Source organism: Apodemus sylvaticus, chromosome 12 (assembly GCF_947179515.1).
Source record: "Apodemus sylvaticus chromosome 12, mApoSyl1.1, whole genome shotgun sequence".
Taxonomy (NCBI): Eukaryota; Metazoa; Chordata; class Mammalia; order Rodentia; family Muridae; genus Apodemus; species Apodemus sylvaticus.
The window spans coordinates 40,898,940-40,965,263 of NC_067483.1; the positions used below are offsets into that span (position 1 = coordinate 40,898,940).

The 66,324-nt window shown below is 45.9% G+C and overlaps 4 protein-coding genes and 1 pseudogene across 6 annotated transcripts in view; 3 read left to right on the forward strand and 2 right to left on the reverse strand.

The window, feature by feature from the left end:
- The window catches only part of Tmem183a (transmembrane protein 183A), a 27,525-nt gene extending 23,846 nt beyond the window's left edge, over positions 1-3,679 (reverse strand). Inside the window, exons 1-2 of the mRNA XM_052201064.1 lie at positions 3,533-3,679; positions 1-75 (exon numbers count right to left, since the gene is read on the reverse strand). The exon at positions 1-75 is cut by the window's left edge and continues 58 nt beyond it. Of these exons, the coding sequence (XP_052057024.1) occupies positions 1-75; positions 3,533-3,679 (222 nt within the window). The remainder of the gene's footprint in view (positions 76-3,532) is intronic.
- Positions 3,680-9,011: 5,332 nt separating this feature from the next.
- On the reverse strand, positions 9,012-9,226 carry LOC127697030 (ATP synthase subunit e, mitochondrial-like; annotated as a pseudogene).
- Positions 9,227-20,889: 11,663 nt separating this feature from the next.
- On the forward strand, positions 20,890-24,346 carry LOC127697794 (alpha-1,3-mannosyl-glycoprotein 4-beta-N-acetylglucosaminyltransferase-like protein MGAT4E). The gene is made up of 4 exons (XM_052201065.1): positions 20,890-20,899; positions 21,094-21,221; positions 21,906-22,062; positions 23,072-24,346. The coding sequence occupies exons 1-4, from the start codon at positions 20,890-20,892 to the stop codon at positions 24,211-24,213; spliced, it is 1,437 nt and encodes a 478-aa protein (XP_052057025.1). The 3' UTR covers positions 24,214-24,346.
- Positions 24,347-31,814: 7,468 nt separating this feature from the next.
- LOC127697653 (NADH-cytochrome b5 reductase 1) lies at positions 31,815-37,862 on the forward strand. The gene is made up of 9 exons (XM_052200934.1): positions 31,815-31,900; positions 32,158-32,307; positions 32,452-32,524; positions 32,973-33,079; positions 33,625-33,754; positions 34,446-34,529; positions 35,508-35,593; positions 36,596-36,695; positions 37,013-37,862. The coding sequence occupies exons 1-9, from the start codon at positions 31,886-31,888 to the stop codon at positions 37,183-37,185; spliced, it is 918 nt and encodes a 305-aa protein (XP_052056894.1). The 5' UTR covers positions 31,815-31,885; the 3' UTR covers positions 37,186-37,862.
- A 3,317-nt stretch (positions 37,863-41,179) lies between these two features.
- Positions 41,180-60,743, forward strand: Adipor1 (adiponectin receptor 1). Of its 3 annotated transcripts, none has more exons than XM_052200054.1 (8): positions 41,180-41,278; positions 48,942-49,175; positions 52,144-52,260; positions 52,863-53,034; positions 54,273-54,459; positions 56,489-56,676; positions 59,450-59,643; positions 59,924-60,743. In XM_052200054.1, exons 2-8 carry the CDS (start codon positions 49,035-49,037, stop codon positions 60,050-60,052), a joined length of 1,128 nt encoding a protein of 375 aa, XP_052056014.1. In that variant the 5' UTR covers positions 41,180-41,278; positions 48,942-49,034; the 3' UTR covers positions 60,053-60,743. The 3 variants fall into 3 exon arrangements, with proteins under 3 accessions (XP_052056014.1, XP_052056016.1, XP_052056015.1); XM_052200055.1 differs by lacking the exon at positions 41,180-41,278 and adding an exon at positions 41,456-41,658; XM_052200056.1 differs by lacking the exon at positions 59,450-59,643.
- The last annotated feature ends 5,581 nt before the right edge of the window (positions 60,744-66,324 follow it).

The window sequence follows — 66,324 nt, forward strand, 5'->3', positions numbered from 1 at the left end:
GAGGTTTTCGGCTGAGTCTCGGATGTCCAGCCGATGGTAGTAGGCTGCAACTGGTCTGTTCAAGGCAGAATCAATCTGTGATTTAACAAAACTGGTTAATCTGTTAAAAGCCCAGGGGCCAACTGACAAAAGCAACAAAAGATCCAGGAGGGGCCCCAAAAGGCTAGGGAACAAGGTGGAAAGCCAGGGAGAAGTCTCAGCATCAGCATACTCTGGCAGCTAGAATGTTCCTTCAGCATCCTGTAGAAAGAACACAAACATGCCTCTTCTCTACACTTAGAGTTCCCTGGCATTAAAATTTTTTAATTTTTGTGGTATATAGAGATGTGATTCTCCCTTCTTTTATTATAAAAATATTGTTGTAAAGTTCTATGGGCCTGTTCCATAATATCTTGCCTCTGCGAATTATGAGGAATCTCAGTAATATTACTAATATTAAATTATTAATAAAACATCTCAAATGACTGACTATAATAATCAGTTATAATATTTGTCTTAATCTGATTTGGAACATTCAGTATGAAAAATAACATATGTAAAAACAATTATAACTAGAAAGCTTGAAAAGCTGTCAATGATCATATGTATATTTTGATTAATATTTTTGAATTGCATTTGTATTGTAAAAGTTAAGAATTAGTAGCATTAAAAAAAGAAACAATTTCAATCAATTGTAAGCCATGAGTTATATATATATATAAATCAAAAGTTTGATTTTTAACATTTTAAAAAGAACAGCTACAGCACCCAATTCAATTATCTGTGCTGAAGCAAGGGGACACTCAAAAGAATAAACATGTGATCTAATTATATGAGCTTTACTCCCATAGTAGGTGTATTTTTATAGGATGATGTATAAATCTATAACAATAAAAATATGTTTAGAGGCATATTTTTAACAACTTATCTTTTAGATAACAATTATTAATTTTGCCTAAAAAAGGATTGCCATGTAATAGATCAACCATCAATGTTTTGTAATAACCTTTTTGATTGCTGTTTGAAACAAGGAACAAACGTTTTCTACCTTGAAAACAGGGTTAGGTCTTCCACGGGCAAGCTTAAGATGAGGTTAATATAAGATAAAGCCAATTAATATATTCTAACAACCTTTGAAAATCATTTACTTAAAAAATTTAAAGCCCATAGTTAGGAGCAAAGGCCTGTAACAAACATTTCATGAACATTATACACTGAAGAATTTAAGATCCCAGCTTCTTGTATTGAGATAGAGACAAAATATCTTTTCTCACTTAAGGTAAGGCTACTAGCCATTCCTTGAAGAAAAAAACCTTCTAATGAAATTATTTTATTGCTTCTTTAAAGTTAGAAGCAAATGCTTTTATAATTGTCAGAATGTAAAGCAAAAAACACCCTATAAATTTTGTATGGGGTAGACAGGCCAAATGTTAATGCCTTTATAAGTTCTATATAGTCTTATTGACCTTTAAATGTTTTGAACTGCATTTTAAACCACACCCGGATAAGAATGTAAGGAATGTCCTTTTAGCCAAACATTCCCTAGTTGAGGCCTGTAAGGCAAAAATAGTTTTTCACAAGCTTCCACTGAGGCAGCCCCAAGCCTTGTATTAATTCCCCTTTTTTTTTCCCCAAGGACCCACCTTGAGTCCTTGGCAAAGACATTCTCTGCGTGGTTCCTCAAATTTAACCATCTTCTAATCTGAGCTTTTTATGTAAGACCAGACCCAAACCCAACCTGCCTGTCCAGTCTAGCAAGGACATTTTGAGGATTGACTAACAAAAGGAATCTGTAATTCCAGGTTGCTAGAAGAATCCTAGTTTCATAGTAGTCAATTAGCCTGTTTGATATTAAATAAATTTCCACTGAGATCTCCCTTTTAATCTTGGAGGGTTAAATTTTGTTCCTACCATTGTAGCCTATAAACTTGTGGAAAAGTGGCAATAGGCCTATAATGGCCACAGCAGTATCATTCTTAAAATTATCTTAATTACAAAATATGTTAAGAATCATGAGCCTTTAACCAGGCGCAAACTGCAGCCAATGGCACAGTGGCAATTTTTATTGTAACTCAATTTTTCCTTGCAATATTAGAGCACAACTGCAACTTTGGAAGCAAGTCCCAATTTTAAACATTCTATTTTCTTTAAAATCAATGGTGAACACACCATTTTTACAGCACAAGGTTTGTCTGCCTGTTCTTATGTTCAAGTGTATGACAGTGTAACTTATTAAAGAGGCATTATTTTAAATCATATTTCTTATAAGTCCAATCTCCAGGCCAAGATTCACACAAAACACCATGCCAATTTAGAAGTATCTTAGAGGCCTATATTTCCTGGGTTGCGACATGCCACGTGTAACTAGTTAAAATGGCTCTGACACTGAATTGCCAGTTTTAAACTAACCTTTTCTTAATAATACTATACCTTTTAAATCATAGCCAATTAATTTATAACTCTATAGTTAAGATATGTAAAACCTTATACCATTAAGACCAATTAAAAACAAGAATAAAGCGATTGCACGAATCTTACGAGTTAAACCAGAGTTTTCCCAAACTGGAGGTTATTGGCCCTTTAAGAGAAAAAGTTGAGCATGTTGCTCCTGCGGGGCCTACCGGCTCGTGGCCCTCAGAGTTCCGGGGTTCCTCCAAGACAGAGCAAAGCCAAGTAACTCTGAGATGCCTCCCAAGTGCTGGGATTAAAGGCATGCGCCACCATTGTCTGCTGCTGCACATGGCTTTTTTTTTTTTCTTTTAGCTGTGTTTTACTCCTACTTATGAATGTGAGGCACCTCAAATTAGCCTCCTTTGTGTAAACTAGGACTGACAGGACTGCCAGCAAATAAAGCTTTTTTTACCATTTTTTTCTCTTTATAACATAAAACATAAAAACGACTAATCATTCAGCCAGTCAAAACAATAGACAACATAAATTGACACATATATGGACACACATGTAGCAGATGTGCACTTGGTCTTCATGTGGGTCCCTCAACAAGTGGAGTTAGGGGAGGGGGTGCTGTTTCTGACTCTGTTGCCTACCTGTGGATCCTGTTCCCCAAGGTGGGCTATCTTGTCTGGCCTCAGTGGGAGAGGATACGCCTAGTCCTGCAGCGACTTGATGTGCCAGGGTGGGCTGATACCCAGGTGGGGTCTCCCTCTTCTCAGGGGAGAAGGGGAGGAGGAAGAGCTGTGTAAGAGGCACACTGGGAGGAGAGGGGGAGGCTGCGATCAGGATGTAAAGTAAATGAATAATTTAATTAATGGAGAAAAAAAGAGCACAAAGACCATAAAAGCCAACAGTGGCGTCTCTTATCAGAAGTGTCTGGGCAGTCTGTGCCACGTGGGGGCAGCAGAGCCTCGTTAAAGGATCAAAACGTTAGGTCTTCACGAAACCCATCTGCAAAACTAAAGCACACCAACTGCTACAGAAACACGTTTTTGCCACTGACAAGTTTCTTTTTCTAACTCCCAAGGTTATGACATACGGACCTCCCCGCTCCCCCACTCCTCCTCCTTCTCGGCAGTGCTGTAGTGTAGAGTCTTACAGGTGATTTGCCATTGCCTGACTCTGGGTAGGGTTGGCGGTGCTGGGCTGTCTTGAAGGAGCAGCTCAGGAACCCTCGGCCCACCTTGTACAGAGCAGAGCCCTTCAGCTTCGGTGTTTGTTTCCATTTTAGTTTCAAGAGGACCATTGCTCTCTGGGGGACTTCAGATGTCTTTTGAGGGTGACACCAGAGAACCGCCAGAAAGACCCTGCAACTCTGATGGATTTACTGCTCCAGCTGCTCTGAGGATTTTCATAGGCGAGAAACAACGACGGTCCTTCCATTTTGTTCCCATGGTGGAGATGTGGCGCGTATGACAAAGGCTTTTGCTCTGCTGCCTTTCTGAGACTCTGAGAGTAAATTTGAAAGGAGACATGTGAGTGCATACCGGTAATCAAGACACCTGAGGCAGAGGCGTGCCATGAAGTAGAGGGCCAGCCTGGGCTACATTGCAAGACCCTACCGCAAACAAAGAAGCAATCAAAGGCACGAGCTTATAATGAGGCTTAAACATTGAAAGTACAGTATTCCAGCCAGATGGGGGTGGTGCAAACCTTTAATCTCAGCATGTGGGAGGCAGAGGCAGGCAGAGAGGCCAGCGTGGTATACAGAAGAGTTCCAGGATATTCAAGGCTACACAGAGAAACCCTGTCTCAAAAAAAAAAAAAAAAAAAAAAAAAAGCAGAGCTGAAGCCTGTTGTAGGATTTTTCTCTGTCCAATCACATTAGGGCAGTGCAAGGGAGGCAGAGCTAGGAGTTGGAGAGAGAGGGGGGGGGTCGCAGGAGAAGGAGAGAGAACCTAGATGGTATGGACCTACGTGGCATTTACTAGCCACAAATTGTTATGTTTTTATAAGGTTAGAAATATTGGGATAAAGCTTTTATCATTATCAATTGGCTCTAAAACTATTGTATTGACATCTTGTAAATTGTGTTATTACTTATGCATAAATCTGATTGGCTAACTAAGCTTTAAGAATTTTTCTTTTCTTTCTTTCTTTTTATTTTTCTTTTTCTCTTTATTTATTTATTTTATTTTTGGTTCCTTTCTGAGACAGGGTTTCTCTGTGTAGCCCTGGCTGTCCTGGAACTCACTCTGTAGACCAGGCTGGCCTCGAACTCAGAAATCCGCCTGCCTCTGCCTCCCAAGTGCTGGGATTAAAGACATGCACCACCACCACCTGGCAAGAGTTTTGATTTTCTTGGTTACTGGAATGTGGGTCTGCCGATCAGGGGTTTGTGGCCGAGAGGGAACACAGCTGGGATGCTGTGGGAGCTAGCTGGGAGAGGATAGCAAGAACACACCCAGCAGGACCCCGCCAGGACATGGTGTTGTGGCTTGGCAGGGCAGGAGAGATGGCAGGTTGATTTTTTAACAGAAGCCCTGTAATGTATATAAGATATACCATACACTTTGAGAGGCAGAGAATCAAAGAGTTCTGTGTGTTCAGGGTTAACCTGGTCTATATAATTAATTCTAGGCCAGCCAGGGCTACATAGTGAGAACCTGCCTCAAAAGAAATGATATATATAAAGAAATGATATGCATATATGATACATATTTATTGTGCACACACACACTTACTGAGAGAACTGAATGTACTGTGTGTATGTGTGGCATATCAAACCCAATTGGCGTTACTATCATCTTATCTTCATTTTATTACTATTTTATCTCTGGATTCCACATGTGTCTATCTGATTATGAATATTGAAGTTTAAATCATATTTATGGCATAGCAATTTCCTCTGAGTTAAAACCATTGTGGGACCATGAAAGGCAGTCTGTGGTCTGGTTGAGCGAGGCTTACTCTGGAGACCCAGTAGAACATTCTACAAGGGCCGGAACCAGTGAGCCATGCTCCCAGATACTCAGGCTCCTGACACCAAAATCCATACTCCTGACTCCTCAACTCCATAATCCTGTGGCCATCAGTCACATGTAGAGCCAAGCCCCTAGTGTTCTGGCTGGGCTCCACCCCCACAGTTACCTAGCAACAGCCAGGTAACCCAGCCCACTATAAAAGGGGATACCAGGCCCCTCCTAGCTCTCTTGCTTTTTCTCTCTTGTCCTTACCTCTCTCTTGTCTCTTGTTCCTCTCCCCTCTTTCCACGTGGTCATGGCCAGCTCTCACCCCTCTATCTTTTCTTTCTCCCTTTACTTCTCTATCTCTTTTTCTTTTCCTACTTCTCTATAATAAAGCTTTGAAACCACAGACTGTCTCTTTTTAACAAAACCCACCATGTAGGAGTAATGGAATAGGCCTCACCGTCACCAGAGGCCAGACTGGACCAAAGACCCTCCTGCCCAGCCAGGCTTCCTCTACAGGTATATGGGCCCTCGCCAGAACGGCCCCACCTTCTGAGCAAAGACCTTCCCCCTAGCTGGGCAGCCTCCTCCGCAGGTACTTGGGAGCCTGCCATCCCTATATGGGTACGTGGGCCCCGCCTATTTTCCCTACAAACCATCTCATCTTGGAGAGCAGCTTGTTATATTCAAGAAGTTCTAAAGGAAAAAGACTTACAAGCAAGGAAATGAACAGGTCAGAAGGCTTAGGAAGTTCCTGAAACTAATCAGATGCACTAGGCCCCTCCCCCTCAAAAGTTATATAAGCAGTAAGGACTGGGAGACATTCTCACACCAGTCAAGTTGCCTACAAGACAGGAGGATAGCTCAGCTACCTGGAAGAGGCCCATCTTTCCTCCCTTCCTTCCTTCCTTCCTTCCTTCCTTCCTTCCTTCCTTCCTTCCTTCCTTCCATCCTTCCTTCCTTCCTTCCTTCCTTCCTCCCTAGGTCTTTAATACCCCTTTTTGGGACAGGACTGTTCACTCTGTACCACTGGATGCTGGAATTACATAATTTGTCACTTGTTTGTTTGTTTAAGACAGGGTTTCTCTGGGTAGCTCTGACTGTCCTGGAACTCACTCTACAGACCAGGCTGGCCTCAAACTCACAGAGATCCACCTGCCTCTACCTCCTGAGTGCTGGGATTAAAGGCGTGTACCACTACCACCACCTATATTTCATGATTTTTTTAACATGGTATTGAAACTGGTGTTGGCTTTGAGTCTTTCTATCGTAGTAATTGTATGGGGGGGGGCGGTGGGCACCTTCTGTTCCCCTCTATCCTGTTTAGATCTCAAGTAAATGACACAGAGACATCAGATATTTTAACAAGCTGCTGGCACTATGCTGGGTAGGTTCTGAGCTACTCTAACCCAACTATTAATAACCAAATAAATTACTGCCAACTGAGTCTTACTCTGTTGCACGTGTGTCCTTGGGGTGAGCTTCTCCTGGCCACAAGCTCCTGGTTGTCTTCATGGTGCATCCTGCCTCATCTCAACCTCCTCCTCCCTCCTCCTCTCCTGCCCTTCTCCACAAGGTCCCTACCTGAGAGCCCCTCACTTGATTTGCCTTCCTCTCTCCCCTGCCCAGTCACAGTCTAGCTTTTCATTTACCAATCAGAAATTATGTTTTTTACAGCACATTGATCAATACAATGCCAATGTTCAAACTGCAACCTGATCTTGGGTACTGAATGCACAGTGCACAAAACCAATCAATCCCAATCCTCCAACATATCTCTCTATCTCTGTCTGCCTTTCTGTCTGTCCATGTCTCTCTCTCTCTCTCTCTCTCTCTCTCTCTCTCTGTGTGTGTGTGTGTGTGTGTGTGTGTGTGTGTGTGTGTCTGTGTCTGTGTCTGTGTCTCTGTGTGTGTCTGAGTGTCTGTGTTCAAGACAGGATTTCTGTTTTGTTTTGGTTTTTGGTTTTTCAGTTTTTTTTCGAGACAGGGTTTCTCTGTGTAGCCCTGGCTGTCCTGGAACTCACTCTGTAGACCAGGCCAGCCTCGAACTCAGAAATCTGCCTGCCTCTGCCTCCCAAGTGCTGGGATTAAAGGCGTGAGCCACCACCGTCCAGCAAGACAGGGTTTCTATATGGAGCCCTGATTGTCCTGGAACTCATTAACCCAGGCTGGCTCCCACACAGGTAACCACTTCTTGGCTGCTTTGAATCTCAAAGAGATGTTGAACTTAAAATTTTTTAATAATGTTGAAACTATTTAAGACTTCAAAGACTCTTGGAGATAAACTAAATGTTTTTTTTTTTTCATTATATCATGGCCACGAAACATTTCAGGACACACGCAGAATGTTTTGATTCTGAATATGAAATGCCCCCACAGGTTCACATGTTCAAGCTTTAGTTGCCAGAGGCTTTGGTGAAGTGGCTGAATCCTGAGAGATCTAGCTTGGCAGGTATCACTTGTATGATTAATAAATTGATGTTATTGCCAAGAGGTGGCAGGAAGTGAGTGGGGCCTGACTGGAGGAGTTAGGTCAGTGAGCACTCGTCCTTAGGGATTTGGCTTTGCCCTGGCTGCTTCTTATAGGCCCCTTCTCTGCTTCCTGTCAGCCATGCAGTGAGTCGCTCTACTGTGTGAACCTAGAGCAGGAGCTCTGTATCACCAAAGCCCCAAATCAACACAGCCAACTCCCATGAGCAGACTCTCTGAATCTGTGACCGCAAATAAAATTTTCCTCCTTAAAGTTGTTTGTCAGATGCCGGGCAGTGGTGGCACACGCCTTTAATCCCAGCACTTGGGAGGCAGAGGCAGGCAGATTTCTGAGTTTGAGGCCAGCCTGGTCTACAGAGTGAGTTCCAGGACACCCAGGGCTACACAGAGAAACCCTGTCTCAAAAAAAAACAAAAAACAAACAAACAAAAAAGTTGTTTGTCAGGTAAGTGGTGTATCAGCTATATTTACAGCAACATAAATATTATTACATGGAGTAACATCATTGGATGAAATATCAAATCTTGTTTATGAATTTATCAGTTGATGGAAATTTGAAATGGTTTGGGGGGGCTATTTTCATTATCAATAATTTTTTGAGACAAGTCTCATGTAGCCCAGGATGACCTCAGATTTGCTATATAGCTGAGGGTGGTCTTGAACTCCTGACCCTCCTGCCTCCACTTCCCAAGTATAGAAATTACAGGTCTGTGCCACCCTTCTGGGCTGGGCATTGGGCTATTTTGCATAATGCTGCCTGAATATTCATGGAAAATTTGGGGTGCTCATACAGTTCAGTTCGCTTGGAGTACATACTGGAAGTAAAACTGATGTGGTGATACTAACATTTGTGCTTGGTTTGGAGATGGTCTCCCGTGGAGCCTTGGCTGACCTTTCACTCACAAGCAACCTCAGCCTCTCTGGGGCTGGAACTTCAGTCCTGTGTGGTGACTTCTGACTTTGTCTTTAACTTTTTGAGTAATTGACACACTAACCGTCACAGCTGCTACACCATTTCAAATTCCTCCCAACTCTTGTTACTGTCCATCTTTCTCATCATAGCTATCCTAATGGATGTGAAATCATGTCTCACTGTGGTTGGTCCAGCAGGGTCTGGTATTTGCTTGTGTCTGTGTATATATGTACATGGGGGTTGGGGGGTGCATGTGTGTATGGAGGTCACTTCAGAATGCTGTCATCTTGAGCGTCTGCCAGTTCTCTCAATCTGTTTTAAGTCACCCAGTCTCTTCTTTCCTCCCCTGCTATTCTCCTCTCCTCTTCTGCCCGGGGTTTTAGGTAACTGTAGCGCTTGGTGCCGAATGCCATACCGAGGATCAGAGCAGAGTACTGGGCCAAAAAATGATGAGCAGAGAGACCTGAACCAGGGGCACCATTTTGTCCGTGACCTTCGCGCCGGAAGCTCAGCTGGGGCGGAAGCCCACCTGATTTTTAAAAGATGTGATCTGTCACTGAACCTGGAACTTAACGATTCCTGACCCGTCCAGCAGGTCCAGTTATTCCAGGGTCTCGAAGAGGCACTACCTGAGGGTCAAAAATGGGGGGAAGAGAGAAAGGAAGCCAAGCACGCTAACAAAGTCAGAGTCAGTCTGGGTTGTGTCATGGCTTCATTTAATGACGGGGAGGCAAGTGGGTTTTAAGGCTTACAGAGAAGGAAATAACCTTCATGCCAGACAAAGGAGGGAAGGGCAGAGACACCCCTAGGGGTCGAAGCAGGAAGCAAGTGAGGAGGTCATCTGGTCATCTGGAGAGGACACCCGGAGTTAACGCCGGCAGGTACATTCCGTGGTTAGGGCAGGAACATCTTGTGGTATTCTCGGAATCTTCTCACACCGATAGCTCAAGGAGAAGGCTCTAGTTAATTGTTCTTATATTTTAGCAGCCACCACCTTAGGGCCATGAGTAAGCATTAGTCCGAATAGCTCAGGATGGCTTCCCACAGATTCCACTAGACTGACTGGCAATGAACTTCAGAAATTCGCCTGTTACACCTCCTCCACCCTCCTTAGCACTGGGTTGAAGAATGCTACCAATCTTGAGTTTGATGTGGGTCTTGGGGATCTGAACGCGGAGCCTCAGGATTGCATTGCAGGCGCTTTGCTGAGTCAGCGACTGTGGCTCTGGTTTGTACTTTTCCCTAGATGACCGGTGATGCTCAGCTGTGGATGACGTAGTCCACCATGCTAAGTCCAAGAAGCCTCCAGAGGCGGCTTCTCCATACATTGTTCTGTTAAGGAAATCTGTTCTATTTAATATCTTAAACAGTGTGTGGAATGGAGAGACGGACGGCTCAGTGGTTAAGCATTTGCTACTCTTCTAGAGGACCCTGATTGGTTCCCAGCACCCACATCAAGCAGCCCACAGCCACCTGTAACTTCAGTTCCAGGGCACTCGGCACTGCACTCTCTTCTAGCTTCCACAGTACCAGGCACACACACGATACACATTCACATAAAATAAAATCAAGCAAATCTATTAAAAACAAACAAACAAACAAACAACCATGCTGTTGCCCATTGGTGATGGGACATGCCGTTGATCCCAGTACTAGGGAGGCAGAGGCAGATGGATCTCTCTGAGTTCCAGCCTGGCCTACAGAGTGAGTTCCAGGACAGCAAAGGCTACGTAGAGAAACCCTGTTTTGAAAAAACAAAGCAAATTTTAAAATGGGCAGCACCAATGGTTGTATTGTCTTCCGCAACATCAAACTCCTCCTAGCTCTTGTCTGAGAACTACTTCTGTAGGGGTTGACTCTTCATCCATGTTGTCTTGGATAGCGAGCCACAACATGTTATTCTGCAGCAGACAGGCAAGAGCTCAAGCTAAGGCCCCGGTGTCTCAGGGCAGCCATTAGGCCGGGAGTGGCCCCACCAACCTCCACCTGCTCACAGTCATTGCCCAGCCCTGCTCCACCTAGGACAGGCCCCTCTCACCACTGAGGGCAAGCGCAAGAGGAGGCCCTTAACTAGAGCTGCCCAGCTCTAGGAGAAGCCTAAACCCAAGTGCAAAGTAAGTCCCCTGTGCCCTGGAGCTGAGGCTAAAAGAATCCCTCCCAAGAAGAAGCCATAATAGCCATAATAGGGACCAAGAAGGGGAAGAGGAAAAAGAGGGAAGTGCAATCACACGCATAGAAAGGAGCAGGAGGAAACTAACATTCTGAGCAAATGACTTTTTGTTTTAAGATTTATTTGTTTATTTGTTTATTTATTTAATGTATGTGAGTATATTGTTGCTGTCTTCAGACACACCAGAAGAGGGCACCAGATCCCACTATAGATGGTTGTGAGCTACCATGTGGTTGTGAAAGGATAGAAAATAATACAGCCTAACAATAATGACCCCAAGAAGTTAGAAATTTAAAATGCTATCTCGATTTGTTAGAAACTAGGTAAAAGGTCACATTCCAGAGCCTGCCCTTTGTTTAGACCTAGCAGAAAGGCCTTGAATAGGTGATCCTGGCCCCACAAGGTAACTGGAAATGGGCTAAGCTTATCTTGCTTCTGTAAACTGCTCACGCCTTTATCCCTATGCAGGAGTTCATGCAGCTATAGACATTCAATAGGAAACTAATTGGTCCACTGAGCGCGGGCTCCCATAATTTAAACTGATTGGCCTAAAAACTATGGAGTGGTACAAATCAATTGGCTCACATTTCGGGCTCTCCATGCTAAGAAATGATTGGTTTGTGATTTGAGGGCTTTGTCGTAAACTTATAAAAGCTGTAATTCGGCACTCGTGGTCCTCAGTCCTCTACCCCTGCGTGGTGTACGGCTGTGGAACCCAGAATTCTGGAATAAAGAAATTCTCATGCTGTTGCATCAAGACCATTTCTCACGAGTGATTTGGGTGTCGCCTTCCGGGGTGTGGGGTGCTGGGGCACCCTTGGTTTTGGGGGGTCTTACAGTTGCTGGGAATTAAACTTAGAACCTCTAGAAGCACAGCCATTGCTCTTGACTGCTAAGACATCTCTCCAGACCCCACAAATGACTTTAGAAAAGCAATATAATTGACCCTTGAAAGAGGACTCATTGCAGAATTAGTTCTTGAAGGGAGATTGCTATAGGGGACACTGCAACCCTAGACTCGTTAAAGTGTCAGGAATTTAGCAATATTGTGTTTCTTTTCCATTTGTTTATTTGTTTGTTTTTTGAGACAGAGTCTCACCATGTGGCCCTGGCTGGCCTGGAACTCACCATGTAGACCAAGCTTGCCTCAAACTCACAGACAGCTGCCTGCATCTGCTGCCCAAGTACCAGAAGTAAAGGCATGAGCCAACATGTCCGCATGGGTTGTTCTTTAGTTGGCAACCTAATGCACACGCTACCGGAGCAGTCTGTGACCATTGTGTGTGTGTGGGGGGGGGGGATGGGTACTAATTGTTTAGAATGGCATGGAAGATATCAGGGAATGATGAGTATTTTTAGGGGAAAGAGATAGCATATTTAGGATACAGATGGGGGAGTCAGAGGTTGCCCTAGGAAGCTGAAAATGGCCTATTTGTGGAAACAGGCATATCTCCCCTTTATTCCTGAGAACTGTCATATTTCAGGAATTCTGTTACCATCTGACAGAGAGGCTCTCTTATCATAAACCTGGATTTCTTTTTTTTTTTTTTTTTTTTGGATTTTTGGATTTGTTTTTTTCGAGACAGGGTTTCTCTGTATAGCCCTGGCTGTCCTGGAACTCACTCTGTAGACCAGGCTGGCCTCGAACTCAGAAATCTGCCTGCCTCTGCCTCCCAGAGTACTGGAATTACAGGCGTGTGCCACCACTGCCCGGCCTATAAACCTGGATTTCAATCCACCCTTTTCCCTGTGACTCAAGCTGTTCAGCCAGATCTTAGCAAGAGGTTATAGGGACTGTTCAGACTTTGAACCACCTTTGCTGTTCTTTTTTATTTGTTTCAAAGTTTATAGTAGCTGTATCCCATATTTTAAAGATGAGGAAAAGGTGCTAGAGAGATGGCTCAGTGGCTAAGAACAGGTACCGCTCTCTCAGAGGACCACAGCTCCAAACCCAGCACCCACTTAAGACAGTTCAGGACTGTTGTGGCAATCTTTCCGGAATAGGCAAACTGAGACCAATGAGAGTGGAAGAGAGGTGATGTCCCTGGTGAACCAAAGCCAGAATATCTCCCGAAAGGCTTCCTTCTGGGTCCAGTTCCTGTTCTCATTTTACTCTAAAACCATCGGGATGGGCTTCGGAACTATACTTATTTCACCTCATGAAAGTATTCCTAGGACTACTTGAAGTGCTGCAACTCTTTGGGGTAAACTGGTCTCTGGTCAGGTAGATGAGCTATAGATTACTAGAGTAAGTTCTTATACAATGTATCCCTGCACTAAGGGTTATGACAATTGCCTGATCACACAACTGTCCTTCTCCACATCTGTAAACAGTGTGTGCTTGCTGCAGATGTCTGTACACAGCTGCCTTTCTGTATACATTGTAACTGCAGGTTTTGCCTTTAAAAACTCCAACAAAGGAAGACCTAGTCTAGTTCCCCATACTCTGCCTGGGACAGCCCCACCAGTAGTGAATAAAGAGGTCACATAGTTTGATTGATCCAGGCCTCACGTGTTGTTTTGTTTTGTTTTTCAGTTACCTTATAACACTACCAGGGGGCACGGGCAAGCCAACAAGATTTCACAGGAGCAAAAGTGGCCGTCAGCAGGTTGTTAAGGGCAACCATGCATGGCTTTAGCTATTTCTCCAGGTCACCCTGTTCCAGGTAGTAAGTGAAATTATGCTTGGCAAATAATCAAGTACCAACAGTGCTTTAAGTAAATCACTAGATAAATCAATGTCTAATACTTGGTCTTCATTCAACTTCAACAACCACTTGTAACTCAAGCTCTGTGGCGATCTTATCTATGCCTATAGCTTTCCAAGAGGTCCACATACAATGCCCCCTAGCCCCTCCCTCTCTCTCTCTCTCTCTTTCTCTCTCTCTCTCTCTCTCTCTCTCACACACACACACACACACATAAAATTAGAGATAATAAATGAAAAAATTGAACGTGATAGCACAAACCTTCAATCCCAGCACTCAGGAGTTAGAGGCCAGGGGATCACACAAAGTTCCAGGACAGCCCAGCCCTGCCCGGGCAACCTAACAAGACTTTGTTTCAAAAAAAAAAAGGTTTGAGAAAAATTTCAACAAAACTATCTGTATTTGGAGGGGGGAAAATGTGACCAACTTACAGCTCACATCCCTGAGACAGAATCCCAGGAAGTTCCTATCCGCCCTCCTTTCCATCTCCTCTTTCCTGGAGCTGGAGTGAGGTGGGTTAATGGACAGTCTTCACTCAGAGTGAACATGGTCTTCACGGCTGGGGGTTGAAGACCCGAGAGTGGCGGACATTTGGCCTTGCCTCGGGGATGCACACTCTTCTGGCCTGCCTCAGGCTTGCCAAGGACTATATTTTCTTATCTTTGGATAGACCTCTGAACACTAAGTTGGGCCCCAGCTCACGGTCACATGCTGTGATTGACACTCGAAAGGAAGACTATGAATTCTATCTGAAGCCCTAGGTCACCCAGAGCCTCCTTCAGGGAAGGCAGAGTGCCCCTCTGCTCTCTGCTCCCTGCCACTCAAACCTTTGACTTTTTTTCAGTGATTCAACTGAGAGGACAAAACAGAAGAATGAGAGAAAGTCAGGAATGGTGACAACAGAATCAGAGCAGGAGGCCAGGTGTGGTGGCGCACGCCTATAATCACAGCACTTGGGAGGCAGAGGCAGGCAGATTTCTGAGTTCGAGGCCAGCCTGGTCTACAGAGTGAGTTCCAGAACAGCCAGGGCTACACAGAGAAACCCTGTCTCAAAAAACAAAAAACAAAAAACAACAACAACAAAAAAAAGAATCAGAGTGGGTCTAGACTTTAGGTCAATAGCAAGGGATATAACCCTGAGGGCTTGGAGTAGCTTCCAGACTCCATTAACACAAGCAAACACTAGAAATACAGAGAAAGGACTGGCAGTAGAATCAGCTAGAAGAACCAATGGGAAAGCTGGCCTTGCACATCTGTAATGCCAGCACCTGAAAGGCAGAGGCAGGAACATCAGGAGTTCAAAACCATCCTCAGCTATATAGTGAGTTCCAGGCCAGCCTGGGCTACTCAAGACCCTGTGTCAACAAGCAAATGAACTATACTACTTACTATACCTAGAAACAAGAGGCTAGCCTGAGTTTCAAGTTGAGAAAGGACAAAACAACCTACTCTCGGTGTGGGGATAATTGTGCTCTCATCCCATTAGTGTACATAGACTTGAAGAAGAAAGTAATTAGTACTTTGTTGGCAGTTGCTCTGGTGCTGCTATGTATTCAAATGCTAAATTCTATACCCCAAGATCTGGATGCCTCTTATGGACACCAAGTGATGTAAGCCCTGATCCCTGATTTAAAGTTAATTGATTAATAAAGGCTAAAGCCTGTGATTGGGCAGTAGGGAGAGAAAGGCAGGACTTAAGGATTGAGTGACCAGTCTGAAAAGAAATGAGAAGAGAAGGAGAGGAGGGGAGAGAGGAGGAGGGCACAATGAGAGGAGATGAACCATGAGCTCCTGACCAGGAGAAACAAGAAGCGACAAGAGACATGTGGCTGGGCTGTAAGTTAGAATAGCTCCATAACCTGCTCAATCTAGGTTTGCAGCTTGTAAATAAAATACCAGCACTGTCATTTATATAAGCTTGCTAGAGTAAATAATTCTCCTTACAGTACTTGACTAGAAATTAATACCTCACAGAACTGCACCATAAACCCTGATTAAAATCTGTGTCAGACTTATGAGTTAATAGTAGATGGGGGGAGGTGGGGTGGGAGGGTGGGGAGTAGTGGGCGCTCTGGAGAGGATACTGGTTGAAGGAAGAGAGGCTTCTGGTGTCTCTCTCTAGAACATTGGGTGATGCCCAGACATACAAACAAAAACAAAACCTACACAATGTTTTCTTGGCTTCAGAGTCAAGAGAATAAAGAAGTCAGGGTTTCTTCCATGATTCTTCAACCACAAATAGCCTGCAAAGGTCACCCTACATATACATTCCTGATTCATCCCCCACTCCTGCCCAGTCACCCCTCCTTATGTCTTCAAGGAAGTGTGAATGAGAACCATTCCCCACAATATGCATACGAACTCTGACTGGAAGAGATTCAAGCTCCCTGCCCTTTGCCTTAGGTGCAACAGAACCCAGGAGAGGGCAAGAGGAGAGTTTCTTTTAAATTCAGCCTGATTCCTCACAAAGGTGATTCCTGTTTGCTCTCTAGTGTAGGAAGGGATGTGTCTGAGTCTCCTTTTATGATCCTTTGATGGCTTCCCCCAGCAACCCAGGATGTTGGGGTTTTGTCTAAGCTCCACCCCACACCTACCTGGCAATAGTCAGGTATGCCCCGCCCCAGAGATCTGGCCCACTATAAGAGGGGCTACTTGCTCCTCCTCTCTCTCTTTTGCTCTCCACTCTCCCACATTCTCACCTCTCTGCCCCTGGGGCTCTTCCCCACCTCCACGTGGTCATGGCCGGCCTCCATTCTCTCTATTCTCTCTCTCTCTCTCTCTCTCTCTCTCTCTCTCTCTCTCTCTCTCTCTCTCCCCCACTAACTCCCACCCCCTACTCTGAATAAACTACTCTATTCTATACCATGTCTGTGTGTGTGTGGTCCCTCAGGGGCAGAGGTGCCCAGGCAAGGGCCCGCCTGGACACCTTCCCCCACGCCGCCTAGCCACACTCACCTAACCCCCCCCCCCCATACTCTCCCCTTTTAAGCCCTTTCACAGGAGTAGAGGAAGAACAGACATGGAAGCCAAGCGTGGTGCCTATTTCTGTAAACACAGCACTCCAGAGCAGAAGGAGGATCTCAAGTTCCAGCCCAGGCTACATAGCAAGACTGTCTCAAGGAAATGAAAGAGAAAGAGAATGGGGGAGGAAGAGGAGAGAGAGAAAAAAACCAAAAAACTTAGAAAAGGAAGGAAAGAAACTCAGAAGGCCAAGACTAGGCATCGAGCTTCGCCAAGCTCTGTCAGCTGTTTTTCTGTTCATGCATTTCCTGTTGTGTTGGGAGAGGGGCGGAGACAAAGTGGGGAAAGAGAGAAAGACAAAGGAAAAAAGGGTTGAGGTGAGGAACAGTCTGCCTTTTATTTAGATTGTGATGTAACCTGCTTGAAGGTAAGTGTGGGAAGTGGACTCTGGGAATGTAATGTGGTTTCCATGGCAACAGGTGCTGGGCTGGATCCCTATCACCTATTGTGACATTCCTGAGTTTGGAGATGATCTGCCAAGCTGGTTCCTGATACCAACATTTCCCCCAATTAATTGATTATAATCTTAGTTTATAACCATCCTTATATTGCTGGGGTAGGCACTGATATCTGATTATATGTTCTTGCAATGCTCTGTGGTGGTTTGCATAGAAATGGCCCCCATAGACTCATGTGTTTGAATGTTTGGTGTAACCTTAATTTTTTTCAAAACCTATTTTTTAATTAGATATTTTATTTATTTACATTTCAGATGTTATCCCCTTTCCTCGTTTCACCTTGGAAAACCACCTATCCTCTCCTCTCTCCCCCTGCTCACCAACCTACCCACTCCTGCTTCCCTGTCCTGGCATTCCCCTATACTTGGGCATCAAGCCTTCACAGGACCAAGGGCCTCACCTCCCTTTGATGTCCAACAAGGCCATCCTCTGCTACATATGCAGCTGGAGCCATGGGTCCCTCCATGTGTACTCTTTGGTGGTTTAGTCCCTGGGAGCTCTGGGGGTACTAATTGGTTCCTATTGTTGTTCCTCCTATGGACTGCAAACCCCTTCAATTCTTTCAGTCCTTTCTCTAGCTCCTCCTTTGGGGACCCTGTGCTCAGTCCAATGGTTGGCTGAGAGCACCCACCTCTATTTGTTAGGCACTGGCAGAGCCTCTCATGAGACAGCTATATCAGGCTCCTGTCAGCAAGCACTTGTTGTCATCCACAATAGTGTCTGGATTTGGTAACTGTATATGGGATGGAGCCCGAGATGGGGCAGTTCTCTGGATAGTCTTTCTCTCAGACTCTGCTCCACACTTTGTCTCAGTATCTCCTTCTGTGGGTATTTTGTTCCCCTTTCTAAGAAGGATGAAAGTATCCACACTTTGGTCTTCTTTCTTCTTGAGCTTCATGTGGTCTGTGAATTGTATCTTGTTTATTTTGAGCTAATATCCACTTATCAGTGAGTGCATACCATGTGTGTTCTTTTGTGATTGGGTTACCTCACTCAGGATGATATTTTCTAGTTCCATTCATTTGCCCAAGAATTTCATGAATTCATTGTTTTTAATTGCTGAGTAGTACTCCATTGTGAAAGTAAACCACATTTTCTGTATCCATTCCTCTCAAAATCTTTGTTTTTGTTTTTTTGTTTTGTTTTTTTCAAGGCAGGGTTTCTCTGTGTAGCCCTGGCTGTCCTGGAACTCACTCTGTAGACCAGGCTGGCCTCGAACTCAGAAATCCACCTGCCTCTGCCTCCCAGAGTGCTGGGATTACAGGCATGCGCCACCACCGCCCAGCTCAAAACCTATTTTTAATGATGGGTCTTAAATGCTTTAACCTCTCTATCAGCCCACCACCCACCACCCACCAGAGGTAGTGGGGAAGAAAGGATGGGGGGTCGGGGGGCTGGACTGGTTTAGAAAGGTTCTTTGGAGCAACTCCCATTTGTGTTGTCTGGAAATTGGCAGTTCAGTTCATAGGTCAGCAACGGAAGCTTGATCCACTCACTAACACTTCACAGATACAACAACAGACCATTTTGGTAGTAGCCCTGGCTGTCCTGGAACTCACTCTGTAGGCCAGGCTGGCCTCGAACTCAGAAATCCACCTGCCTCTGCCTCCCAAGTGCTGGGATTAAAGGCGTGTGCCACCACCGCCCGGCTTCTCAGTATGAATCTTGCCTCAGCATGTGCGTCTGTCTCAGCTGACATCACTCTGCCAATCAGCAGAAGTGGCAAGAAGCTGCAGCACGCCACCTGAAATCTTTGTGGTGCATTTCTGTGGAATCCCAACAAATACAACTCAACTACTCAGTGTAAGGTGGACCAAATCATGCATGTTGTTATCAAAGAATCTCTCAACACATGCCTGCTTTAGCAGAACCTCCTCTCTCTCTGGATTTTTGAGCCAGGATTTTTCTGCTTAGCCCTGGCTGTCCTGGAACTTGCTTTGTAGCCAGACTGGCCTTGAACTCAGAGATCCACCACTTCTGCCTCCTGAATGCTGGTATTATAGGCATGAACCACCGTGCCTGGTTTGGTTTGGTTGTTTTGTTTTGTGTTTTAGTCTTTTTAATTCACTGCCAAGGTTCAAAAGCTGGATAAGCTTGTTACCACTGAGCTGTGTGCCAGCACTTCCACTCCATTCTTCTTTACGTTTTATTTTAGACAGAGGCTCACTACATTATCCAGACTGTCCTGGAACTTGTGACCCTCCTACACGGTTTCTGGTAGTTCCTACCCTATACCCCACTATCATGTTTAGGATTATCAGAAATGAGAATATTTCCAACAGGAGTAACTTTGGATATACTAATATTCTTATTATAGTTTAGCCATGAAATATTTTTGTTTAAGTTTTAGAGAGGAGTTTATTATAGGTTGATTTGTGGGACCTTAAGCAGGCAGAGACAGAGGTGACCCTATCTCCCCAAGACAGGGTGCTCTGACATCTTTATTCCAAGAAGTCTGAGCTCTAAACCCAGGGCTCTACTAATGTGCACAGACAGATTTTCTTGTTTTAATGTGTGTGTGGGTGTGGGTGTGGGTGTTTGTGTGTGTGTGATATGTGTACTTGTTCAAGTATTTATGCACCTGTGCATGCAGGTGCAGTGTACCTGAGATGTGTGGATGTATAAGGAAGTCAGAGATCAACTGCAGGTGCTTTCCTCTATTGGGTTTTTCTTTGTGCAGTCATTCCCACAGTCAATTTTATTTATTTATTTATTTATCTACTTTATATTTGCATGGGTGGGAAAAAAGCCCCACCCATGTCTCTTCTGCCCAGCTATTGGCTATTGGCATCTTTATTTACCAATCAGAAATAACTTGGGGGCAGGGTCACTCAGCATGGTCTACAGGCAAAGCACTGGAGCAGTAGCTGTGTGCTCACATCTTGAGACACAACCACAAAGCAGAGACACTGAGGATGGCACCAGTGCTTTGAAACCTCAAAGCCCACCCACCAGTGACACACCTCCTCCCACAAGGCCACACCTCCCGATCCTTCCCAAACAGTTCCACCAACAGGGAACTCAGTATTTGAACATTAACCTATGGGGGACATTCTCATTCAGATTACCATTAGGGAGAAGGAGCGGTGCTATTGGAAGTACAATCTCAGCAGTGAAAAAGAATAGGTTAAAAAGAAAGAAGGGGAAACTTCAGAAGGTCACTGGACACTAAGCACAAAGGAGAACTGGATATTTGAGAACAATTTTGTGATGATCTATCTACCAAGCAGCACAGAGGAGCAACTGAGGACATGGATGGCAGTGAATAGCCCACAGGGCCCTCTGATAAGGAAGGGACAACTGGGAATCCATACTTGTTGACTCAAACTTGCAGGTGATATTCAAATTTCAAGTCCCAGACAGGAGGTTTTGAAACTGTTTCCACCTCACCTCAGGGAGTGGTGCTTGATGCAAGGCTGGACTGACACGTGGCACCCATTCAGGCTGAACAATGGTTGTCAGGTGGGGTTTCCTGGGAGGGGCGACTAGCTTTACAGCCTCAGAGAAGTTACTCTGGGACTGCATCCCTCAACACTAAATTGTTTTCTTCTTGTTTTCAGAGAAAATCCTATTCCAGTTAAGCTTCAAGCAGCATTTTCTACTACTCAGAAAGACTTCTATGGATATTGCAGCCAAAACACAATGACGATGCGGTCCTGATTAGGAATTTCTGGTTTCTTTCAGGTTTCCATGGATCCTAGCAGCCCACAATGAAGGAAGCACACCAATTCCTTCTGTGTTTATTCAAAACCTTGTCTATCTACCTAACAAAATCCTGGAAAGGAAAATGCCCGAAAGTAAGCAGGCCCTTGTTGGATAAAAGCAGGGGCAGGAAAAAATTTGGGAGGAGAAGGTTAAGACAATAATCAGGCATTGAGAAAGCTATGTCCAGGAAGGGTGGCCTCAGGATGTGGTGTGCCAGCCAGAAGGGTACCTGTGCCTGCTGAGGAGGCGGCCCCGGGATCTGCGACAGCTCATGTTCCTTCCACAGCTGCTCCTGGAGCCACGCGAGGCTGCCTGTGGAGGTGCATCAGAGTCCTGGCATCCCTCGTCATTCTGGGGTTCTTTCTTCAAGGGACTACAGCAACACCTGTGGAGCAGCAATCTAACACATTGCTGGTGAGGACCAGGGATACAGGCCTCGCCACCCATCACAGGAAAGGGGTCAGCGAGGAATCCAGACAGAGAGGATGTTACCTTTGAGCTGGCTTGAGAGAGATGGGATTTGGGGAGGGCAGGAAGAGGAGCAGGCGTTCCAGGTATAGAGAGGGGGTGAAGAACAGCCGCCTGTAGAGGAGATGCATGCGGGGGGGGGGGGGCGCGCGGGGGGGGGGGCACGCGCACACACACACACGCACACGCACACACACACGGTAGGCGAGGTTTTGGGTGGCCAAGCTGTGTGTAGTAATACTAAGCAAGTAAAAGGACTCTCAGACTGAGCAACTGTGGGGAAGACCTTAAAGGCAGTGCCATTTCAGAGCCCAGCAGAGGCCTGAGTCCAGTTACACCACCTTGGCCAGCTTGACATTGATAAAGCAAGGCCTGGTGGGTAGTCGCTTGGCGTGTAGGTCCTCTCTGCCTCCACAGGATCCCAGGGCCTTGTGCCTGTGGCTGGAAGGCTCTGTGGAGGCTCATGACCTGGTGAGGAGGGAGAGTAGCAAACTAAGCTCTGACAGATTGTATGTGATGGACCCTCGGGATCACCCAGTCTCCCCTAAAGCAGATGAGGTCATGCCCCCAGTTGTCTCCAGGGGAGCTAAGAATCACCTCTGGGGCTGATAATGTGACATTTGTACTCAGAGTGACAAGAAGAAAATGATACAGCAGATAGCTCAGGAGGAAATCAGCTCCCAAATCAAGAGTCATTTGAAATACTTCACAGAGATGCAGAAAAGTTCCTGTGTTCTCCAGCATGCCAATTACACAGTTCTGGTTGGATCCTCTCTTCAACCAAAGAGTGAGTATGTGTGGGAGGAACCATTAGACTTGGCAAAGGCCAGGCAAGGTCTCTCCTTCCTTCCCTCCCTCTTTCCTTCCCTCCCTCCCTCTGTCCCTCCCTCCCTCCCTCCTTCCTTTCCTCCTGCCCTCTCTGCCTCCCTCCCTCCTCCTTCCTCTTCCTCCTTCCTTCCTTCCTTCCCTCCCTTCCTCCCTTCCTTCCTTCCTTTCTTTTTTAAGTTTACAGGGTTTCTCAGAGTAGCCCTGCCTGTCCTGGAACTCACTTTGTAGACCAGGCTGTCCTTGAACTCAGAGAGCAGCAGCCTGCCTCTGCCTCCGGGGTGTTTGGCTCTGAGGCACAAGCCACCACCTAAGGTCTTTCCTCTAGAAAAAGAGAATGGGTTCAGACAACTGAGCTGGCAGCTCTTTGAACGGGGGCCAGCAGGTACAGGTTCCCACCTAGGCTCTTTTCTTCCCCCCGAGCCCCCTTGAATATCCAGCAGGACCAAAAGGCCAGAGTAACTCCGTGAGAGAACCTATGGTGATACTTATTCATGCCAGGCTTCCGGGGAGGGGAAAATAGAAGAGGAGCCAGGGGTACCTGAGACAGAAGTGGGTAGACAGAAGGTCATGGAAACTTATGGGCCACTGAACTGCACAGCCCAGTGAACAGGCCTAGCCAGCCATGAGATTTCAAAGGGACTTAGAGATCCTCTAGTCTGGGGCTGGTGGTCCTCAGTGATTGAGATAACTCCAAAGGCCAAGGGCAGGCTAAGATAGTTTGCTTACATGGCAATAGCTCCATAGTTCCATTCTAAAGAGAGTCTTACCCTCATGATGCTTCTCCCACTGAGCCTTTCCAGGGTATTAAACAAGTGAGACTATAGCTCCAAGAAAGGCATTCAACTCCCACCACCCCATGGGAAGATGTGAGCCGGGCTTGGGAAGTGGCATTAGGTGAGGGGCTGGGAAGAAAGTCCTTGGGATGCATCGGCCAGGCTGAACACTGAGGGTGTCTCTGTGTTCCTTAGGGCTATTGACGGTGGGGATCTTCTCAGAGCAGCACAGTCACAGGACTTACCTCTTGGACACCATGACATCCTTATTCCAAGCTTCCTCAGAACAGGAAATGGAGTATATACTGATATTGGTCCTCCTGTCAGGCACTGACCCTAAATGGCTCAACCAAACAGTTGGCAACATTTCAGGTCTTTTCACGCCTCACATTGAATCTGGGAGGCTGCTGGTGGTCCATGGTCTGCTTGGTGACTCCAGAGCGGAGAGCAGAAATCATACCCCCCCCTGTGGAAAACTATATTCTAGGCAGAAAACAAGTTTTGCCCTTCTCATGAATTTTGCCCACAACCTCTCTGAATACTTCCTGTTGCTAGGAGATAACGTACAGAGCACCCCCAGGTTTCTGTCTGACATCTTCTGGGCCTTGCTGGCCTGGAAGCAGCTCCCTTGGGTGATCCTAGAGTTTTCTAGCATGCCGATCTCCGGGAAGGTTTTCCATACCGAGGACCTCTCCCGCCTCGTCTCCTTCCTGCTCCTTTTCCCCAAGGACATTCCCACCCACTTGCTTCTCTCTGAGTTCAGGCTTCTCTTGTCTCAAAATGTCCCCATCCGCCTCAGTCCCACCGTCTTCTACCAAATGAACAGTGACTCTGAATTTGAAGACACATGCTTTCCTGCAGAGCAAGTCAAAGGCTTGGGCAGACCAGACAATCCCGCTGCTACCGTCTTTACGGACATGATCTCATTTTGGAACACGATTCCACAGTATGCCTACATTCTCAATGACGACTACTTCTGGGTCTTAGACCCTATAGAAGACAACTACTTGCTGGTGGTTCTGGATAAGCCACAAAAAGTCATCAAGGTAGCAGTGGAGACGGGCGCTAGTGAGAATAAGTTGAACTTATTAAAACATGGGCAGCTATTGCTGGGTTACAGCCCCATGGACCACCCCAAACGCTGCGCTCATTATAACTTGGTAGGCCCATTGGTGAGAGGTCAGTTGGAGCAGATGGTATTTTATGAAGAAGATGCTGTGAAGGAGATTAGCTGTATAAAATTGCTGGTGACGGAATCTCATGACTACCCTGTCATGATCACGCAGATCAAAGTCTGGACAGAAGTGGAAGAAGAGGAGAGTTGGAGGTTCCTGTAAGATTTCTGGGGGACAGGGTTTAGGAAGGGAGAAATAAATCCATCGAATGACCAGGAATGTCTCCTCCTTGTGAATGCAGTGATCATGGACTTTATTCTCCAAAATGTACCCTCTGCTGGTTGGTTCCTGTCAACTTGACACAAAGCTAGATAAAACCGAGAGGAGGAAGCCTCCATAACATTGTCCTGTAGGGAAGTAAACCCGTAGGGCATGCTCAGAATTAGAGACTGATGGCTCAGACAAAATGAAGTGCTCCTAAAGAACATCACAACAGGTTATCCTCTGGCTTCCTATTGTGCACTCACATACACACAAACACATCACAAGCACACATATATGCAAATACATATCACATACATACACACAAACACACACATAAATATACAAACATAAACACATAAATACACACATACAGATCACACACATACACAAATACACACACATACATCATATACACACATACAACAAAACACAACATATACACACACAAACATACACATATACAAACACACACATAGACATGCACACAAATACAAATACACAAACACACACATATACACACACATATAAGCACATCACAAACACACAAATATATACACATAAAGACATCACACACACAAGACACATCACAAACATACACAAATGCATATACACACAAACACATATACATCACAAAACAGATATATACATATACACGTACACCTAAATACATATCACAAACACACACAGCATAAATCTCACATACATATGCATATCACAAACACATACATGAACACACATCACACACATAAGTTGTACTAGGAAGATAGGTGTCCAAGGGTTATTACATGAAATCCTGTCTTAAAAATAATAATAATTAAAAAAAAAAGATGTAGATGTGGTGGTGTGCGCCTTTAATCTCAGCACTGGTGAGGCAGAGACAGGAGGATCTGATTGAGGTCAAGGCCAGCCTGGTCTACAGAGTTCATTCCAAGATAGCCAGAGAAAGGCTGCCTCAAAAAAGAAGGAGGAGGAGGAGGAGGAGAAGAGAGAAAGAAGGGAAAGCAGGAAGAAAAGATGGCATAGATTTCAATTCTTTAATGAATAAAACAGATTTAAAAAACTCAATAAAATACAAATGAGAATATTTTTATATTATTTACTTTTTTATTTATATACTATTGTGGTCACGGTTTCCTTTCCCTCATCTCAAAGATTCTCCTCACTTCCCCACTACCCTAGCCTTCCAACTCCTCTCTCTCTCTCTCTCTCTCTCTCTCTCTCTCTCTCTCTCTCTCTCTCTCTCCCCCCACCCCAAGGAACCAAATAAACAACACAGAATAAAACAGACAAAAAGAAAAATGCAGATACACACATATAAAACCCATAAAAACACAAAATCAGAAACGATAATATGAGAAAGACAAGTAAAAACAAAAATTAAATCTTGCTGCTAACCCTCTGGCTTTTTTTTTTCTTTTTTCTTTTTCTTTTTTTTCTTTTTTTCTTTTTTTTTGGAGTCAGGGTTTCTCTGTGTAGCCCTGGCTGTCCTGGAACTCACTGTGTAGACCAGGCTGGCCTCAAACTCAGAAATCCACCTGCCTCTGCCTCCCAGGTGCTGGGATTAAAGGCGTGCGCTACCACTGCCCAGCCACCCTTTGGCTTTTTTACTTTACTTTTTGAAATTTAGATTTAGTTTTTGTTTCTGTTTGTTGAGACAGGGTCTCTCTGTGTGTGCACTATAGACCAGGCCGGCTTCAAACTCCTAGAGATCCAGCCACCTGTGTCTGTCTCCATGTGCTAGGTTTAAAGGCATGTACCTCCACCATGAGATTTTTTTATTTAGATTTTTAAAAGTATTCTTAGCCGGGCGGTGGTGGCACACGCCTTTAACCCCAGCACTCGGGAGGCAGAGGCAGGTGGATTTCTGAGTTCGAGGCCAGCCTGGTCTACAGAGTGAGTTCCAGGGCAGCCAGGAACAGCTACACAGAGAAACCCTGTTTGAAAAAACAAAAACAAACAAACAAACAAACCAAAAAGTATTCTTAGTCATGTGTCTTCTGTACGTATGTGTCTGTGTATTGGTGTCAGCACATTCACATGAATGCATGTCCCAGCAGAGACTGGAGGCCTCAGATCACCGTGGAGCCCAGTTAAGAGCGTTTGTGAGCCACCTGACAGGGGTGCTCACAAACTTGAACTTGGGTCCTCTGCAAGAGCAGTCCACACTCTTACCACTGAGCCACCTCTACCCCCCCCCCCCATTCCACCCCACCCCCAGGCTGCAAACAGCCTTAGAAACTAATATCTTCTCCAGGGCACAGGGCAGGCTTGTTTATAAAGATGACTCCCTCTTCTGAGATTTAAAGGCCGCCTCAGCAGTGATATTACAGCTCTTGGAGAATTCTCTTTCCTCCCTAGAGAAGATCTGTTTATTCCCTAACCAGAATAATAAAGGTAATGTCTCCCCGTGAGGCAGAGGTTGGGCAAGTTTGACAGTGGTCCCCTTGTAAAATCAGAGCTTAGGTTAGCGTGTCTCAGGCATGACGCAGGTCCTCTATGTGTGCAGCAGCCACACAGGCATCAGTGAGTCATTCCTCACTAGACTCTCCCTGCGACTGGAGGGCAAAGGGAACTGTGGCCACATGAAGCCCGGAATGTCTGCTTCACCAGGGAGGCCTGGCATGTCTGCTAAGCAGCTAGCTCCCTAGTGTTCTGGGAGCGCAATGACTTCTTCACTAACAGCAGCAGCCGGTACATTTTCTTTTGTGTAATTTTCTTACTTCTTTCATTATTTGTACTGTTCAAAGCACTTAGGACGTGTCAGTAAACAGTCAGATTCTTACCCCAGGAGTCTATGCACTGAGGCAGAAGCAGGTATGGTAGACATATACATGAGTGTGTTGCAGAGGTTTTCTGTCAGGGAGTGGGACAATGGACTAAAGTCATAGAAGGAAGCCAGCCCCAGCACTTTAGGAAGTTCAAGGTCAGCCTGGTCTATCAAGGTCACCCAAGGCACTAAATAGTCTCTTTCTCCCTCTCTCTGTGAGTCTTGCCTGTCTCTCAAGAAAATGAATTACATTAAATTAATTAATTACAATTAAAGTAATCGACAGAGAAAAAGGTAGAAATCCAGTTAGGATGCACAGAAGAAATGTCGGAGCTTTAGCCAGAGCAGAAGTGGTGGATGAGGGGTTAGATGTTGGACATATTTAAGATCAAACCAAGATTAGTGAAGATCGGTTGTAGGATTTGAGAAGAACAAGAAGTGCTACTAGAGATTGAAAGGATAGAAAATACAGCCTAACTCTAATGACCCCAAGAAATGAGTTTAAAATGCTATCTCGCTTTGTTAGAAACTAGGTAAAAGGTCACATTCCAGAGCCCGCCCTTTGTTTAGAGCTTGCAGAAAGGCCTTGAATAGGTGATCCTGGCCCCCTAGGGTAACTGGAAATGGGCTAAGCTTATCTTGCTTCTGTAAACTGCTTATGCCATTACCCCCCTATGCAGGAGTTCATGCAGCTATAGACATTTAAGAAAATAGGAAACTAATTGGTCCACTGAGTGTGGGCTCCCGATAATTTAAACTGATTGGCCTAAAAACTATGGAGTGGTACAAATCGATTGGCTCACATTTCGCGGGCTCTCCATGCTAAGAAATGATTGGTTTGTGACTTGCGGGCTTTGTCGTAAACTTATAAAAGCTGACGCAATTCAGCATTCGGGGTCCACAGCCCTCTAACCCTGCGCGGTGTATGGCTGTGGAACCCCGAATTCTGGAATAAAGAAACCCTCATGTTATTGCATCGAGACCGTTTCTCTCCAGTGATTTGGGTGTTGCCTTCCGGGGCGTGAGGTGCTGGGGCACCCTCGGTTTTGGGGGGTCTTACAAGATGAGCTGTTCCCCACTAAAATGGAGAAGGCTCTGTGAAGTTAAGACCACGCAGGGCTAGAGGAAACCCTGTCTCGGAAAAACCAAATCCAAAAATAAATAAATAAATAAATAAATAAATCTAAAAAAAAAAAAGGAGGAGAAGAAACAAGCAAGACTGTAGCACAAAGCCCTGTGATCACTCCGGTGATTGCTGTTTCTAAAGGATAATCAAGATGTCTGAGCTGCTTCTTTGTCCTAGCCTAAAGTCATAATCAAGCTTCATTGTCCCACCATTATGTCAGATTCCTGCATGGCAGCCCATTTCCTTGTCGTTGGCCCATGTCAGACTCCTGCCAGGCCGCATGGCACCCCAATGAGGCTCTCTATGTGTGTGAAGGTTGACCAAGCTGGCCTCGAACTCAGAAATCCACCTGCCTCTGCCTCCCAAGTGCTGGGATTACAGGCATGCGCCACCACAACCCGGCGTGTGAAGGTTTTGTAACTACTTTGTTAAATTTATTCTTCAGGGGCTTGAGAAATGTCTCCGTGGTTAAGAGCACTGACTGCTCTCCCAAAGAGTTTAGTTCAATTCCCAGCAACCACATGCAGCTCACAAACATCTGTAATTCCAGTTCCAGGGGATCCAACACCCTCACTTAGACGTACATGCAGGCAAAACACCAATGTACATAAAATAAAAATAAATGGATTATTTAAAAGTATTTTTTTAAATGTAGTCCTTAGTATTTCATAGTGTCTGTTGGTATTGATACATCAATTTTACTGGAAAAGACCAGAGGGATGGTTCAGTGGTTGAAAGCACTTAGTGCTTTTTTCACAGGACATGGATTAAGTTCTCAGTACCCAATGGTGGCTCACGACCATTATGAACTCCAGTTACAAGGAACCTTTGGTGGCCTTTGCAAAACACCCATACACATGAAATAAAAAGAAATTTTTTAGAAAAGATAAATTATTGGAGCTAGAAAGATGGTTCAGTGGTTAAGAGTACTGGCTTCTCTTCCAAAGAACCCAGGGTTCGATTCCCAGCATCCATGTGGAGGTTCAGAACTGCCGATAACTCTAGTCCCAGGATATCTGACACCCTCTTCTGACCACCCTGGGCACTGTATACATGAAGTGCACAGACATACATGCAAACAAAACACCCATACCCATAAAAATAAATAATAAAAAATTAAAGATAGACTACCACTATAACAATATCTTATGCTGCCTGCGTGGGTTGTTTTGTGTTTTTTTAAATTGACAGATATAATTATGTGCTTATCTTATACAATATAACACACACATACACACACACACATATATATATTTATATAATTGAATAACTATCTCTAACATATGCATGACCACACAAAGTTACTATCTTTGTGCAGAGAACAAAAGATTTAAATTATATAGTCAAAAAGAACAAGGAAGGTTTGGAGGTGACAAAATTAATCCTATATCTTGATTGTGTATAGATTACACGAATCTATACGTGCTCTAAAATTCATACAACTATACATCAAAGGCCTAATTTAATGTACAACAACTTACAAAATAAAATTAGCAATTATTGGTAATAATTATAAATAAATTGTAACATTGGTATTATGGCTCTTTTTAAGGATTTATCTTTTCAAGGCATACACTAAAATATTTAAGGGCAAATATATATCTCTTTTTCGAGACAGGGTTTCTCTGTGTAGCCCTGGCTGTCCTAGAACTCACTCTGTAGACCAGGCTGGCCTCGAACTCAGAAATCCACCCTCCTCTGCCTCCCAAGTGCTGGGATTAAAGGCATGTGCCACCACTGCCCCACAAGAGGCAGATTTCTGAGTTCAAGGGTAACCTGACCTATAGAGTTCCAGGACAGCCAGGACTACAGAGAGAAACAATCACACAGACAACTGGAAGGGCTGAGGACATTGGAGCTCAGTGGGTAAAGTGCTTGTGTTCAGATCACCCGCGGCCACGGAAAGGTGGGTGTGGTGGTGTGTACCTATGATGTCAGCTCTGGGAAGGGGAGTTGAGAGGATCCTGAGGCTTAGGAGCCAGCTGGTCCAGGCCATCAATGAGCTCCAGGTTCAGTGACTGACCTTTGTCTCCAAAAGCAAGCAAGATGTTGGGTAAAGCAGCACACACTTCAATCCCAGCACTCAGGAAGCAGAGGCATGTGGATCTCTGAGTTCGAGGCCAGCCTGATCTATATAGTGAGTTCAGAAACAGGCAGAACTACTTAAAGAGACCCTATCTCAAACATATGTGAATAAGTAAATGAAATATGATAGAGAGTATGGAAGAGGATACCTGATGTCAACCTCTGGCCTCCAACAGCCATGTGCATACACACACACACACACACACACACACACACACACACGCACGCACACGCACATGCACACGCACACACACACACACACCTTGGAGGATAAAGGTGTTTGGGGGGTAGATAAAAAAGCAAGCCTGGCCATGAGATGACAATTGCTGAGGTTTCCTGATTGGTATTTGAAACTTTATTACACTATCCTGCCTGTTTGGGAAGATATTGTGTACTTTGCATACAGAAATACATTTTAAGACAGAGTAGAGCTGTTAGTCTTCAAGACCCCTTATAAGCCAGGAGACTTTTTTTGAGACTTAGTGGATCTTGGCAAGTTATTTGTTTATCTTACACTTCATTCATTCTGGTCATAAGTGGAGAATATTAACAATACAGTCTCTATCCTGTGGCTTGTTGTCCTCAGAAGATGTGAAAAGCAGGTCCTTAGGCTGTTGCACCTGCTTGGTAAGTGTCAACTGCTTTGTCATTGCTACTTTTCCCAGTCTGGTCTCTCTTGACCATGTCTTAGCATAAGCAGAGCTGAGTCTGTAACCCTAGCAGAGTTGTTAGCTTCTGAGGTCGGGCAGTAGCTGCTATCTAGTTAGTATTTTGCTCTTTGAAAGGCTTTACAATAAACAAAAGAACACCTCACTGGGGCTCAGAATAACTCTATGAGCCAAATGCCCATATTATGATGTACATTCGTCTCTTGATAAACAAAGGCAGAGGAATGGAGTGAGTTGTCTGTCCCAGGTCACAAGGCCACTAAGAGACATTCTTGTGTAGCACTACTGTAGTCCTATGTATGTGCACCATGTGTGTGTAGTGCCTGAGGATGCCAGAAGAGGGCACGAGAACCCCTAGAACTAGAGTGCCAGTCTCAAGTGGTTGGTTATATGGGTGCTGGGACTGAGCCAGGGTCCTCCACGAGAGCAGTAAGCTCTCTACGAACCCATCTCACCAGGCCCTCCGGACTGATTTTGATGAAATAATACTGTAAGCAAAACCCGTTATTTTGTTTGAAGGACTAGGAAATGAAGTTGCCATGTCACTCTTCCTGAAAGAGACGTTGCTAGGCTTTTCAATTGTCTGGCAAAGTAGCCTATTGGGAACAACAACAACAACAACCAAAAAAAAAAAAACCCTGCCATCTGAAAGCTTCTTATTCTACTTTAAGCCTGTGTGCGGCTCAACACCACTTTCCGTGAGACTCTCAAACCGGCTAGAAGATTTCTCATCACGCTAATTAGCCTGGCTCCATGGTAGACAAAACTGTCATCCTTTGGGGTAGGTCTAAGTGGCAGAGAGGAGAAAGCTCGAAAGGAGGGGCCGGGACACCGTCTGGAAGAGGCGGGCACAGTCCCTGCTAGTCCTGCCTCAGTCGGGCCCTCCTCCATAGACCACGCCCCGGAGAGCTCCGCCCCCGGGCCCGCCCCGCGGCGCATTGTGGGATCTGTGCGCCCCACCGGAGCGGGACGCAGCGCTAGGTCATGGGGATCCAGCCGGTAAGACCCTCGTTTTAAGCCCGAGGTCACCGCCTCAGCTGGTTCTGGGCAGTCTACCCGGCGGGGCTGTGCTATACCCCACCTTGGATGCTGGAGTCTCGCTGCACCAGCTTCGGGCTGGGCTCGCTGCTACACTCGCTTCTGCGGCTTTGGCATGCGTTCTCGCTGGAGCTCAGGATCGCCACTCCTGGTCCCGCACCACTCCCTGGCTCTTCCTCAGAAGAGCGTGGTGATCACGCTTCCTCCTCTATCCACAGAGCCCGGTCTTGCTAGCCTCTCTGGGGGTGGGGCTGCTTTCTCTGCTCGGCCTGGCTCTGGGTACCTACTTGGTTCGAAGATCCCGCCGGCCGCAGGTTACTCTCCAGGACCCGGATGAGAAGTATCTGCTGCGATTGCTAGACAAGACGGTAAGTTGTGAAGAAGGGGACTAGGGCGGAGAGTGGACCGAAGTTCTCTTAGTTTGAGGGATAACATCCAAGGTGGTTGGATTGCTCCAAGAGACTTGGCAGGCCAGACCTGCTTGATGAAACATCTTGTCATCCATCCTCTAGACAGTGAGCCACAACACCAGGAGGTTCCGCTTTGCCCTGCCCACCGCCCACCACATTCTGGGGCTGCCTGTGGGTAAGGAAAATGGAGTGGGCTTCTCTCCTTGGCATCCTATGAGAGCGAGTCACTGCTTAGTTATTTTTCCTGTGCTCACAATTGCCCTTCTGTCAGTCCTTCCGCCTGTTAGGGATCTCTCCTTTAGGGTGTGGCTTCTGTGCTCCTAGGCCTCCCTAACCTCCAGTCTTCCCTCTTTCCTAAGGACTTACTATAACCGGCTTCTTATCCCAGAAAACACTAATTTCTTCCCATTATGCAAATCCTCTGCTCACCTGCTGCTGCTAAGGTTCTTACAGGAGGGTGTTTCAAAGGTGGGAGTACTGCTGGGGGCCCCTCTCTGTGGGACAGTTCCTTGAACCCCACACCAAGAAGCCAAACATCCTTTTCTCTCAATCTGAGTCTTTTGAAAGGTGACAGGCCACAGCACATCCACTGCGACTTGTGTCTCTCTCCCCATGATTCCCAGGCAAGCATGTCTACCTCTCTGCCCGAATTGATGGCAGCCTGGTCATCAGGCCTTACACCCCTGTCACCAGTGATGAAGACCAAGGCTATGTAGATCTTGTCATCAAGGTAAGTGTATAGAAAGGAAATCTCGGGGCAGGGGAGATGGCCGGGTTGTTGGGTAAAGCAATTACCATCCAATCCTCAGTTTGGACCCATGCAAAAGTTGAAATCTCGGCATGCCTCTACTGGAAAGTGGGAAACGGATACCTGAGGATTACCAGAAACTCAGAGTTTGGGAGAAGCTAGCCTTTCAAGAACAAGAGAGATCCTGTCTCGAACAAGATGAAAGACACTGAACAATGCCTGAGGTTGTTCTTTGGCCTCTCCACACTTTCTAGGACAGGTGTGCGTGAGCACACAAACACACATTACATACATCACACATGTATGTATACATGTGTATACACACACAGAGACACCAAAAAAAAAAAAAAATGAATCCAGAAACTCTGTGGGATTTTTAGAAGCTTCCTAGATTCCTCTGACAATCAGGAAGTAATGAATCCTTTGTGGGTCTAAGGGAAGGGAGAAAAGATTATGGGTGTAATAAGTTCTGACTTGGTTTTCATTACATCTCAAATGTGGCATTTTCTCCCTTTCTGCCTCATCAGGTTTATCTGAAAGGTGTGCACCCCAAATTTCCTGAAGGAGGGAAGATGTCTCAGTACCTGGACAGCCTGAAGATTGGGGACGTGGTGGAGTTCCGGGGGCCGAGTGGGTTGCTCAGTTACGCTGGGAAAGGTGAGTGTCTGTCTTTTCCTTCCTCCAGTCTCTCTTCTGCCCTTACTGTCCAAGGCCCCCAGGCCCATCCCCACCCCAGTCCCATCCCCCACCAAAGTCTGCATGTTGCACTGGTGTACGTGTGCAAGGTCTCCTGAAGCACCCATGCTGTGGGAAAGGCAGGTTTCTCTTTGTGGAGATCACCAAAGTAAACCTATTTCCCCCACACACACACTTCCCTCACCAAAGAGTTCCCTCTGGCTAAGAACCAAAAGAGAACGCTTTTAGTCTTTCCCAAGAAAACAGCTGGGTACCATGTCATGTCTCCTGTGATGCTCTGGAAATCCACCCCAGCCCCCAGCCTACCACCTTCACCAGGGAGCAATCTTCTGCCAGAGGTCTTTGCTCTGCACACCTCCCTTGCCCGTGCTGCTTCTGAATCTTGAGGCTGTGTGGGATCCCTGGGCTCTTAAATGTGGCTTCTGTGCCCACACTGTGTCCACTGATTGACTAAGAAGCAGACAGCCCAGCGCCATTGTCCTTCCTGAGTAATTGTCCCTGGTCTCTTAAACTCAAACCTCCACCCAAGCCCAAGTCCCAGGATCAGATTTCATAGCAGCTGCTAAAACAGCCTGGGGCCTGCTTTCTGCTCTGTTTGTTTATTTAGTTCCTGTTTTGGGATTGACTCTGACTCTTTGACTTGGCTTCCCAGGGAATTTTAACATTCAGCCCAACAAAAAATCTCCACCTGAACTGCGAGTGGCGAAGAAATTGGGAATGATTGCTGGTGGGACAGGTCTGTATCACTTGAGGGACATTTTTACTTAGCACTCTTGGGGTTTGCTCTGTGGGCTCCTCCTCAGGTTTGGTACTAGAGGACAAGTCCTTACTCTAGGGACCAGCACTGCCGGTAATTCCCCAGTAGCTGAAGTCATAAGGAAGTAGAAAGAACAATAACAAAAATTCACAGACAGAAGGAGAGCAGTAAATCAGGAGGGTCTTCCACAAACTGAGTGGATTTAAAGACTTCACAAGAAACAATCAAGTATGGCAGTTTAGTGAGCACAGTCAGAGAGCAGCTAGCTACCTAGCACGTTCAGTCCTCTATGTCACAAAAGAAAAGGCAAGAGTACTATATATAGTAGGACTATTTGTTAGATACCTACTACCCTATAAATAGGTAGCTGCGAGCCTTTCCCTTCTGCAAATGAGGGAATGGAGATTCCTAGCGCTTTAGGAATTACTATAGGATTATTTAATTAGTAATGGCCACAGCCAGGATTCTGTGCCTGATTCTGAAGAACATGATCTTACCCCCTCTAAGCATTGTTCCAGAAAGGATATTAGTAATATATGTATGACTTTGTTTTTTGTTTTGTTTTGTTTTTGTTTTCTGAGGGAGGATCTTGTTATGTAGCTCTCTCTGGTTGGCCTAGAACTCTGTCCTCACAGAAATATGACAGACAGCCTTTGCTTCTGAGAGCTGGGAATTAAAGGCATGCACCATCTGGCCTAATCTGTAATGTTTGAGTTCCTATCTCCAACGGACCCTCACAACAAGTGTTTTAGATGAACTCCTTAGAAGGAAGTCTACACTGTCTTCTTTTGTGACTCTTAAGGTTCAGGAAGTAGGCCTTGATAACACGCAAGCGGAGGTCAGGGGATTGGCTACAATACAGCGGAGTGATAGTAAGCTGAGAGGACAGGGCTGGTCAGCGAAGGAGCTAGACAGAGGTGAACATGGCACCTCTCACTGTGGGGTCTCCTCATGCAGGAATCACCCCAATGCTGCAGCTGATCCGGGCCATCTTGAAAGTCCCCGAAGACCCAACCCAGTGCTTTCTGCTTTTTGCCAACCAGGTTGGTTTGCTTTTCTGAGAGCCAGCACTTCAAGTTGGCTGTGTGAATAGATGGAAGTTGGCTGTGTGAATAGATGGAAGTTGGCTGTGTGAATAGATGGGCTGAGACAGACAGAGCTAGCTTGGGGACTATTCTAGCATCTATCCAGGAGGCCCTCTGGGAATTCAGGGTCCTTTGTCACAATAAGAAGGAATGAGGGGACCACCCAGCCCCTACAATGGCAGCTTACACCTTTCTTTAAATCCAGTTACAAGAGATCTGGCATAGCCGGGCGTTGTGGCACATGCCTGTAATCTCAGCACTTGGGAGGCAGAGGCGGGCAGATTTCTGAGTTCGAGGCCAGCCTGGTCTACAGAGTGAGTTCCAGGACAGCCAGGGCTATACAGAGAAACCCTGTCTCGAAAAACCAAAAAAAAAAAAAAAAAAAAAAAAAAAAAGCTCCTCTGGGCTCCAGGAGCAATAGGCACTCGTGAAATGCATTTATATACATGCAGGCAAAACACTCATAAAATAAAAATAAGTAAGGAAGGGGAGCTGGAGAGATGGCTCAGCGGTTAAGAGCACCCGGAGGTCCTGAGTTCAATTCCTGGCAACCACATGGTGGCTCACAACCATCTACAATAGGGTCTGATGCCCTCCTCTGGTGTGTCTGAAGATAGCAACAGTGTACTTACGTAAAACAAATAAATGAATCTTTAAAATACAAAAGTAAAGAAGGAAAAAGGACCTAGTATTAAGCCACTGAAGCAAGAGAAGATGAAGGTGTCTCATGCTGACCTTAGGCCCTTGGCCTTCTTGGGCAAATATTCCTTTGTAACGAGTAAATGAAGGCCCCTTCCTGATCCTCAGCCGCCTAACCATACTGCAAGTCTGGCCTCTCTCTAGAACTTAAGGATGCCTTGGTATTCCTTTTCCTTCTCTGTTGGAAGGGTGTCATAGCAAAGGACTTTGCTGGTGTGGACCTGAGGTTTCTAAGTCTCTGCTTCCCCATTTGCATTTCAGACTGAAAAGGACATAATCCTACGGGAGGACCTAGAGGAACTGCAGGCCCAATATCCTAATCGCTTTAAGCTCTGGTTCACTCTGGACTATCCTCCAGAAGGTATTTTGCCGTTTCTGAATATCTAGATAGGCCCTCTTTATCAAAATCAAGGCCTTGCCCCTCTGTGAATTCTGGTTTCAGTAGAACAGGTCCTCCTGACACTGCCAGAATCCCAAATCCAGGTTACAGAGTGACCCCTTTGCACAGGCTCCTGTTTTCAGGTGGGTGGCAGGGTTGTGTGGCTGTAGTTGCTGCTCCAACCTGAGGCCTTCTCAGAATCTGTTCTGGGTCTTCCCAAGGGTCTGTCCGGGAAACATCACGTTCTCTTGCTGGTGTGGACCTGAAGCACGTGTTTTCCTCTCTTCCCTATCCTCCAGGCTGGACCTACAGCCAGGGCTTTGTTACTGCTGACATGATCCAGGAGCACCTGCCTGCCCCAGCAGAAGATGTGCTGCTACTGCTCTGTGGGCCACCACCTATGGTACAGCTGGCCTGCCACCCAAACCTGGATAAGCTGGGCTATTCACAAAAGATGCGCTTCACCTACTGACCTACTGAGCATCGATCGCACAGCCTCCTGATCCCGTGTGTGCCGCTCTCCCTAGTCGGTTCTCGAACACTAAGAGGCCTTTGCTGAGAGTGTCAGCCTTTTGTGTCTCATCCCAGAATCTGGATGCTTGCAGAAACAACACTCCTCCAGCTAGGGTGGGTGCAGGTCAAGGCCAAGTCATTCCCTTGAAGCTTCCTTTATCCTAATCTTGTGATAAAAGGTCCAGAAGAGGCTCAAGGAGCAGTCTCTAGGGCCAGAAAGAAGGAAGTGTGTGCATTTGCTATAAGGCTACCTAGTTTCTGAGAACATTTGTGGTCACCTCCGAGTCTGTGGTGAAAGGAATGGAATGGGCAATACATTTTGCTCCATATTCAGCACTTCATTCACTACTTATATGCGTACATGTTGAGTGGGCTGTAGACACAGTCCGGCAGAAACTGTAGGAAAGGAATTATTTCACGGAATTCTAAACCTCAGAGAAAGGAGACTGACATCTCTCTCTCTCTCTCTCTCTCTCTCTCTCTCTCTCTCTGTGTGTGTGTGTGTGTGTGTGTGTGTGTGTGTGTGTGTATGTATGTCTCAGGCCCTGCCCAGGCTGGAGTGAAATGGTTACCCATAACTTAAGATTGCTGCTTGTACAAAGAGCGTCTGGCTGTTCAAATAAATGGAGCTGAGGCCCTGATCCTGATGATCTCAAGGAGTCATTGCGTCTGGGGTCCTTGTCTTCTAATGCCTAAGGACATTGGAAGGGAAGAGCTCCCAGCACAAAATCTCCTGGGTGTTTTAAAGAGCTTCTTAGGAGTTGTGCCACATGGTGAAATCTGAGCTGCCACCAGACCCGGGGCTCATTCCTGCAGCTGTTCTGCAGAGCCAGAGCCCAGCTCCTCCCTGGAGGCTTCAGAGGTGGAGGAAGGAAAACACAGTTCCAGGGGGATGTTAGAGTATGGATAGCCCTGCCAGTGGCCCCTTAAGTTGGTCAGTCTTCCCCTCTTCCTGTGTACCCGTTTTCACGTTATTCATCCTTCAGGGCACCCAGCATACAAAACAAAGTGTTGCCTTTCCACTTGGAAGGGACGTCTTTAAAAAGTAAGCTGACATCACCAGCTCTGAACAGATTTGGTGACTGGACTGAGTTGGCCTCTCCTTAAGCCCATGGGTCCTAAATAGCTCTCTAGGCTAGAGAAATCCTGATCCAGCCTACTCAGTTCTCCCAGGATAGGACTAAAGCGGGGCTTCTTTGTTGGTCTCATTGGGAGAACACAATGCTTTGGATTCAGAAGGAAGGTCATTTTAGTTTTGCTTTTCATCATATTGTATACGCATGGGTGTTTTGACTGTATGCACATTTATGCACCACATAGATGTAGTACTCAAGAATGCCAGAAGATGGCATCAGATGCCATGGAACCGGAGTCACAGACATTGGAAAACTGCTATATGTGCACTGAGAATTGAACGCTGGTCCTCTAGAAGAGCAGCCGGTGATCTTAACTGCTGAGCCATCTCTCCGGGCCCTCAACATTTTTTTTGTCTGCATTTGTTTTTGTGTGGAACCGCATTTCTGTCTCTGGGGCACTTGACGTGAGGCTTATGGGACCCTCAGAATTCACACACACACACACACACACACACACACACACACACACACACACGCACACCAGTGGTGATAGAACAGGCTCTTCAGTAAATTCTGTTGTGTGTTATTCCATCTAATACTAATCTTGGTCAGCTACTGCTCTGAGAGCCACCTCACCCTCAGAAAGGAAATTCTTAGGATTGTTGAACTTGCTGAGGCAGCCCAGCAGAGAGTGTCCTGTGTGGAAGTTTACTAGTCCTTGTTTTGTGAAGAAGTGATTGCAGATGTTTATCAAGAACCTATCATGTGTGCAAGCATATATCCTGAGGTTACAGCTGTGACCAAGGATGGTGATAGATCACAGAGAAGATCACAGCACGGAGTGATTTACACCACCGCAGAGCTGGGGTCCTAGGACATTAGGGTCCTAATAGGAAGGGATTGAGAAAGAGGAAGAATTTACATCTTGTTAGCAGACATGTACCTGGTACCATTGGAAGGATTTTGCCTACATTGCACAATATAATCCTTACCCTAATCCTGTGAGTTGAAGATTAAGGATTTATGAGAAGAAATACAGCGGGTCGGTGGTTGGCAGAGCTTGAAGCTGAATTTTGGATTATCTGTAGTCAAAGCCAAACCTAGAGCTGAGCATTGTCAACTGCTTGGATCTTTTGGAAACCGGTGAGGGAAGAGCCGTTAGAAGATGAGGCCTGAAGCGTGGCTTAAAGCCAGCTTGCAAGGGGCCATGCTTCGGGCGGCGGTGGCTCGGCGCACACCTGGTGGATCTCTATTAGTGTGAATGAGGACAGCCTGGTCTGCAAGCTCTACCCGGAGAAACCGGCTCAAAAAACCCAAACAAAGATTTAAAAAATTAATTTAAATAAAAACATCTTTAAAGGGGAACATACTGAAGAAACTTGGGCTCAGTCAGAAGTTTCCAGGTTTTGTACAGCAGGTAATATATCAATAATAGCTAGTAGCTGGGGCTGGAGAGATGGCTCAGCGGTTAAGAGCACTGACTGCTCTTCCAAAGGTCCTGACTTCAATTCCCAGCAACCACATGGTGGCTCACAACCATCCAAAATGAGATCGACCCCCTCTTGTGGTGTGTCTGAAGACAGCTACAGTGTACTCATATAAATTAAAAAGGAAAAAAAATAGCTGGTAGCTGTTAGGAAGCACTATTTGCCAGGCATCATGCAGACACTGCCATGAAATGTCTTTAATCCTGACAGACCTGACGAAGTAGCACTGTTATCTTTCACTTTCAGATTAAGTAACGGTCTGGAAGGATTCAGTAATTGTAAAAAGATCGTGGGGTGGCTGGGAAAGGAAACTGGATTTATAGAAACCCAGAGCCCATGCTTTTAACCAGAACAAAGTTGACTTTACTCCTGGGGCATGCATCTACCATTTGATCACCTTCTCTAGCATCTACAACCGGATCAGCTGTGCATCGTTCTTTGGAGTCTAAGAAAAAGAACAGTCCCTAAATCCTATATTGTGTTGTTCAGCTCCGGCATAGAAGCACGTTCTATATTGTCTTCTAAGATGTGCCCTCTGGGTCACATGGGAACATGGACTGGCACAGAAAATTGCCAAGCTAGGCCTGTTCGAAACAACTCCCTTTCTGATAAATAACAGGAACCAAAAGTCAAATCCAGTTGAGTGCTAGATTCATGGTAGTCGTTCCATAAATCGCACACCAAAGGAAGTGGGGGAGGGATTAGGAAATTGGATATAGAAATAAAGCGTTTCGGAGTTTGTATGGTAGCCCACGTTTGTAACTCCAGCATTCGGGAGGCTGTGATAGGATGGCCCCAAGTACAAGGCTAATCTGAGTTGCAAAGTTAAACCCGTTCTCAAACAAAAATAAAAGTGTGGGTTGGCGTCGACCTTTAATACGGGCACTTGGGAGGCAGAGGGCGGCGAATCTCAGTTCGAGACCTGCCTGGTCTACAGGGCGAGTGCCAGGACTACGAGGAGAAATCATGTCTTGGAAAAAGAAAGACAAAAGGCGGGGGGAGGAGTTTTCGGTACTAGAGATATACTGGCTTGCCTAAAAGTACAATTCCCAGTACTGAGAGAAGGACAGAAACGTGTTTTGGAACTGAAAAGCGAAGCCGCTGGGTGGGAAACTCGGCGTTCCTTCCCAGCTCGCTGCTCTCTTTCCCATCACGCGCCCAGTGTACGCCCGGAGAAGAGGCTTTTGCAGTCCACCAGTGTGAGGCCAAGCTGGGACAGGCGGAGCCAGCGATTGGTCAGATCAGAGGCGGGGCGGGGCGAGAGCGAGCGCGCCCGGATGATTGGCACGCGCAGGAATGCCTGGATCGAAGGGGCGAGGTAGCGCCGGGAAGGTGACGCGGCTGCGGAGGTGACGCCGTGCGGTCGCGCGGCCCTTCCGGCGCGGGCAGGGCGCTGAAGATCGGGCGCCCCTCGGCCGCAGGCCGCCTCCAGCGCCGCGGGATGTAGCGCCCAGGCCCGGGGCCCCCAGCAGAGGCAGCCAGCCAGGCCGTAAGTGTCCCGGGGGTGGGCGGGGCTCGGGCCCAGCAGGCTCCGGAGGGGACAGCGCGGGAGTGGCCCGCCCCTGGATCTCCGCTCACCGCCCGGCCCTCCCAAAGGTCCGCCGTAAACATTTCCGGCCCCTCCCACCGCACACCGCCTCCGTTCGGGGGGCTGCTCGCCGCCGTCGGAGCCCGGCAGTCCGCGAGTGCAGTCTCCGCAGCCGCGCGGGAGACGGCCGCGTTCCAGCCCTGCTGGCGACCTCCGGAGTTGAGCCTGCGAGTTGGGTGCGGGAACACCGGCCCTTGGTGGCCGGGAACCCTAAGGCCCCCACCGCGATCCCTCCTGGATAGGGTCGGCGGGGAGGTTGATGGAGAGTCGACAGGCCTAAGGTAATACTCATCTAGAATGTAAACAAGATGCCGAAGTGTTGGGAAGGACCAGATTTCATCTCACAAGTCTAGGGTTGATGGATGTTGGCTTGTTTGAGAATTTGGGTCTCGCACTTGCTTTTAAGAAAATAAAGAGCCTCGCCATCAGTTTCTGGCGTTTCGTAGTTGAAGAAGAAGCTGGATGAATTTCAGTTTACATAGTTTCAGATGTCAGAGGAGCACTAAGAGACCATGGGATCTGCTATAATAATCAGATTATTTCCCTCGAGTATTTAGCAGACGGACCAGAAAACCCAGCAATTTCAGTTGTGTGGTAAATCAAATGAAGATGGCAATAGGAGTTTCTTTTCCGAACCAAAGTCATGTTGGGATGTACTCACTGCTCTCTCTCTCTCTCTCTCTCTCTCTCTCTCTCCCTCCCTCTCTCTCTCGATAGTGCAGGGCAGGCTGTGATGGTGCAGTCGCTGTTCCTGCGAGTTTATGGCATCAGTACACTGCCAGGAACTCAGATAGTATGGCGCTAAGTAGATTGCAATGTCAGGGTTCCCGGCCTGCAGCCACTGCATTTCTTTATTACAGAAGTAGTTTCTGTGTAAATCTTTTTTGTGTGTGTGTGGAAGGACCTTGAGCAGTCAGTCTTGAAGGGCTGATGTTACCAGTAAAGTATTAGACAATTTGGTGTGGACCTTCGAAACTGCCCCTACTCGCACAGGATAATCTTCAGCTGAGCTGTTCTCAGTAGCCCAGAAACGACAAGATTTCTGAGGAATAAATAAATAAGTAACTATCTGTGTGAAAGAGAGCCCTAGGAAACAGACTTAATTTCATAGCCATTCCCCCCCCCACGACCCCCCACTGCCATGAACAGAGTACAGCACCTTAAATCCAGTGGTAGGCTAAAGTTGTGTCACTTCAGAGTGACTTCATTTTTCTTAAGCTTCCAGATGGAAAGTGCCTTGTTCACTGCTCTGGGAAACTTCGCTACCATGAAAACACCCGTTGTTTACACAACTGCACCCCCTGGAATGCCCTGCCTCAGAGGTCCATGCCTATCAACCTGATCTACCAAGCTTTCTTGATCATTTCAACGGAAGTGAAGCTTTCTTCTCAGTTCCTCCAGCACCTGTTAGCGCTTAGCTTCATAATGATGCTCTTAGAAAACAAATTATCCCCTAGGTGGTAGGGCCGCACACGTTTAATCTTTAATCTCAGCACTTGGGAGGCAGAGGCAGAGGCAGGTGGATCCCTGAGTTTGAGGCTACAGAGTAAGTTCCAGGACAGCCAGGACTACAAAGAGAAATCCTGTCTCAAAACAACAAAAAGAGGAAGAGGAGGAGAAAGAAAAGAAATTGTTCAGTAAACACCCTTAAGTTTTTTTGTAAACGTGTACAACTGTTTGGTCTGTATGTGCTTAAGTTTTTTTGTAAACGTGTACAACTGTTTGGTCTGTATGTGCATGCCACAGCCCACTGAAGATGGCTTGATGCCTCAAAACTGAGCTGATGTGAATGCTAGATATTAAAGCAGGGTCCTCTGGCAAAGCAACCAGTACTTTCAGCCATTCGGCCAGTGCTGTAGCCCTCAGCAACCCCATTTTGGTTATTGTTTTGCTTTTGTTTCTAGACAAAATTTCTCAGCGTAGGCCTAGCTGTCCTGGAATTCTGTAGATCAGGCTGGTCTGGAACTCAGAGATTCACCTGCTTCTGCCTCCCAAATGCTAGGATCAAAGGCACGCACGCACGCACCACCACCACCTCCACCACCACCACCACAGCCTGGCTTCGCAACCCTTCTTAAAGGACATCACCACCCATTCCAAGCTTCTTCTACTTTGCCTTCACCCTGAAGCAGTAGCCAGAACTGTACATTTTATAGTACTCGATAGAGGTTCTCAGCTTCAAGGTCGGAATTTACCCTGTTGTAGGCAGGTAAGTTCGGTCCCTGGTTCTGAGGAAGTAATGTAAACCCAAGCTGAAGTTCTCTGACACGCCCTGCTGCGCTCTCCTGTTTGTCTGCTTGGCACTCCGAGGAGCTGTGGAGTCATCTTCATGCCTAGGAGCTTTATTAACATGCTGGTTTGTGTGTGTGTGTGTGTGGGGGGGGGGTATTCATCACACGTGTTCCTGTCGTCTTTGATGTGCCTTTGTCCCCAGTCTGCTCATCAGACAGTTCTCGCCATACTGAGCTTCTTCCCATTTTGCAGCTTAGACATGGAGGTGTGGCTAATGTTTATAAAGTGTGTAGCAAACTTTGTAACTCTGCAAGTTGGATTGCAAAGATTTTGAAGATACTCTGTAGGCAAAGCAGCTCTGGGTGCTTGGCTGTTAAGCAAGGACCTACCAGTTTCCTTGTGCCTCAGAGGGACTTTGTGGGTGCACAGTCTAAAGTGAGGATAAACAGTTTTAAAGTGAATTTGGAGGTACACAGTTTACTGTGAGTGCTATACTGTGCAAACTATATTGACCAAATATTTGTAATGTGCTTGATATTTTTAAAAAGCAGCTCGAAGGGCATGGGACATACCTATAAGCCCAGCATTCAGGAGACTGAGGCAGGGGGATGATAGCCAGAATTTCTAGACCAATTTAGGTTATCTGGGATGCCCCAAGCCAGGCAGGACAACATAGCAATACCCAGTCTCTAAAAGAGCTGGGGTAATGACGTGAAAAAAACTATCCTGTTTATCCTCCTCCTCCTCCCTCTCCCTCTCCCTATGGGTCTGGCTGTGGAGAAGTTTGCCTGCCTGTGAGATTAAAAAGACCTCTTCTCTTCTGTTGAGATCGGAGAGCCTCAAAGGAAGTGAGATTGTGACTTGTCTCCCCTTCAGATTCGGGGGCAGTGACTCTTGGCATCAAGTAGAGTGAAGGTCCCATTACTGTAGTGTGGGAATGTCTTGACTCATTTTTCCCCAGTGGAGCCATGAAATCAACCTCCCTAACAGGCTGGGTAGAGGAGAAAATGGATCTTTGTCTGGACTGCTAGGCTGCTCTGTAGAATAATGAGAACCGAGCTGCACAGATAGACCCCAACTCACCCACACACTGTAAAGGGCCCGGAACCTTAGATCAGATCTAGAAGCTCTGCATCTTAGACTCCGGGGAAAGTATGTGTCATAGCCTGGAAAACTTGGAAACTGCTTCAAAGAATAAATTATCTTCAAAATCTCTAAGGGCAACTCTCCAGCTAATTGGCTGGTGATTAAAACTCAACTTTTTCTCCAAGTTTGGTGCAGGATTATTTTACTTGTAGAAACACAAATGCCTCTCCTCCACAGCTTTAGTCTATGACAGCTTATATTTATCCAGTTGGGAAGCTTAGTGGTAAAAGTTTATTAGCTTGAGTGGAAGAAATCCCAACAAAAATGCCCTTTTGAGTTTGGCCCGGTTATAATTTGCTGGGCTTGTTGGGTGTGGCCCATTTGAGAGGAAAGGTGTTTCCTCTGAAATACATAAGGACTTAGAGGCGGCACAGAGTGGAATGGCGACTCTTGGAGTCAGTCTCACACCTTAGGGCTTTCTGTTGGTTTAAATTAACAGCCTAAGATGCTTGTAATTTCCTGTTGGTGAGTGGTCCAGGCTACAGCAGCGATATTTGCAGGCCTGCTCTATTCTCTGTCAGATCCCCCTCTCACTTCCTTTTCTGTCTCAACTTTTCTGGTCAGTTAGAGAAACTAGCAAAAATACCAGCTTGAATCATTTCTGATCTTTGGACTCTTACTGTACCCCTGAGGTTTGTGCTGTCCTTGTGCCTCGTGGAACATGTAAACAGCACTCACTGACTTCAGTGTGTGACCGTTCTCCTTAAACAGTTCTCTTCCTGCACTGTCCTGCTGGAGCCGTCAGATCAGGTCACAGTTAACTTACCTGTCTATATCAAAGACAGGGCAGAACTTGTTCAACCTCTGTTTTGCACAGGGCCTTATGGAACAAACTGCATTTGTTAAGTCTTCAGTGAATGAGTTGGCTTGCTCTGGGGGAAAGGAAAAGAGATAGCTAGGCTGGAGAGATGGCCCACCGGATAAGAGCACTGATTGCTCTTCCGAAGGTCCTGAGTTCAAATCCCAACCACCACATGGTGGCTCACAACCATCTGTAATGAGATCTGACACCCTTTTCTGGTGTGTCTGAAGACAGCTACAGTGTACTTATGTATATGAAATAAATAAATCTGAGTGGGGGGGGGGAGCCCCATGGTAGGAAAAAAGAGCACCAGCCTTGACCAGTGGTGTGGTGATAAACCCTGCTTGCTGACTGCCGTGTGCCCTGTTCAATCATTTAGGACTCATGTACTGTTGTGCTCCAGAACTGGAGTGCCTGTGTGTCGTCTCTCCCCTGCTGCCTGCTTTGAGTAACTGGACGTTTAGTGTGCCCTTCTTGTCAGACTTCTCAAAGATGACCAAAGCTCCTGGTTTGCTTGCTTGTTCGTTTGTTGCTCAGTGTTATGAATTAATCTCTGGGAACTGTTGATTCAGTAAGACTTCCTTTTGAGGAAGGATGTTTTGAGGTCAGCTGTTAGATTTCCCAATATTGTTCCTCACATGAGTGGCTTATCCGCTGGCCTTTCCAGGGGCCTCCAGTTTCCTGTTCTTCTTGAGCTCAAGGGTTGATTGTGACTGTGTCTGTTGACAGATGTCTTGTCCCAGTCTTGCGCACTAAGAGGAAGAAGAACTGGCTGTGTTGACAGAAAGGTGTAGTAGGTAATGAGTTATTGTGTCTCTCTTGGGACTAGATCTGACTCTTTCAGCGCTCTCTCTCTCTCTCTCTCTCTCTGTGTGTGTGTGTGTGTGTGTGTGTGTGTGTGTGTGTTTTGTGTCTGCCTGCCTGCCTGTCTGTGTGTGTGTATCGTGGGATGATGCATGGCTTGTATGAGGATTGCCTTCCCCTGAGGGCAGGTTAAGATATTAGTCAGGCATCTGCAGAACCAATAGAAGGCAGGCAGGCAGCAGACAGGTAGGTATGAGCATTCGTTCGGGAAATTAGCCCACGAGTGTGGAGATTAACTCCCCAAATGGACCATCTACAGACTAGAAAAGTAGGGAATCCAGCAGTGTAATTACCGACTGAAGGCTGAGTGGCCGAGAACCTGGAGGCTGTCAGGCTTACCTTAGTAGAGTCCAAAGGCCAGAGCTCCTAGAGTTCTGAATGTCTTCAGAGGATGTTATCATTTGTTTGTTTGTTTGTTTGTTTGAGGCAGGGAGGGTATCACTGTGTAGCTCTGGCTGGCCCAGAACTTTCTATGTAAACTAGACTATCTTGAATTCACCAAGATCCACCTGCCTCTGCCTCCTGAGTGCTGGGTTAAAGGTGTGCATTACCACACACCCGCAAAGTTCACTTTTCTTCTGTTTCATTCTCCCTGTGGGGTATCCAGTTAGATAATGTTCACTTTCGTGGGTGAGAGAAGATCTTGCACATTCAGGTCACTAAATGAAATGCCAGTTTCTTCCTGAAACCCCACACCCCAGAGGATGCTTTACCAACTATCTGGATGCCCCTTAATCCAATCACTGATCCCTAAGATTAACCGTAACCTACATATACCTAATTATAATCCCTGAGAGGGAGTTGAGGTTACTCTTGGGTAAAAACTAGTACAGATGCCAGAGATGTTTGTTTACATAGTGAGCTGCCATGGGTGAAGCAGTGTGTCTTTAGGGAATAGTGATGTTTACTTCCCAGCATGAAGGAGGCATCTCCTAACTTTAAATGTCTCTCACATCATACAATCCACTGTGTTGTCTCTGTGTTGACCTGGGGTAATCTTCTGGCTAGGGTTGTTGCTATGAGTAACAAAGGCCTGTCTGTGGAAGAAGGAAGATCTGGTAATACCACATGGAAGTCTTTGGAAACTTTCCTTTTCTTTATACCTCCCTGAAGCCTAATTTGAAAATATTACATAAAAAACGTCCAGCGCAGAAAATCTTACAATGTTTGAGAATGTTCTGGGAAAACTGAATTCTGATTTTTCCTAAGGGATCGTGCATGCCTATATCTACTTCATAAAAAAGTATTTTGAGTGGGGCTTAGGTTTATGAGCTGTGGTGGTTGGGACGCTCTCTTGCAGAGCCAGTGATTAGGTGTGTTTGTGGCAAAGGGCAGACTTGGGGAGCCTCTTTGTCTCAAGCTTCCTGCTTCCAGGTAGTCATTGCTTGCTGTGAGGAGTGTGATGAAGGCTTGTTATTAGAGCCTTGAGACCAGGCTGTAACCCTGAAAAGAAGAGCGGATTTGCAGAAATACCCAGTGGGCATACCCAGCCTTTTCCCATGCTTGTCTCCTATATCTAGAGAAAGGCCAAATGAGTACAGGTGACATTTAATCCATTCCTACATCTGTATGTTCTTTTACTATTGTAGCCAGTTGTGGGCTTCACTTAAAGAAAAAAGGTAGGCATGTTGGCAGGCACCTTTGAGCTCTGCACTCTGGAGGCAGAGGCAGGTGCATTTCTTGAGTTGCAACCTGGGACATCTACATATAAAGTTCCAGGCCAACTGGAGCTACATAGTGAGGTGCTCTCAACTCCCCACCCCCCATAAAGAAAATAGATTTATTTGTGTTCTGCAATGAGACAGCCAGTTAGACTTGAGAGCATAGTCTACAGCTGGTCTTGGAGGTTTTGATGTCAATTGCACGTCTAGGCCTTTCATGGGGCGAATGGGTTTGGGGAGAAGTAGGTATTACCATTCTCACCAGTGGGCTCCATTCCTGTGGGAGAGCCTTTTCAGAGAGGGTACCCACCCGCTCTGTGGTGTTGACAGTTTGGTACAATAACAATAGAACCTGAGGCAATCCTCATACAAGCCATACATCATCCCACGATACACACACACAGACAGACAGGCAGACACAAAACACATACACACATACACACACACACACACACACAGAGAGAGAGAGAGAGAGAGAGAGAGAGAGAGAGAGAGAGAGCTGAAAGAGTCAGATCTAGTCCCCAGAGAGACACAATAACTCATTACCTACTATACCTTTCTGTCAACACAGCCAGTTCTTCCTCTTAGGCAGAGAACTAGGTGCTACATGTTTTTTATATTTATATGTAATGAGATCATATATATATGAGATTATATATGTGTATATGAGACTTTATATATGTATATAGGCGAGATTAGAGTGTTTCTGGTGAAGCATAATATTCTAAAGAAGACAGTAGGTTTTGTTTAAACAGTGAGCTAGCCTCTACTGTTAAAGGCAGGGCAAGCAGATTAGCTACGTCATATTCAGTGTAGCATTCCAGACATGACCCCAGTGTTGCTGTGTTTGTATTTATAGTGTCTACCATCACAGAAGATCTCTGCCCTCTGGGGCTGAGAGACCCCAGCCTTCCCTCAAGCTGAAGCTGCAAGGCACTGAGGTAGCAGCCAGATGTCTTCCCACAAAGGATCTGCCGTGGCACAGGGCAATGGGGCTCCTTCTAGTAACAGAGAAGCTGACACCGTGGAGCTGGCTGAGCTGGGACCCCTGCTGGAGGAGAAGGGCAAGCGGGCAGCCACCAGCCCAGCCAAGGTAAGCCGCTTTCCAGAGTTGCCCCCTTGACCAGTGCCCTACTGAGCCTCTTCAGTTTAAGTTTAAGAGCTCCCATTACCTCTAAATTACCCATAGTGCCCTGGGAATAGTTGTGTGTGAGTCTTTATTGTGCTTGTTTTAGGTGTCTTTGTTTTTGTCTCTGAGCTTTAATTTCCCAAAAGAGCAATCACTAAGTGGACATGCATTAGGTAATAGACACAATTCCTTCCACCGTGACAAGTGGAGATCTCAGTAAAAGACTATAGGAGTTCCCAGCGCAGAGCTGAGTGGAGGCTCCCTGTCACACCCACATCCCTGCACTGTGCAGGAGGGAAGGGGTGTGAGGAGAGTGGCTCTCCTCCCTCTAGAGGAGTGAGGGGAAGACCGTGGAGCACCCAGCCAGAACACAGTCGTGTCCTTCATGGGAAGGATGGGACGTGTCCTTTAAGGGAGCTGGATCTAAAACTGCAGTGACATTACCACCCTGAATGAACCTTTTTTTCTAAGGAGAAGAGAGAAAGAGTGGGTACTGGGGTGGGCAAGCTAAAGTTTCACCATACAGTTTAAGAGAGATAGAGGGATTAGGGTCTTACATGGGAGAGAGTGTGAACACAGCTCAGAGAAAGTGAGCTTCCAGACTTCTCATTTATGTTCTGGAGCCTTGGACCGGAGACAGCCTTGTACTGTTCTGTCTCTGTCTTTCTCTTTAAGGCACATACTTTCTCGGGGGGCTGAGTATGGTTAACATGCTGTTAATCTCAGAATTTGGTAGGCTGAGATAGGAGGATTGCAAATTTGAGCGTAGCCTGGGCTATATATATAGACCTTTTCTCTATAACAACATCAGCAACAAAATTTGCTTTGTTTAGCTGGGTATGGTGGGACATACCAGCATTGGGAAGACAGGCAAACAGATCTCTGTAAGTTCCAGGGTAGCCTGGTCTAAATAGGGAGACCCTGTCTCAAAGGAAGGAAGGAAGGAAGGAAGGAAGGAAGGAAGGAAGGAAGGAAGGAAGGAAGGAAGGAAGGAAGGACGGACAGCAGATGGGTGGGCAGGCTGGCAGGCATGATTGCTGTGCTGGGTGCCCAGGAGTCAGTACTACTGCTCCAGTGGGCAAGTTCAGAGAACCCATATGCCTGGGAATTGCTGTGGGTGGGAAGTGATTGACATTCTAATTTTTAAAGGAAATATGTGGGGGGGGTTTAGGGTTTTTGGTTTTTCAAGACAGGGTTTCTCTGTATAGCTCTGGCTGTCCTAGACCAGGCTGACCCTGAACTCAGAAATCTGCCTGCCTCTGCCTCCCAAGTGCTGGGATTAAAGGCATGCGCCACCACTGCCCATCTGGAAATATATATTTTATGAGGAAAGAGAGAGATATGAATGTATACAACACATGCATGCAACAACCTGTAGAGGTTAGGAGAGGGTATTAGATCCCTTGGGACTGGAGCTGCAGGCAGTTGTGAGCCGCCATGCTGGTGCTGTGAAATGAACTTGGGTCTTCTGCATGAGCAGTGATTTTATTTGTTGTTGTTTTACGCAGCTCTGGTTGACCCAGAACTTACTAACTTACCAAGTAGACTAGGCTGGCCTTGAAATCACAATGATTCTCCTGTCTCTGTCTCCCAGTAATGGGATTAAAAGTATTTGCCATCACAGTTGGCCACAGTTGTCATGATAGCAACTCCAGAGTATGTTATCAGAGAGCAACAGGTAAGATTGCCATAATCGGGCTGGAGAGATGGCTCAGCAGTTAAGAGCACTGACTGCTCTTCCGAAGGTCTTGAGTTCAAATCCCAGGAACCACATGGTGGCTCACAACCATCCGTAATGCGATCTGACACCCTATTCTGGTGTGTCTGAAGACAGCTACAGTGTACTTATTTATAATAATAAATAAATCTTTGGGCGGGAGCAAGCAGTGTTTGAAGGAGTAAGGTTAACCGGAGTAAGCAGGGCCGACCAGAGGGAGCAGGGTTGACCAGAGGGAGCAGAGGTCCTAAATTCAATTCCCAGCAACCACATGAAGGCTCACAACCATCTGTACGGATACAGTGTGCTCATATAAGTAAACAAACAAATAAATAAATAAAATCTTTAAAACAAAAAAGAAAAGATTGCCACAGTCATCACTAAGTTAGTGTACTGGGGCTGAGTGTGATGGTGCAGATTTTGAATGCCAGCTCTCTTCTTGGCTTGAGGGGCCAGTCTGATCTATATGATAAATTCCAAGCCAGCCAGAGCTACATGAGGTGGAGGGTGGGGGAAAGTGGAAGGGAAGGAGAGAGAGAGGGAAGGAGGGAGGAAAAGAAGGGGGGGGAGAGAGAGAGAGAGAGAGAGAGAGAGAGAGAGAGAGAGAGAGAGAGAGAGAGAGAGAATGAATTAGTAGACTGGAAAGATAAGACTATTTGGGAATTTGGGGAAGGTTGAGGACTACGTGTCCTCAAAAAGGGAATGGGGGCTGGGCTGGCAAGAAGACTCTGAGTACAGGTGCTTGCTGGCTCGCCTGGTGAGCTGAGTTTGGTCCCTGGAACCTACAAAGTAGGAGAGAACGAGCTTCCTCAAGCTGTCTTGATGAGTGCACACTTTAGCGCGCGCGCGCACACACACACACTCTAAAATTATAAAGTGTTTTATGAGAACAGGCACATAACATCTAAGGCAACATGTGCTTGTAATAAAATTTAAATAAGTGAGAAGAAACTAAATTTAAAAAATATCCAGGCCTGGTACACTAAACCTGTCTTCTTCCAATGATAGTCCGCGTGCTGTGTGCTAAAGGTAACTTTGACCCCAGTATAGACAAAGTATGAATTGAGACAACTGTGGCGCACTGAGTATCATGCTTTGGGAGTAGAGGCCCAGCTTTATGAAGAAGAGGCTGCGTGCGCTGCTGTGAGTTTGGATCTCCCCAGAAACATGCAATTCAGGAGATGCCGTCTCTGTCCTTGCCTATTGTCCCCTTAGGCTGAAGAGGAACAAGCATGCCCAGTGCCTCAGGAAGAGGAGGAGGAGGTGCGGGTACTGACGCTTCCTCTGCAAGCCCACCATGCCATGGAGAAGATGGAGGAGTTCGTATATAAGGTGTAGCCTAGAGCCGGAAAGGGAAGGGGGCAGTGTGGGGTGGGGTTGGGTAGGGCGGGCTTGTCTGGGATGTTTCTAACTGGCAAGCCTACCTGGGGTTGACGAACACTTGCTTGATGACCTGAGTTGAAGCCCTTGATCCTTGTGGTAGAGAGAGAGAGAGAGAGAGAGAGAGAGAGAGAGAGAGAGAGAGAGAAAATAATTCCCACAAGTTGTGGGAATTTTCTGATTTTCATATTCACACTGTTGCACATGTATGCCCACACATACACATAACTTTTAAAATGAAGAAGAAAGAATTCCTGCTTTACAGAGATACAGAATTAGCACAGTAAGAACTTGAGAGGAGGAAACAGGGACAGAGGAGCAGGAGCCAGAAGACTCCAGGAAAATATCAGAGGAAAGATTTGTGTTTGTGGAAAACATGCTTATAATTTTTTGTCTTGTCTCATTATATTAACTTTGATGCCCTGCTTTGGCATCTGCTTGGCATCTCCAAGGCCAGCCTTATTCTCCTGGGACTTGGGCAGGCTCTTCAGAACGGCTTTCCCACCACAGCCACTTCCCACCACAGCCGTCTAAAGGCATCATGTGCGTTGTAGGTCTGGGAGGGCCGCTGGAGGGTCATCCCGTACGATGTGCTTCCTGATTGGCTGAAAGACAATGACTACCTGCTGCATGGCCACAGACCACCTATGCCCTCCTTTCGGGCTTGCTTCAAGAGCATCTTCCGCATCCACACAGAAACTGGCAACATCTGGACGCATCTGCTCGGTGAGTGATGTGGATGAGGAAAAAATCTAGTTTGTAGTGATGAGTGCTGTACCACTGGGTAACATGCTAGTCTTGGCTTGGTGGTAATGCACACTTTTAGTTCTAGCATTTGGATCTCCATGAGTTCAAGGCCAACCTGGGTTACATGGGCGTTCCAGGCTAACCAAAGAAATAAACAAAATCAGAGTTCCAATCTTGCCAAGGAATTTGCCCATGGGAGAGAATAAAATTTCCCTGAATAATTGATATCAGGAGTTTGACTTTTTTGTTTGTTTGTTTGTTTTTGTTTTTGGTTTTTTGGGTTTTTTTTACAGATTTATTTATTTATTATATGTAAGTACACTGTAGCTGTCTTCATTCCAGAAGTGGGCATTAGATCTCATTACGGATGGTTGTGAGCCACCATGTGGTTGCTGGGATTTGAACTCAGGACCTTCAGAAGAACAGTTGGTGCTTGTAACCACTGAGCCACCTCTCCAGCCCCGTTTTTATTTTTTTGTTTATTGTTTTTTTTTTTTAAGACAGGGTTTCTCTGTATAGCTCTGACTGTCCTGGAACTCACTCTGTAGACCAGGCTGGCCTTGAACTCAGAAATCCTCCTGTCTCTGCCTCCCGAGCACTGGGATTAAAGGCATGCACCACCACTGCCCGGCTTAACTTGCCACTCTAAAAACAAACTGCCACCATTTCACAGAATAGTATTTTGTGGCCTGAGAATGTGTGCTGGCCTAGCTCCAGGAAGCCCTGGCTTTGATTCCTAGCACTGAGTAAACTGGGCGTAGTCGCGCATGCCTGTAATCCAGTATTCAGAAGGTGGAGACAAAGTTAGGGTTACCCTAGCTACACAGGGGTTGGAGGCCAGCCAGAAATACAGGAAAACCTGTCCCAAAAAGAAAAATGTCGGGATTGGACAGGGAGCTTAGTGGTTGAGAGAACTGGTTGTTCTTCCAGAGGATCCAGGTTCAATTCCCTTCATGCACATGGCATTCACAACTGTGTGTAACTCCAGTTTCAGGATATTTGACATCCTCGCATAGTCATGAGTGCAGACAAAACACTAATACACATAAAATAAAAATAAGTAAATTATTTAGGAAATAATAAAACTGTCTTGGTTTGTCTGTCTTGCTGATGGCAGTTCTTATAGCTAGTTCCCGTTTACTGATCGCTGCAGTGGCTGCCTCAGTGTATACAGTCCACATTTCCTCATGGGTTCTTTTCCTTTTTGTCTTGTGCAGGTTTTGTGCTATTTCTCTTTCTGGGAATCTTGACCATGCTGAGACCAAATATGTACTTCATGGCGCCGCTGCAGGAGAAGGTTGTCTTTGGGATGTTCTTCCTGGGGGCAGTGCTCTGCCTCAGCTTCTCCTGGCTGTTCCACACTGTCTACTGTCATTCCGAGAAGGTCTCCCGGACTTTCTCCAAGTGAGTCGAAAGGCCAGCCGTCGCAGAGACCACGCGCATTATTGTCACATTCTGTCCCAGGGCTGAGCAGGCACTTGAAGCTGCTGGGACTCTTAACGGATCCCTTTTGTGCCCAGAGAAATGAGGTTTTTCTCTTCTGTTGTTAGAGCAAGATGATGAAGTTTTTCTTATAAAAACTAAAACTCCATGATAAACTTCCCATGACCTTCTCAACAGATGCCAATTCTGGCATATATTTTCTACTGAAACAGTAGTGTCTATTGTAAAACTTGGGGTGCTGATTGCTTTCAAGGCCGTGTACCTAATACCAGCTTATCTTTCTTTTGACCGGGGCTGAGTGCTGTGTGGCAGGCAGTCCGAGCTTCAGACTGCTAGTGCTCTGACCCCACGCAAAGCTTATCTTGTTGGCCAGACGGTGCTAGAAGCATCAGCTGTCTGCAGGCGCGGGCCATGGCCCTTGCTCAGCATGGGTTCTGTTTACGTGGGGAGGGCTTGTTCCTGCTTTCTTAGTGATAATGGTAGATTATTTCATTTCTCCCAGAAATGCCAGTAATGAGAATATATTTTTATTATTTAAGTATGTCAGCTTCAAGGAGGGTAGAAAGTAAACAAAAAAAATTTTTTTAATCTAATTTTAGTTCAAATCCCAGCAACCACATGGTGGCTCACAACCATCTGTAATGGGTTCCGATGCCCTCTTCTGGTGCGTCTGAAGGCAGCAACGGTGTACTCATATAAATAAAAATAAATACATCATTTCTTTAAATAAAACCAACTTCAACTAGCAATGGTGGCACACACCTTTAATCCCAGCACTTGGGAGGCAGAGACAGGTGAATTTCTGAGTTCGAGGCCAGCTTGGTCTACAGAATGAGTTCCAGGACAGCCAGGGCTACACAGAGAAACCCTGTCTGGAAAAACAAAACAAAATAATAATAATAAATAAACAAAGTTTAAGGAGGGTGGGATGCACCTTTATTTTAAGCTACTCAGAACTCAGAATTTTGAGGCAAGCCTGAACAATATAGCAAGACCTTGTCTAAAATTATAAAGGAGAAAATAGGTCTTGGGGCTAACATTTGCAGTCTCAGCCTCAGGAGGCTATGGCAGGAAAATTGCTGTGACTTTCAGGCTAGCCCAGGCTACATAGTGAATTTCAGGTCATCCTGGCATAGAAAGCAAGGCTCTCTTTTAAAAAAAAAAAAAGGAGAGTTGGTTAGATGGTTCAGTGGATAAAAGCGCTTGCCACTAAATCTGATGGCCCGTGTTGGGTCCTGGGCCCCATGTGGTAGAAGGCAGGAACCAACCATGACCTCCACACTCGGGTGATACTGAGCACAAATAGACAATTTAAAGGAAGAAGCCGGTAAGAACAGGACAAACAGAAGTACTTATGTGGAGCATGGTGGCATGTGACTAATTCCAGCACTCAGGATGCAGAGGCAGGAGAGAGAACTAAAACTAGAGACCAGCTTACCTAATGAGCTTAAGGACCTTGTCTCACAAATAAACAAACATCCGCTATTGATGCTCCTAATCTAAGGGTTTTATTTTTAGAACTCTATCAGATTGGGGAATAATCCAGAGCCTGAGTGTTATGTTCTAACATGTCTGATGTAGCCCAGGCTGGACTTGAGTTCATTCTGTAGCTCTGAACTCCCCACCTTTTCCTCCACTACCCAAGTGCTAGAATTGCAGGTATGTGCCACACACCTGGCCGCCTTAGCCGGGAGACTAGAACTCCTTCCTTAGACCAGGCTGGCTTGGAACTCACGGAGATCTGCGGGCCTCTTCCTCCCTGGTGCTGGGATTACAGACGTCACCACCACCACCCAGCTCTTAGAGAATTTATTTTACTGGCAAGCAAAATGTTCTCACCTTTGAGAAGTTTGGGTCCAGGGTGGATTATAGGGAATGTTGAGGCGTGGGGTGGTCAGGTCTGGGCACAGGTGAAGGACAGAACTGGGGAATGAGCCTCGGGTGTTCTTTTCTTGTGGTCACATGTTTCGTCTCTGTGGCTTACTTTCAGACTGGACTATTCAGGGATTGCGCTACTGATTATGGGGAGCTTCGTCCCCTGGCTCTATTACTCCTTCTACTGCTCCCCACAGCCACGGCTCATCTACCTCTCCATTGTCTGTGTCCTGGGCATCTCTGCCATCATTGTGGCACAATGGGATCGGTTTGCCACTCCCAAGCACCGGCAGACAAGAGCAGGTGAGTAGGAACAAACAGGCTTGGTGTGACCTGCCTCTAATGCAAAGGCTCTGGACTTTCTACTGCCATGGCCCCTTAATGCAGTTCCTTATGCTGTGCTAACTCCCAACCGTATCATTATTCTCATTACTGCTTCATAACTACAATTGCTGTTGTTATGAATAGTAATGTAAATATCTGTGATTTCTGGTGGTCTAAGGAGACCCCTTTGCAAAGATTGTTCAACCTTCCAAGGGGTCTAGACCCACAGGTTGAGAGCCTCTGTTTTAATTCCAGTTATTCAGGAGGTTGATGTGGCTGGATCACGTTGAAGGCCAGCCAGGTGGCCCTGTCTCACAGTAAAAGATAAAAGGGCTGACGGAACAGTTGCAAGGAAGAGTGTTTGCCTCTCCCCTAGCATGTGCAAGATCTGGGGTTCAGTCCCTAATACCAGAGTGGGGAGGAGGAAGGGGAAGGGGCTGAGCGGAGAGGAAGACAGTGCTGTGAAGCTCACTGGACCATGTGCTGAATCAGTCCAGCCCATTTTAGGTAATCCACACAAACTGATTGATGTTTAAAACTCAAAAAGTGGAGCAAATTCTCAAAGCTGTTGTCCCTTGGTATTTTAGTGCTAATGGGTCAGGTCATAATACAGCTGGTCAGTGAGCTTTGAGCATATCCATGCTTCGATACTGTAAAATACAGCAAGCACGGCCATTCTAGTGACCAGATCCTAAGCACTAAGACAGGGGATTAAAATTAGCATTCCCAAGCCAGGTATAGTGGTTCTTTTTGGTTTTTTGGATTTGTAGTTTTTTCGAGACAGGGTTTCTCTGTACAGCCCTGGCTGTCCTGGAACTCACTCTGTAGACCAGGTTGGCCTCGAACTCAGAAATCCGCCTTCCTCTGCCTCCCAGAGTGCTGGGATTACAGGCGTGCACCACCACCACCTGGCCAGGTGTAGTGGTTCTTATCCTGGTACTTGGAGAATGAAGCAGGAAGATTGTGTGTTCCAGGCAGCGAGAGAGGAATACAGATCAAGACCCCATCTCAAAACAAATATAAATTTTAAAAAAAGTACACACCCTGATGCATTTTACCAGGAGTGGAATACTTGGTTTGTGAGCATGATGATTAGTAGCAGCTGATATAATAGCGGGCATTTATCTTCCTTCATGTTGACGCCTCTAGAGTATGTGGAGCAATGCCACCAATTACCCCCAGCTTTCAGATGCCTTAACTCTTTGTCTAGTTTATGTGTGTGGGTGTGTGTAGGTGCTCTGCCCACACTTATGTCTGTGCCCCGCCTGCGAGCCTGGTGCCTGCAGATGCTTGAAGAGGATATTGGACCCCCTGGAATATGGGGGGCGACTGTGAGCTGCCGTGTGGGGACTGGAGCTGGAACCCAGGTCCTGTCAAAGAGCAGCCAGTGCTCCTAACTGCAGAGCCACCCTTTGTTTGTTTGGGGTTTTTTGTTCTTGTTTGTTTTTTTAAGATAGGGTTTCTCTGTGTAGCCCTGGCTGCCCTCTGTCATTCTGTAGACAGGCTGGCCTTGAACTCAGAAATCTGCTTTTCACTGCAAAGTAGAGCAGTCTCTGCCCCAGTTCCGCACAGTGTGGGAGCAAGAACTCAGTCCTCCTTTGTTACACATTCATGTGTCCCTGCTGCTTCAGGTGGCTGCTCTTCTGAGTATAGACTTCTGTTCAGATGATCAGACTTGTGGTTACTTCTGTCTTCTGTGATTTTATTAGGAATTTTGTGCTTGGATCCGGTGTGCTTTGATCTAATGTATTCCTTCCTGTCTGTCCCCTTCCACCCTCGGGCCTGCCTTTTTTTTTTTTTTACATTGCCCATTAGTCAGTGCTGCCCAATGTACACAGGGAATGGTGCCCTCACTGAAGCACAGACAGCCCCCCAGTGGCCATACCCCTCAAAGAAAAATGGACCGCTTTCTCAGTATCTATCAACTCTCACTAGCTCCTCTGGGATGGGACCTTGTGAACCTCTCCCCAGCCCATGCTAGAATTTTGACTGGCTTTATTCTGTGCAGGTTTTTAAATAATCTTTAAAAAAAAAAAAGATGTATTATTTATGTGTCTTACTGTGTATCTCCACGAAGAGTGAGATCTCCTGGAGCTGCACGTCAGGGCTTGGGTGTGTCTTAGAGTATGTGCATGTGCCCATGGCGGCCACGGAGAGTGAGATCACCTGGGTGCTGGGAAGTCTCTGGAAGAGCAGCAAACCCCACTGTACCAGGCTATCTCTGCAACCCTTTCTATGTTCTTAATGGGAGTCCTACTCTTCCGGCTTTGGGGCCACACTAGGTCTTGGCTTGGGGCTATACCAAATTGACTTATCAGATGAGTTTAAACAAACTTTATTGTTTGTTTGTTTGTTTTTGGTGTGTTTGGTTATCTGTAGTTTTTCAAATTTTTTATGATCAGATGAATTTTAACAAACTTTAAAACAAAAGTCTTACTACTGGCTGACCCAGAACTCAGTATGTAGACCAGGCTGGCCTGGAACTAAATGAGATCCAACTTCCTCTGCCTGTTGAATTCTAGGATTAAAGGAGTACACCACTATGCTAGCTAGCTTCCTGCTTTATTTATTTTATTTGTATATGTGTGAATCTGTGTCTGTTATGTATGTGCAAGTGCCCAAAGAGGTCCTAACCTTTCTAAATGCGTGTAGTTCATAAGAAACCAGTTGCTTTTCATAGCTACATCATTCCAGAACCACAGCAGCCTTCACACAGCTACTGCCTGTTGACAGTCATGTCTGTTCTGTTCAGGAGTGTTCCTGGGACTTGGCTTGAGTGGTGTTGTACCCACCATGCACTTTACTATCGCTGAGGGCTTTGTCAAGGCCACCACGGTGGGCCAGATGGGCTGGTTCTTCCTCATGGCCGTGATGTACATCACCGGAGCTGGCCTTTATGCTGCTCGGATTCCTGAGCGCTTCTTTCCTGGAAAATTTGACATATGGGTAAGAAATGACTCTTAGCCGGGCCTGTGGTGGTGAGTGACTGGCCCAGGTCAGAGCTCTGAGTAGAAGGTGGTAAGAGATTCGGGCCAGGAAGTACCTGAGTGTATGTTGTGTGTGAAGGAAAAGGATGAGGAAGCTCAATCCGGTCTCAGAGCTTCTTGTTGTATGCTCTAGAACAAGTATCACTGTGATGTAAAGCAGCTTTTACGGAGAAACCAGAAGAGGCAAATTTTTCTCTGACTCCTCTGTCCTAAAGGTGGGTCTCTGTTTGTTCCCACAGTTCCAGTCTCATCAGATTTTCCACGTCCTGGTGGTGGCAGCAGCTTTCGTCCACTTCTATGGGGTGTCCAACCTTCAGGAATTCCGTTATGGCCTAGAAGGTGGCTGTACCGACGACTCCCTTCTCTGAGCCTCCCTACCTGAGGGGTGGAGGAGGAACTTCCCAAGTGCTTTTAAAAATAACTTCTTTGCTGAAGTATGAGGAAGAGTCCGAGTTGTCTGTTTCTAGAAGAAACCTCTTAGAGAAGTCAGTAGCAGTGACGCTTGAGCTCACTGTCACAGCCTCCGGGCGGTGGGTGCCCTTCCCGTGTGCATGCCCGGCAGGCACCTCGGCAAGGCAGCTGCTGGTCGGGCCTTCACGGATAGGATGTGGGAGCTCATGTTGAGATTTTACCCATTCCTCCAGCCATTTTGGGAAAGAAATTATGAACTGGGATTCTTCAGAAATTATGTTTTGTTTTTTCTTGAAGAAAATATCCCTCCCTTACCCCCATCCTTACTTTGTAACCTGGCTGATAATGGGCCATCCATTTTTGTAGCACACTTTTCAGAAACAATTATAACCTGGTCCCATCTTTCTAGGACAAACAAAGCCACGCCTTGATGTAGCCCGGCTAATCATGGAAGTACGTCCAGGCTTCAAGTAACTTGAGTTTAAATCCTTTTTTTTCTTGGCAGAGTAATGTAAAATTAAAATGGGGAAGATATTTAATATTTAATACTAAGCTTTAAAAAGAAACCTGCTATCACTGCTATGTATCTTGATGCAAAGACTATGGTGATAATAAAAGAAAGTACAGACAACGCTTGGCATTCAAAGAGTTAACGTGTGTTGTCTCAACTGTTTGCACACAGTCCCTGAGGCTCGAGGTTTGTGAGGACTCTGGCTTCTACGGAGACACAAATCATACCAACAGATGTGTGTGGTCAGCGAATGTGCATAGCTTAGTTCCTAGCCTCTGGTCTCTAATACAACTTAGTATACCATACAGACTCCTGATTAGGAGAATAACTGTGCAGACTGGGGGTGTCCCTCAGGTGGTAGAGTGTCTGCCTAGCACCCACAGAGCCCAGGGTTTCATCACCATTAGCAGATAAATCAGGCATGGTAGGTCATGCCTATAACACTAACACCAAGGAAATAGTTATATACATGAGACTGTCTCAGAAAAGAAAATCCTTGTGCTACCGTAGTAATTTTGGTTTTTAAGATAAACTCCCTGTGTAGCATTGGTTGTCTTAGAACTCACTTTGTAGACCAGGCTGGCCTCAAACTCACAGAGATCTCCCTGCATCCACCTCCCGAGTGTTGGGATTATTACAGGTGTGTGCCATGACTGCCTGGTAGTGTGGTATTTATTATAAGAGTCTCCAAGGTTGAGGCACACCCGATAACTTAGTTTTAGTAGTACTATTTTGTTGGTGCTAGAGAATTACTCACTCACTATAGTGCTAGATGTAGAAAAACCAGGAAGGGTGGCATGGGCTTGTGATCCCAGAGCTGGGGAGTCAGCCAGGTGGTCACTGCCTCCCTTCACAGCAAAGCTGTCTACTTGACTAGTTTCAGGGCAGAGAACTTGTCAAAAAAAAAAAAAAAAAAAAAAAGGCCAGTGCTTCAGAAATAATTCCTGAGAGTGTTGGCCTGAACATTTGTACTCCTCATACACACTCCACCCACCCACCTGCCAGAAGCCCACCTTGTTTACTGTGATTGTCTCACAAAAGGGTGACTTACTCTTTCGTACCTTTGTGAATTAGACTGAACCTGGGTAGGAAGTTCTGTCCCTTGGGTAGTGTAAGCCGGTAGTGAGGCAGCCAGGGAAGAGCCAAGAATTACACAGTGTAACTGTGTAACACTGTACACAGTTTCAGCTGAGGACAAATGATCCTTTGAAGAAAGAGTTTAGCCAGCATTGTGGTGCACGCCTTTAATAGCAGCAAGCCAGAGACAGAAGGATCTTGAGTTCTAGACAGCTAAGATTACATGGACCCCATCTCTAAGAGAGAGAGAGATAATTCATCTAGGCCAAGAAACAAAAAATGTTTTTTAGTCTTAAGTGATAACTCAGAAAACAGAAATTAAAAGCAAAGGAACAAAGGTGGGTGTGAAGGCGCAGCTTTTCATCTCTAGTGAGGTCCAGCTCAGCCAGGGCCAACACAGTGAGCTTGTCTCAAGCGAAGACCAGAGAATCTGTTTGCCTCCAGCTATACAGGCATAGTTATTGTAGCCCAGTCAGGCCTCACACTGGATGTGGAACCAGGGATGGTCTTGAACTCTTGGTGGTCCCGTCTCTACCTCCTTAATCCTGGGATTACAGGCATTCACCACACCCTCTAAAAATTGTACCCTATCCCAAGCGTAAGTCTCCTATTCATCTGTCATTTACAGTCATTTGCTATTTGTAATATTTGCAATTATCATTTTCAAGACAGGGTTTCTCTGTGTAGTCCCAGCTATCCTGGCCTTACTTTGTAGACCAGGTTGGTCTCGAACTCACAGAGATCCAAGTGTTGGGATTAAAAATATGCACCACCATGCCCATCTTAATATTTTAGTCTTCTGGTCAGTTGGAGTCTATAACCAAAACCTCATAGGGTGTAGCCAGTTCTAATTTTAGGAAAACATTAGCTTTTAATGTACAGATAATTACGACAAATAATTTCACTCGCCTGTTTTGCTGTCATCAGATACTGGTTGTCGGAAGCAAATATACAGTCATAGTACAGAAGAAATCAGTCCTGCAGGAACAGGACGTGTTCTGAGCCACTAAACTCTCTCCAGCTCCAAGTACCACTTTTTAAAATTTGTTCTTTGTTTGTTGGGCTTTGGATTTGTGGATGGTTTTGGCATTTTCTTTTTGTTTTTTGTTTGCTTGTTTTTTGAGATACTGGTCTAACTCTGCCGTCCTGGTTGGCCTGAAATTTGCTGTGTAGACCAGACCAGCCTCAAATTCATGGGATCCATCTCCTTCCGCCTCTCAAGTGCTGGGATCAAAGGTGTGTGCTTCTACTCCTTATAAATTCTCTTTTTCAATTAATACTTTATCAATATATCCTGTCTTTCAACATTTTGTTTTGTTTGTGGGAGTTTTGGGTTTTTTTTTGTTTTTGTTTTGTTTTGTTTTGTTTTGTTTTTTTGAGTTAGTATTTCTTTGTTCTGGACTTGATTTATAGACCAGGCTGGCCTCAGACTCACAGAGACCTGCCTGTTTCTACTCCCTAGTGCTGGAACTAAAGCCCTGCACCACCACACTGGGCTTCTAACATTATTTTATTTTATTTTATTTTTTGAGACAGGGTTTCTGTGTAGCCCTGGCTGTCCTGGAACTCACTCTAGACCAGACTGGCCTCAAACTCAGCAATATGCCTACCTCTGCCACCCAAGTGCTGGGATTAAAGGCTTGCACCACCACCACTGCCCAGCTCTAACATGAAATTTAAAGGTATGCCCTTCATTATTTTTAGCAAATATAGCTTGTTCTGAAATAGACTATTGGATAAAAATAGCCTGGAATTTTGGTGTATCTCTGTCTGTCTGTCTGTCTGTCTGTCTGTCTATCTATCTATCTATCTATCTATCTATCTATCTATCTATCTATCTATCTTTTTGAGACAGGGTTTCTCTTCTGTGTAACCCTGGCTGTCCTGGAACTCACTCTGTAGACCAGGCCAAACTCAGAGATCCACCTGCCTCTGCCTCCCAAGTGCTGGGATTAGGTGTATCTCTTATTAGTAAGAGTAAAAGAGCAGTGTTACTGTGATAGGTGAAAGTCTTAGAGGGCTTCCCAGATTATTAATTTGTTATATTTTGAACCGCTTTAATACCAGTAAATCACTGTAATTCACTTGGTTGGGACTGATTATTATGTTTCCCTTTTTATTATTGGATAATAATAAAATGCTTGGATTTTTTATTCCCTTTTTATTATTGGATAATAGTAAAATGCTTGGATTAAAAGCATGTGCCACCACCGCCTGGCACATTTACTCATTTTAACAGGACTGGCCCAAGTAGCAAAATCCCGTTTTAAGATTTATTTTTCAGGCTGGAGAGATGTCTCAGCAGTTAAGAGCATTGACTGTTCTTCCAGAGGTCATGAGTTCAAATCCCAGCAACCACATGGGGGCCCACAACCATCTGTAATGATATCGGATGCCCTCTTTGTGGTGTGTCTGAAGACAGCTACAGTGTACTTATATATAATAAATAAATAAATCTTTTTTAAAAAAGATTTATTTTTCACACCTTTAATCCCAGTGCTTTGGAGGCAGGCAGAGGCAGGCTTATTTCTGAGTTCAAGGCCAGCCTGGTCTACAGAGAGGACAACCAGAGAAACCCTGTCTCAGAAAAAAGAAAAGAAAAGAAAAAGATTTATTTTTAAACAAGGTGTGTTGATGGTGTACCACTTTAATCCCAGTGCTAGCAAGGCAGAACCAGATGGCTCATTTGAGGCCAGCCTGGTCTACACAGTGAGTTTCCGCACAGCTGGGTCTACACAGAGAAACCCTGTTGTGAAATTTTTTTTAAAGGATCTGTTTTATTTGGGGGGGGGGTATGTGGCACTTGGGCACACATATAGAGGTCCTCCCATGTATGTGTGGGCCAGCAGAGGCTGGAAAGAGGAGCTTGGATCCCTTGAAGCTGAAGATGTGTGCACTTGTGAGCTGACAGACGTGGCACTGGGAACAAAACTCAAATCCTTTGGAAGAACAAGCACTCTTCAACACTGAGCCGTCTCTCCAGCGCCATGAATAATTCTTTGTAATAGAATTTTTCCTACTGCTGTGATGGTGGCTTTTCTGGCAGAGGAAGTCTTCAGCTCAGTCCAAAAGCATGCAAACGTAGCATTTGGATCTATTTCAGCTTTAAGTAGGACAATTTGGATAAAATCTTATCATCGGGTATCAAATATTTCATATAGGAATGGGGTAAAGCAGAACTCTTGTTCTTCAATCCAGTTTTTTTGGTTTTTGTTTTTGTTTTTGGATTTGGTATTTTCGAGACAGGGCTTCTCTGTGTAGCCTGGCTGTCCTGGAACTCACTCTGTAGACCAGGCTGGCCTCGAACTCACTGGGATTACAGGCATGCGCCACCACCGCCCGGCTTTCAATCCAGTTTTTAAAAATGGAAATGTACAAGCAGTGTAGGTAGAGAGTTGGACTTTATTTTCATGGTGGATTGATGAGGAATGACACCCCCCCTACCCCCCCCCCCCCCCCCCCCCCCGCAGAGCCTGTTGGATTTGAATGCTGGGTCTTTAGGGAGTGGGGCTACCTGACAGGAATTAGGGGGCGTGGCCTACTGGAGGAAGTGGTGATGGGGGCGGACTTTGGGCTTTCAAAAGTTCAAGCCAGTACCAGTATCTCTTGGCAGCCTGCAGACCCAGATGTAGAATTCTCGGCTCCTTCAGCACCATATCTGCCTGCCCGAGGCCATGCTTTTTTTTTTTTTTTTTTCCCCAGTTTTTTCGAGACAGGGTTTCTCCTTGTAGTGCTGGCTGTCCTGGAACTCACTTTGTAGACCAGGCTGGCCTTGAACTCAGAAATCCGCCTGCCTCTGCCTCCCAGAGTGCTGGGATTATAGGCGTGCGCCACCACTGCCCGGTTCATGCTTCTTACCTTAATGATAATGGACTAAACCTCTGAACCTGTAAGCCAGCCTCAGTTAAATGTTGTCCTTTATAAAAGTTGCTAGGGTCGTGGTATCTCTTCACAGCAATGGAAACCCTAACTAGCTAACTTTATATCGATTTTTTTTTTTGACCAAAGAAATTGCTTTTCATTTTTATTTTGTGAGAGTATGTCAGGCTATCCTTCAACTCACTCTGTAGCCCAGGCTAACCCTGAGTCAGCCACAAGAGTAGCTGGGATTACAAGTATGTACCACCAGAGTTTTTTTTTTAAGTTGGTCCCACTATGTAACACAGCCAGGTCTAAAACGATCTGTAGAGCAGGCTGGCTTTGAATTTATTAAGATCTCCCTGCCTCTGCCTCTTAAGTGCTGGAGTCATAACTGTTATCTTTCACAAATGTTTTTCATACTTTGGCTTTCAAGTTTTGCCCTCACCTTTTCTATCATGGAAGAAAAATCCTAGGACAAGAGGAGTTTACACTCAGTTTGTAAAAAACATTTTTTTCTTAATGAGGTTACTATGTTTTTTTGAAAATCTGTATCCAAAACACAGGCAAGAACTGTTAACATGGATGGGATCTGTAGGTCTTGGAAAGTGTCTGGCATGGATGAACCCCTCTCTACGTTCAATCCCTAGTGCCTCATAGACCAGGCATGGTTCGCTTGGGGCGTGCAGTCTGTAGTTGAGCACTCAGGAGTGCAGACGTAGGGGGATTGGAAGTTGACAAATTCAGTGTCAGATATAAGGCACTGAGAAACTGACTCTCCTG

Excerpts from the sequence above, each read along its gene's own strand:
- LOC127697653 (XM_052200934.1), top strand. Across the intron at positions 32,308-32,451 it reads TGCGATTGCTAGACAAGACG|ACAGTGAGCCACAACACCAG; the intron begins GTAAGTTGTGAA and ends TCCATCCTCTAG. Across the intron at positions 34,530-35,507 it reads AATGATTGCTGGTGGGACAG|GAATCACCCCAATGCTGCAG; the intron begins GTCTGTATCACT and ends CTCCTCATGCAG.
- Adipor1 (XM_052200054.1), top strand. The coding sequence starts at position 49,035 with ATGTCTTCCCACAAAGGATCTGCCGTGGCACAGGGCAATGGGGCTCCT. Across the intron at positions 56,677-59,449 it reads GCACCGGCAGACAAGAGCAG|GAGTGTTCCTGGGACTTGGC; the intron begins GTGAGTAGGAAC and ends TGTTCTGTTCAG. Across the intron at positions 59,644-59,923 it reads CTGGAAAATTTGACATATGG|TTCCAGTCTCATCAGATTTT; the intron begins GTAAGAAATGAC and ends TTGTTCCCACAG.
- LOC127697794 (XM_052201065.1), top strand. Across the intron at positions 21,222-21,905 it reads AGCAATCTAACACATTGCTG|AGTGACAAGAAGAAAATGAT; the intron begins GTGAGGACCAGG and ends ATTTGTACTCAG. Across the intron at positions 22,063-23,071 it reads ATCCTCTCTTCAACCAAAGA|GGCTATTGACGGTGGGGATC; the intron begins GTGAGTATGTGT and ends TGTGTTCCTTAG.